At 43.9% G+C, this 72,089-nt stretch overlaps 2 protein-coding genes across 2 annotated transcripts in view; both read left to right on the top strand.

Annotated features, from left to right (window-relative positions):
- Positions 1-7,556: 7,556 nt before the first annotated feature.
- Positions 7,557-43,338, top strand: CLRN1 (clarin 1). Its single transcript, XM_021685970.1, has 3 exons — positions 7,557-7,809; positions 30,291-30,470; positions 43,073-43,338. Exons 1-3 carry the CDS (start codon positions 7,557-7,559, stop codon positions 43,336-43,338), a joined length of 699 nt encoding a protein of 232 aa, XP_021541645.1.
- Positions 43,339-67,934: 24,596 nt separating this feature from the next.
- Positions 67,935-72,089, top strand: part of MINDY4B (MINDY family member 4B) — a 36,469-nt gene continuing 32,314 nt past the window's right edge. Inside the window, 3 exon segments of the mRNA XM_044911756.1 lie at positions 67,935-68,041; positions 68,261-68,288; positions 69,937-70,104. Coding sequence (XP_044767691.1) covers positions 67,935-68,041; positions 68,261-68,288; positions 69,937-70,104 — 303 coding nt within the window.

The following is a 72,089-nucleotide window of genomic DNA, read 5'->3' on the forward strand; positions in this document are numbered from 1 at the left end:
GAGGGACACGATACTCAGGAGAGGCTGTACTGGGAGCATCAGCTGGAGCTAGAGCCCAGAATGGAAGTCAAGTCCCATAATCACACTGTTCCGCAGTCCTTCTCATGGCACGCTGCCAGAAGTAGATCCACAGGATCTCGCCAGTCTGTGCTCCAGAACTCTGCTCCTCTCCTTGAAGTCAGTCCCAGGAAGTTCAGCGATCCAGATTCTTGTGATTCCTCTGGGGCTGGAGGGTGAGGCCCTGGGCGCCTGTGAGGTAGTGACTGCAAGAAAGGGCAGTGCCCATCCCTGACAAAAGAGGGGCCAGATAAGACCAGCCTGCATGGAGGCTCCCCACAGAGCAGGGGCAGCGGTAGACACAGAGGCCCCGAGCCTGGCGACGGGGGGCGCTAACACGCATGTGCTCACACACCACATGTGGGGTCCGGGGCAGCTACCACACGTCCTTCACTCAGGTGACTGGCCAGCCAGTCTCACCTGGGCACCACACCCACAACCGGTCAGTACTTCAGAAAACAGACAGGTAAGAGAGTAAGAACGCTTTGAAAGCAGAGCCCTACATTTGACTTCTAGGAAGGAGAAGGGTGACAGCTGGTAGAAAAAGCAAACAGGCAGCTTGGGAAGAGACAGCAATTCAAGGCCTTCTTTATGGGAAGAGACGCTGCCTCCTTCTCTCTGCAGACTGGCCTCCCATGCTTTGACCTTGTGTCTCTCAGGACCACTTCTCAGCCTGCAGGGGATGGATTCTGACATCTATTCCCAACCAGAGTAGGCTGGAAAGCATGAGCTACAGTGCAAAGGTGGCTGCCAGAGAGTTTTCATCCAAGGGTATGGAAGGAATTTCACCAAGAAAGGACCCAGGGCTGGGCAATCACCCCAAAGGCAGATGACTCCCTGTAGTAACACTTGGCAATTGTCACCTCACACTGTTGGCTCCTGTCGAGCTCATTGTCTAGCTAATTGTCTTCTCACAGGAAGGCCTGCCAACGCAGATTCCCCCAGGCAATTACAATTTTAAACCTGAAGACATCTTGTTGCTTTGATCCTTAGGAACATTAAGATAATCTTGGATCTCCTTTTGATCATCAATTATTTTTAGCTGTCTCTGCCCATAGTCAGGGCTCAAAGAAAGGTTTGATAGGAAGCTAAATTTTTGGATGAGATACAGTCTCTGTTTTATGTGAGTCATGGATAATAATGTATGGGTGAATCAGTCTAAAGATCTCTCTAGCTAGCATAGCTCCGTAAGTCAACACTCCTCGTTTCCAGAGATTTGATAAGATATAAATCTGCCTAATTGTGCTATTATTCAGTTCTTCATCACAAGAATATATCTGGAGATTCTGTAATCTCTCTGACTAAAAATTAAGCTATCCTACTGCCTGGAACATCTTAACAGAGGAGGGGCAGGAAACCTAATAATTGCCCCAGTGTGTCTGAAAAGAAATGAGTTGGTACATGGAAACCACACAAGATAGAGTAAACCCCGATAGGTATTAATGTTTTTGTTACTATTAATATTGCTACTATTATTTTGATGTAAATCATCAGAGAAATTATCAGTATTTTAAGTGTCACACACCCACACAAAAGAAAACATTTATACAATGATAGTAACGACAGAACCAAACTGCTCCAAAGTTTACCATTGCAACACATCTCCCCCACGTTATATCACTGAGGAAAATTATTGTCGATTTCCCTCTACGAGGAATCTGGTCCATCGATTATTGTTCAAGGAGGCATCTCAAATTGTGCCTTCTTTCTCTGCTTCTTTAGGTAACTTTTCCCTCCTTCCTGTAATAGGTCAGGATTCTGGTAAATTGAAGTTTAGGTGTCAGATAGCCTCTGAGATACCAACAAGAAACTTAGACAAATCAGAGGGTGTCACATGTCTTCTTTGACAGGGATGACGACTTTCTTCCACTCCAGTTCTCTCTGTAGCTGCTCTGTCACGGAAGCCCAGCTCTTGCACTTACTTTAAATGTCCTCACAATCATCACCAACCCTGAAAATCCCTGCACTGACTTCACCCTCTCACTGTGGCTTCATCTGTATTCCAAAAGAATTTTGTTTTCTTTTTCTTCTTCTTCCCTCAACCCTTTTAATCCTGTAGTTCAAGCAATTAGCTCTACAAATATTAGCTGCAATCAAGGTCTAGCACATGTGGTAATTTTCCCCCTAATAAATCAATCAATTCTTTCTGTGGAGTGTTTTTTTTTTTACCCCTTACAGTCATTAGAGAATTACAATGCTACTTGAGGATCACCAGCAACTTGAATTAGTCAAGAAACGTCAATCAAATTTGCCAGATTTTGCTTTAAAGATGAGAAAAATGGGATAGATTCACAAAGGCCCCTTGTCTTAGAATAGGAAGCCTGATAAACCCTTGTTGAATCCCTCTTAGGAGGCCTTGGGAGTATAATGATCCATTTGGAAGAAAATCAAAATCAGTATTACCGGTGACAAATTGGACAAAAACCCAGAAACTCTCATTAAAAAATCGAAAAATTAATAATTGGAGTAATCAACCATCTAGTGTCTCTAAGCACTACAATATTCTATAATAGCTCATAGGTTAGTATAGCAAAGAAAAAAAGAGAAATAATCTAGCAAATGGACGAATTTGAATCCTATAACTTGCAAAAAAAATTTTAGTTAAAGGATCATGGGGCCCATGCTTATCATTGTGCATCTCAGAGCTGACTTTTGGGCTGCAAGTGGGGGCTCTTAGGGAAAAAGGGTTAGGGTTAGGGGATCCCATGGCAGAGCTCCTTAATCCCCACTCCTTCCAGTATAGAGCTCAATTTTTATCTCTTATTCCACCCAAAAGTTCAGTTGAGCAAATGGTTTCTCTGGTTAAAAATAATTTAAGAATCACCTATGTAGCCAAGACCTCTCTTTTCATAAATGAGTAAAATGAATGCCAGAGAAATTAGGGAATTCTTAATTTAGTGTTGGATCTGGAACCAGACCCTGGATCACATCTTTCTCCCCAGTGCTCTTCCCTCATGGCGCCATGCTCTTACTCTCAGGGAGCGAATCAGGTGAGAATTCCCATACCTTTGGATTTGGGCTGTTTTTTTTGGTTTTGGTTTTTGTTTTTTGCTTTTGCTTTTGAACAACCATAAGGGAAAAAACTAAGGAAGCCAAATTAGTATGAGAAGAGGCATAAAAGCTACATTGAAAGTAAAAGCATAGTCTGCAATTGTATTCCTTTGTCTGTATTGTTTCCAGTCACACTGAAGAATTATATCATCAGCCAGCACCTGAAAGGGGTCATGAGGGAGGGTAGAAAGCCCTAGTTCCATTTTCTTATGTCACCAAATGTATTCCTATTAAGATTGAGAGAAGTAAAGATTTCAGTAGGATACTTGGTGAAAACTTGCTGACATTAATGACTCAAATTCTCCGAGAGACTGCAAGGAAAATGGTGTCATCACTGTCATTCAAGACATTTAAGATGAAATTTCAAAAGGAGGCTGTCAAGCATAATGACTGCCAGGTTCTATTATATCATTCTCAGAGGGTGGATCACACACACTACTATGCAGGCTGTGGGTGGTTGATATTGAAGTTTGAAAGGAAGCTGAAGAGAGGAGGTGGGGTGGGCGTAGGACCCAAGAGGCACTGCTTCACAAGCAGGACACGTCACCGTTGACATTCTCATGGTGACTTGGGGTAAATCTATGATCCAGGGCCTAGTCTTTAGTCTTGGATATGCTGAAACCTGACCCATCAGGATACTGTGACAAGATTGTGCTCTTGGTGCTGAACAAAATTCAGGAAATTTGAGCTATGAATGGTGGTACCCTGTTTATTAATTTACAGTAGGAATATTCCTCTCTAGTGACTGGATGTTCATGTTCGCCTGCACAAAGCCTAGTTAGTAATTAGAAGGCAGCTGTATGAGAAGAGCCCCAGTTTTCAACTGTCCATTGAAATCACCTAAGGTGCTTTAACACTAAGGCCGTACTCTAAAATCAAATAAATCTGAATCTCAAGGATTAGGATGCAGACATTTGTATTTTTAAAATCTCCTCAAGTGATTCCGATGAGCACCCAAGGCTGAGAACCACTGGATTAGAGTAGAGGTCTTCCACCCAGTTGCTGTGAGCCCGAGGACTCATTCTTTCCACCCAGAGGTCCACGCTTTTGCATATCCTAGACCAGTGAGTTGGTTGGTCATTCAAACTTAGAACAGATAGAGGTTTGCCAATTTTTTAATTTGCCAAGTAAGGATATTAAAAATCCAACTATCATTATTTCATTAAAGAAGGGAAATTTTAAGAACACAAAAATTAAGGACACAATTTTACAATAAAAGAACTCACTCTCTTCTATTTCTTTTTCTCATGTTTCTCCAGATCAGGGAAAACTTCACTATAGACTAATACACACGTAAGAACCAGTGTGATCTAACCACTCTCTATGTCCAGAGTCAGGACTTTAATTCTTGGACCACTTACCATACACGTGGCTGGGTTTGGTTCCTTAAACCACTGTCCAACGCCAACTACTCCTCCTTACCATATCCTTCCTGTAGATGTATTAATAGTATTGATTAAGGTAGGTAATTTCTGCTCCCAGGCTTGGAAATGTTCTGTCTCTTCCAATTACAGAATATGTTGATTTAATTAGCACAGCTCTTCTTAGACATCTTTTTTTTTTTTTTAATGCAAAAAGGTGGTTTTGTTAAAGCACGGGGACAGGCCCTGTGGGCAGAAAGAGTGGCCAGCTCTTAGACATCTTAAACTAGGGTTTCTGGAGTGGGCGCAGCACATGTGCCCCCAGATAACCACTTATTGGGGCCATTGCTGCACCCTTGTTTTGCTAGTGGACAATGATGGCAATTATTCTAAATCCAATGGAGAATTCATTGGGAGGGCAAATAACCTATGGTGAGTTGCTTATTGTGTGTGTCAAGTTACATGAAATAAAAAAAACCTTACCTATATTGTAAACCTAATTTTGAGTGCCTCTGAGGAATCTAGGGTGTGTCCCGTTCTTCTGTGGGCATGGTTTATGTTGCCCCCTTCCTCCCTTGAAGGGATGTTGGCATTTTGGGATCAGTTCTATACTTAGTTGTCTATCTTTAACAAGACAGCCTCTGGCAGCTACTAAGAGAGGGTAGCTGTGCCAGGAAGTCCAAGACTGTACCTCAAAGTCTCCCTCAAAGTGCATATAACCTAGAGACTCATTTATGCTGACAAAGGCATAAAATACATCTTCCTTTATTAATTTCTCTTAAGCTGACAGGCTTAAAGGTAGATCAAGAGAATAGAAACTAGCATAAATATGTGCTTTTGACCAGCTGGGAAAGTTCTGTTTGCAGATGTCTGTGTTCTCCAAGGACCCAAGATATGCAATGAATAATGAGCTACTCTGCCCTTATTACTCCCAGCCCAACACAATCCAAAATGAAGAGCTTGTCTTCTCTTCAAGGCCAAGGGCTTTGCTTAGGATAGCGTATAAATCTCAAAATTAGAAGACCAGATTTGAGGGGCTCCCGGGTCACTCAGTCAGTTAAGCCTCCAACTCTTATTTTCAGGTCAGGTCCTGATCTCAGGGTTGTGAGATCAAGCCCCACATCAGGCTCCATGCTCAGCTCAGCACAGAGTCTGCCTGAGAGTCTTTCTCCTCTCCCTCCTCCCTCCCTCTCCCTCCTCCTCTCCCTCCCTTTCTGCTCCTCCCTCTACTTTTGCTCTTTCTCTCTCACTCTCTCTCTAAAATAAATAAATCTTTAAAAAAAAAAAAAGGAGATCAAGTTGCTTGATCTCTCTGAGCCTCAGTTTCCTTATCTATAAAATGGAGAGATCATTTCTATCACCTTCTTCATCATCACTTTATATGATAATTATGAGGACTAAATAAGATAATTTAGGTAAATCTTAAAATCTTAAAGTAAATAAAATACTTAACAATGTACCATATATACTAAGTTCTCACTAAAAGTTAACTTTGTAGGTCAGAGCCTAGCACAAAATGTGGCATACGATAGATATTCAGCAAAACTTAACACACACACACACACACACACACACACACACTCACGACCTGTATCTTGTTTGCAGGAACAGGAAAAATCTCTTTGGGAATGCTGAGTTAAAAAGCTGTTACAGGTCACCTGGGTGACTCTGTTGGTTGAGCATTGACTCCTGATTTCACTCAGGTCATGATCTCAGGGTTGTGAGATTGAGCCACATGTAGGACTCCATGCTTGGCGGGAGTCTCCTTGAGACCCTCCCCCCACCTCTCTCTAAATAAGTAAATAAAATCTTAAAAAAAAAAAAAAGCTGTTACTACATTCTGAACTTTAGTTTTCAGATCTTGACAATGTAACTGGACTCATTTTGCTATTTAATCTTGCTCATGACTTTGTCTCTTGTCTCCCTAACTGATGACTTCTGCTGGACCCTTGCTTTTCTATGGTGAATTCATAGAGCCGGCTATCTGAGCACAATCTCTTCTTTCCATGACAATGCTCTTGTCTTCTTTATAGATTCTGATACTTCTCAGACCCAGAACCTCATTTCCTTGCTATAGTCCTGAAGCAGCCAAGCATTTTGAACGAAAGCTTTTAGAAATCTAGATATTTGTACCTGTGTGCCAGTAAAAACTGGAATCCGCTTCTCTATTGACACACTGATTCTAAATCATGGATCTGGGGGAAGAGAAGTTAGGATGACAAGCCCTGATGGTTGGTCTAGGGCACCCAACTCCGTTCAATATTTTATCCTGTTACGATTAACATTTTTTTTAAAAGATTATTTATTTATCTACCTATCTACCTATCTATTTATTTATTTATTTATTTATGAGAGAAAGAGAGCATGAGAGAGAGCGAGAGCATAAGTAGGGGATAGGGGTAGAGGGAGAAGCAGACTCCCCGCTGAGCAGGAAACCTGACCTGAGACTCGATCCCAGGACCCCAGGATCATGATCTGAGCCAAAGGCAGACACTTAACCAACTGAGCCACCAAGGCTCCCCCAATTAACATTTTCCAAAATCAGTTAATTACCACTAAATATACACTTGTTCTTCCTCTGTCCAAACTCCTCTTCAACTCCCACCAAAAACAAAAACACAACAATACATGAGCTTCTCCAGTTGCTGAAAATTTACCATAGGAGCCAAGCCTGTTTCTGAAAGTTTCAACTCACCCAATCAGATGAAAGACTGCGGGAAAGGGAAGGCATTTATCAAGTTACACGGAGGGCTCCATCTGTTATCTTAGACCTTTGTTACCCAAGGGACACAAGAGGAGATACTCGAAGGCAGTGTGAAAGAGTTTTATTTTACAGATTCTTAGTCCAAAGATTTCAAATTTGAGAGAAGCAGCAGCAGAAAAGGAGAAAAGTCAAGTAGGTGTGATGAAGAAGCTTCCATCCTGGCATTCTACCGACAAGAACCAGCGTCGAGAGGGAAGGTGCCTCTTTGGCCGGGATCTGTCCATTCAGCCACTATAATAAATGCAGCCAAAGGGGCAGTCACTTCTCGTCAGTCGCAAAGGTCTCGTTTTTGAACCTCACCCTCACAAAAGCCATTTCTCATCATGCCAAACCAACAAAAGAAAGTCATTTTTTGCATGGCTGGGGTGTTAAGCTTCGTGTGCGCCCTTGGAGTGGTGACAGCCCTGGGAACACCGTTGTGGATCAAAGCCACCTTCCTCTGCAAAACGGGGGCTCTGCTCGTCAATGCCTCTGGGCAGGAACTGGACAAGTTCATGGGCGAAATGCAGTACGGGCTTTTCCACGGAGAGGGCGTGAGGCAGTGCGGGTTGGGAGCGAGGCCCTTTCGGTTCTCACGTAAGTAACAATTGCATTTGAATTATTTAATACTTTAGGCATACTCTTTCAACTGTTGCAAGGGATTATTTTTAAGAACCTTGCCCTATTACAGGCCTTTTAAAACAGATGTGAACCCTTTGAAATAAGTCGGTCTTTTCCGAGAGACTTCCTCTTCCTAGTTTTTATTATTTTGTTTTTATTAATTATTTCATTCTGTTTTTATTATGCAACATATAGTTAATGAGCTGCTATGGAATTAAACTTTGAAAGGATGAGCAATTAAATTCTTAAATATTAATATTTATGCTAGAAATTTCGGTATCTTTTTAAAAGGGGAGGGGCGACCTGGAGAAATAGAAAGCTGTAAGAGAGGATCTTCATTGTGTTCTTTAAAAAACAACAACAAAAAAAAGGGATCAGTGTCATGGGTTCCTTAACCAACTCTAGCTGCTTTTCCACCTTGCTCCTGACTTTGTACACTGTCTACCCCTGTATTATCCCTGCTAGGACCTTTCCTGCTGCTAATATTCTTTTTTAACCAATTTGAATCACTTGGCTAGAGAAATTTAAAATGATCTGCTGTGCTAACTGGGAAAGAAATAGATGTCTATTTAGTATAGAAAATCTGCAACTGATTCACCTTCAAATCATGTAGAGAATATGAGACAGATTTTCCTGTTCGATTTTTGTGAAATGGAAGTGTTACCCGCAGTATTTATAACCTGTTTATCTTAAGGGAATTTTTAAAAAATTACCATGTGAATAGGCAACTCATTAAATGAAAATTAATAAGAAGTCATTTGTTATATCTCTCACAACACACATTCAGAAATTATTATTATTTCAAAAGGGCTGGTTTGGAACAATCTTATGAAGAAACCGCCAGTATATTACTGCATAAATCACTCTTCAGGAAAGGAGGTTACCAATTGAGGCATTTAAAATGAATTATTATTTTGCCTGGGTATTTTTTTTCTCTAGCATAGGTAGAAAGCTAAATTAATTGAATTTATTATTAACCTATGCAGTGTCTCATTAAATTTCAGTGTTGGCCTATTTATATTTCTGCAACATTCCTTAATATCTTCTTAGCAGTCATTGGACACCAGCCTTCACTCACATAGGTTATTAGGTGATATGAATTGTCACAGGGCTCCAAAAAATCCCCACGAATTAGTCTTTAGCTTTTCAAAAAATTATCATCACTAGATTTGATGAAGTGAATACCAACTCTTTTCACTGAATGGCTTTAGTTCATTAAGGTAATGGGGCTGTTAGAGTTGCTTAGCTTTCCTTAGGGGGGAAAGAGAACAAAGCAGAATATCACATGATTTGCAACTGTATTAAAAAATAAAAAAGAAAAAAAGATGAGTGAAATGATTTAACCATGAGTCATTGGCAGCTAAAGCGTGAGTAAAGCTTCTCACAAACGAATTTAGACAAAAGCAGGGAACATACAGTGAATTTTCTGGAGCCTTTGCATTTTGTACAGTGAAATAAACTTTACTCATACCACAAGACAGGTTTCAAAATAATATGTTCTCTGAATACTTACTAGACACTAAGCATATTTTGTCTTATTTAATCCTCACACAAGTACATTCCTTGGTGGTTCGATGCACCGTTTTTTTATGGCTGTGTTCTCTGCTGGCCCCGTCTGTGATGCAGTTGTTCTAATCACCTGTCCCTCCCTCCCTTTGCTTTTATGAGGACTCAGAGTCAGTGGGGTTTAAACCATACCTTCATCTGTCACAGAATTGCATTCGTCCCCATGATACTCTGAACAATTCCCCCCAGCCTTGTGAAGAAAATCTGACATTTGTTTGTTCTGTGGTGACAGCCTCTCTACAGAACCTCTCTAGATGCTAGACCTATTAAAACCTCATTTATTGGGCGCCTGGGTGGCTCAGTCGTTAAGCATCTGCCTTCGGCTCAGGTCATGATCCCAGCGTCCTGGGATCGAGTCCCGCATCGGGCTCCCTGCTCGGCAGGAGGCCTGCTTCTCCCTCTCCCACTCCCCCTGCTTGTGTTCCTGCTCTCGCTATGTCTCTCTCTGTCAAAAAAATAAAATAAAATCTTAAAAAAAAAAATGGTTATGACCGGGGCATCTGGATGGCTCAGTTGTTAAGCGTCTGCCTTCGGCTCAGGTCATGATCCCAGCGTCCTGGGATCGAGTCCCGCATCGGGCTCCCTGCTCGGCAGGAGGCCTGCTTCTCCCTCTCCCACTCCCCCTGCTTGTGTTCCTCTCTCACTGTGTCTCTCTCTGTCAAATAAATAAATAAAATCTTTAAAAAAAAAACACAAAAAACCTCATTTATTTCCATGAGACTCAGCAAAGTAGACTTACAGTATCACTTTTTCTGCCTAAGCATATAAATATCTCTTTCAATGGAACATGAAAGAAAGTTGGGAAAACTGAATACCTCCAATGGATTCCCTAAAAAGCATAATTCTCATTTAAATGAACAGCTCTCTTGGTGATAAAATCTTCCTAACCAATGTGCCTTTAGAACACACTGCACCCTCTAAGTTTACACTCCTGTTGCAAGATAGCTTCATGGTCCATATCTTCCCACGTGAAATGCCATCACCCTGCCAGTGATGTTCTAACCACGTATTCTGGAAGGAAGAGAGCCCTCTGATATTCTTCCTAAGAGAAAAGTATAGCCCCATTAATGTAAGAGAATGAGAGGCCTAAACCTGTCTTCTCAATAATGGCAAACTTCGAGCAAAATCCAGAACCCCCAAAAGCTCGGGGTAGATGATTTTCTGTTTCTTCCAGAGCCCAACTTATGATTAGGGCACAATTCCTTTCCCAGAACTTCAGCCTTTCTCATTTTCCCTTTAGTTATTAAGCAAACATTTGGATTTTAAGAAACTTTCCAGTGTAGAAGGAATGGAAAAGGCAACTCATCAAAGTATCAGTCACTTCTTGACCAGTTTTCTTCACGTTGTTGTGTTATCATCAGTTAATATGAATTTACATTTCAATTCTGTGGGATTGCTAAATGCTTTTTTGCTTAGCAAACTTTTTCATTTAGATCAGTATTGGTCAACGGAAATACAATGCGGACCATAAATGCAAGCCACATTTGAAACTTTAAATGTTCTAGGAGCCATATTGGAAAAAAGAGTAAAGGAACCAAACGAAATTAATTTTAAGGATAATTTTCTTTAACCCAAGATATCCAGAATACTGTCATTTTAACATGTAGTCAATATAAGATAGGAGATATTTTACTTTTTTTTTTCCAGTGCTTAGTCTTTGAAATCCAGGGTGCATTTTACACTTATAGCCCATCTCAACCCAAACTAGCCACATTTCAAATGCTCACTCGCCATTTCAGTGTGGCTAATAGCTATCACAACGGGACAGTGCAAATTTAGCTAGAGATTTACTCTGAGTAAACTCAGCATTGGCAGTGTCCATATCCATATTCTAAATGACTTTTTGCTTGGTTCTGCTGTACAAGTTGACGTGTTATTTTTATGGGCAATGCACGTGTCACTTTTAAAACCCAGACACATAGTATAACATGAGGATAAAGAATGGACTAGAAAAATATTAGGCACTGTTGTCATGTTTGTTCCTATTAAATGTTCCCTGTTGACCACTCTATCTCTTTTAATTATAACAAGCATCTTCCCTGCCAGCATGCACAGTTATGCTGGGAAAACTTCTGCCTCGTTTACTCTGGCTGATTCTCATCCATTTAGGGGTCAGTGCTTCATTTTCTAGAGGTCACTAGCATTCATACCTAGCACACAATTTCATTCATTATAATGAAGGACTGTTTCCCTTTCAAGGAAACACAACTGGTGGGCTTAATTTTTCCTGATATGTCACCTGTAAAATTTTAATGATGCTGTTTAAATTCTAACTGTAGCCATCAAGGGAAAAACTGCCAGTTCTGAGCTTAGTATGTGTGGGTGGGTTTCTGTTTTGGTGGTTTGAAACACTGCAGAGCATCATCAAATACGATACCCAAGAATCATATGGTATCAATCATTCCTAGATATGCTGATCTATTTATTGCCAAGATAGTTCAATGAGCTGGTAAAGACATATGGAGAGTTTGTTTTTGTTTTTTTTTTTGAAATGTGAAAAATAATATCTAACCAATCGTGTATCACAGCATGCAACTTCAGTCATACTTTTAAAGCATTTTAATTGAGACCTTATGATTGAAAATTTGTTAAAAATCTTAACAGAGATTTAGCCTACTTCTTATTTTTAAAAAGCGGACTTTCTTTACCAAATGAGGTACGTCACCCAGATTACAGAGAGGATGTTGAAGTTATTTGTGTCAGCAAGCAGGTGGCTTCTCAAACAGATTTTGGGGTACAACAGTTGGGACTCGGGGTCTCTGCCACCATTGCCGAGAGTCATCACTGTACCTCCATGGTCTCCTGCGAGCGTGACTCCCCCACCTGCCCCCGATGCTCTACTACTCACCATCCTGCACATCCTGCTTCTCTCCTATCACCCTGCCTGCCCATGGCAGAGCTGCAAAGGTCTTTATGTACCCCTTCTGAGCACACTGCCTGTCCCTCCTCCCTTCCTTAATGGACGGTCTGGTGGGATAGAAACCTATGGAGTTCACCAGGGAAGACGCCCTGGTGGGAAGAAAGGGGGAAGACAGTCGTACCATTTCACCTCGCTAGTGTGGGTCCTCCTGCCTGTTAGCTCAGGACCCTCTTGTCTGGTCTCACCCATTCCAACAGTCCAGCAAATAGAGATTTTGTTTTCCTTCCATTGGAAAAAAAAAAGTGATTGTGGGATGGAAGATAGTAATGGTTGAGAAGCACTAGTGTAAAGGGAAAATCTTCAACTTTTCGTGGCCAAATAATTGTTTCCTGCTTTGTCCTTCCCTGACCTTGATGTTCACTCTATTATTTCAAATCACCTTGGATTATAAGTATTTGAGAATGTGTATATCTCTGCAAGGAGATCCTGAGCCATCAGAAGGCAGGGGCTGGGTATTCTTCATCCCCAAACTCCCTCAAGCAGGACCTAGCACAGTGCAGGTCACAAAAAGGTGCTTGATAAATGTTTGGTAAACAGACACGATTGAGATTAAGTAACCTGAGTTTGAGGCAGGTCCGTGTCACTCACTGGGGATTAGATTCGGAGCAAATCACATTTCATTGGTTTTCAGTTCTTGCATCTGTAAAATGGGAGATGAAACTGGGTGATTTCTAACATCTCTTCTAGTTCAGACGCTTTATGATCTATGTAATGAGGGGCTGGCTGTTCTAGACAAGGTCCTTCCAGCTTTAAAATTGCTTGACCCTTCTACTCTGTCGCTTAGAGCCTCCGCTGACAGATTCCAGCCACTATCGTCAGAAGTGGGGAGTTTTGTGCGCCTTTACTCTTTGGTCCTCAAAGCCCATGATTTTTAAATATTCTGAAATACCTACCATTTATCAGGACCCAAATGAATTTTGTTATCACAGTGAATGCTTCTCTTCCTCCCCGTCAAAATCTTTTACTATTTGTGTGGGAAACGGCAGGTTAAAGGAGGAGAAAATGAAGAATGGGATGCTAGGGAAAGAGAAAGAGTGGCTATTAACACCCACACGATCTAATGGCATTATTGAGGAAGCCTAAAGGAAGGTCAAAATACGGTGAGAGGCTGACCTCCCACTTCCTCCAACTTTTCCCGGAAACTTCTCTTCCATCTTCACTGGAAAAACTCCTCTTTCCTGCATTTGATTTCCTCATAATGGCAAGACATTAGGAATGAGCAGTATGTTTAACACTCTCAGGGTTTTCTTCACCCAAAGGACGAACTGAGCAGACATCGTTCTCAAATTTGTGAGAAATATCAGCCAGGAAAAGACAGATCTTCTTCCCTAACAACTGCTTCCAGTACCCTTACCAGAAAGAATCCCTCACAGAATCAGCCTCGCTTGACGATTACAGTTTTGCATACACGTGTGCACACATGCATGTGCACGCACACACATACACACTCAAGCACACACCTTCCTTTCCTTGAAATCACTCTTCACCCTAATGGTCAGTAAAGTCACTGACCTGGGCTCACCAGAGACATGGAGTTTGGGGCTTCTGGAACTTAACCCTGATGTGTGTGAACTTCACCTGTTGGAGGAGGACTCCAGATCATTCTTACAATTCGTCGCTGTGCTTTCTCTTCTAATCTCCGAGGATAACTTATCTTCCCCGAGGATGTTCGGACACCTCCGAAGAAAAAATACTTATTTCAGCTGCCCATTTCCTGGGTGCCTCCGAGGCGCCAGGCGCGGGGCATAGATCATCTCCAGCCCTTATGTGGGAGGTGTTATGATGCTATTCCTCCTGAACTAAAATGGAAAATGTAAACTCAGAGAGGTCACAAATTTTTCAAAGTCACAGATCGAGTAGGTAGCCAGCCTGAGACTGAAATTCAGACGCATAGGATATTGGCCACATCTGTCTCCTTACCACAAGCGAAAAGGACACAAAGAAATGAAGAAAATATAAGAGTGCACTTCAGTTTCACACGCCAGTTCAACAATGATGTAGGTACTTCACAACAGCTGGATCTTGTATACCCGTGTGATGGCACTTGGCCTCAGCACTTGAATTCATTCACTGCCTCTTTGTCTCGTATTTCGGTGGCCCTGATGTCTAAGCCCTAATCTTTGACCTTTGGAAGGTAAAATCGTCAAGTCAAAGCCTGTTTAATAATCTAGGCTGAAAAAAAAAGAATCTAGGTTGAGCAGGTCACATGCTTAGGGCTAATCTTTGGGTTATGTCATCAAATCACCATAATGTTGACAATTTATGCCGAAAGAGGAGATGACTGCGCATGCGGCTAGCTGATGTAAGCTCACTGCCAATGAACATCTTCATGGTATGATCTTCAAAGTTAGTGACTTGGACTGCAACCATTATTTCGCCACAGCAATGACCAAAAGGTAGGTCCTTTCCTGTGGTGTCATGAACGGTTTCAAAACAGTCAGGGACAAAAAGAAAAGCAGGTACACAGCATTCGCTTCACGTTAAAATCTGGCGTTTTATGAGGAGCCAATGGGTTAGAATTAGAGTGTAAGTTAAAATCTCATTTTGTCTGTTTGTTTATTTTTAAGGTTTTATTTATTATTTACTTGACAGAGAGAGAAATAGTGAGAGCAGGAACACAAGCAGGGGGAGAGGGAGAAGCAGGCTTCCTGCCAAGCAGGAAGCCCGATGTAGGACTCGATCCCAGGACCCTGGGATCATGACCTGAGCCGAAGGCAGATGCTTAATGACTGAGCCACTCAGGAGCCCCCCATTTTAAAAAAAAACGAAAAGTAAAAGCTAATTTTTATCTCTGAAGTAGATCGGGGTTTCATAAAGTTAAGACTTTTAAAAAAAAAAAACCTTATTTAAATTAAACCATGAGAAATTCGCCTTTCAATCCAGTCATGCACCGAACTACCCAGACTGGCTGTGAGATGATACACTTTTATTCCAGGTATGATAGAGCTGACTAATAGCGAACTGTACCTGGCAGACTAATTTATGCAGGATTCGTATTTTGCTCCCTCTCAGCATGTTATAACTGTAGCAAAGCCATTCTCGGGAGTTATCACCCCAACCTAATCATACCCTGTGGATTTGGAGCAGTTAAATGGGTTCTGTTATCAGAGACACATATGCGCCAAAGCAGCGTCGTCCCTCAGCCACCATGGGTGATTAAGACTCACTGGTGGGGCTGCCTCTGAATTGGGTTGAGTCAGGTAAATGCACTTCAGCTGAGAGAAATTCAGGCAAGGTACTGAAAAATGGTATTTTAAATGGTTGTATCTTACCGTCAGGTCTCTTCCTCTGAAGTGCTAGGGTCATGGATTTCCTTCTCCCTGACCATGCAGCCATCTGAAAGAAGCCCGGCTCAATACCTGGGTGTTGATGGCGGCTATTAAAGGAGGTGAACTCACTGAGCTTATGTCAGGGAATGGCTTTCCCTGGATTTTCATAATGACTGGCTGCAGATGGGCTGAGGGCAAAGTCAGATCCAGAGCATTTCTGTAAGAAGAAAGAAATTTTCCCTCTTGTTCCCTTTCAAGAAAATGAATCGCTGAGCACCAAGGGGCCAAATGTAACTTCTCTTTTTACACACCTTTCATGTGGAGAAGGACGAGTTGAGAAGGAAAACAGGACCTCTGCAGCCACCATATGGCTTTAATCTAGTAAGAAGTTGTGGCAGCGTTGCTGGCATCATTATCGGAGGCTGTCTTCATTCTGAGGGCTTCACAGATGGTGTTACCTGCATTTTACATCTGGCCAGAGGAAGACGAGAGGGTTGATGAGACCTACACCATCAGGTCAGCGGTCCACAACCCTGGCTGCACCTTAGAATCACTTGGACAGTCTTGAAAACGACGGATGCCAAGGCTGCATCCCAGGCCAAGTGAACCAGACTCTTTGGAGGTGAGGCCTGAGGATTGGAATGGTTTAGAAGCTCCCAGGGAGATTCTAATGTATATCCAAGGCTAAGAACTACGGAGGTGGATGGTGGCCAAGACAGGCGGGAGCAGGTGAGAAGTCCAGAGCCCTCCACATTAGGGAAGAGAAAGACCACCAGAAGGAGGGCAGAGAGGAACAGCGGTATTTAGCACTGTTTCCACGCAGGTGGGAGGTTTGGGGATCCTTAGCTTCTACTCCTTGAGCTGCATATTTCCATGAAGGGTCTCACACTTTCCCTACACCCTCCTGGCCTCAGAGGGAATGAGAGATCGGATTGAGGAATCTGAGTAAGAAACAGCATACTCGGCTCTCAGCCCTAGAGCCTTCCCCTCTTTCCAAGTCTGCCCACCAGGTATAGGAGCCTGCTCTCCACCTGGTCAGGATCAGGGAGCCAGGACTGCCCCGGACTGGGAGGCTTTCAGCTGTCCAGCCCCGCCTGTCACTGGGTGGGTGAGGCTGCCGAATTCAACAGAACTTGGTGGAAGATCTAAGCCACATTCTCCAGCACTTTATCAGAAATAAAACTAACATTTTGACCTTCACCTGCCTGCCTCCTGTGGAAGGGCTCTGCTCCTTCCAAAGAAACTATCAAGGGTCCCTTTAGAGGTGTGCCATCAGCCTAAAAGTCATTCAAGATAAGTCATTATACAGAGAATGTCCAAGAAACTGCACAAGGGAAATAGAAATGAGGATGAGAGCAATATATCAGATGCTGAGGAAAGTGTGTGACAGGTACCAAAGAAGTAATTAGCTATAAATCTAAGGTTCCTGGATTATTTACAGGAATAGTCACCCACCTGGTCAGGGAGGGAAAAAAAGGTAAAAGTTTGAGCTACCAGATAGACAGTTTGCCTGAATTCCATATATCTAGCGACTCCTATGGGGGGGCAGGGAGTCTTTGGTCTCAATGTACAGGTAAGTGCTCTGACCACCTGTGAGCCAAAGAGTTCCCTCCCACCCCCAATGACTGATCATGAGATTTGAAAATGCAGACACTCTCACAGCATTGGGTTCTTCTATCTCCCACTCCTCTTGGTGAAAATACAACTGCCCTGCCATTCTCATCATGTTAGAAAAATATTTAAAGTTACTTACAATGTACATAGAGCATCCACATAAATGATTCCACTTGTCTCCCTTGAAAATTCTGTGACTTATTTCTGTCACTACTCACATTTACACATAAGAGACTTGAGGTATACAGAGGCCCACATGAGCAGTGAATGGCAAAATCAGATTAATCCCCAACTTTCCTAACTCCAAAAGCTATGCTTTTTTCAACCTGCCATGCTGCCTTTCAGTTAATGTCTGGCTATTTGTCTCTCTTCCCACCAGCTCCTCCGTCCTTCTTGCTTTGGTGTTGCATGATATTCTAACTACCTAATACTCTTGGTTAATGCCTCAATACAGGTTTAGATTGGATTTACTAAATTCCTGTTGAAGAGCTGTAGGATAAAAGATAGGATTGTTAGACTGGAATCAGTAATGGCTAAAAAGGAGAACAAAGTTTCAGGATAAAATATATCAGAGGAACCCAGCAGATAGAAATAAATTCTAAGGCAACTGAAATGAAAGCCATACATTTAGAGATCTCAAATAAAACATGGATTAATGGCAAGTAATAAAGGAACATACTTAGTTTGTTAGAACAAACGGTTCTTTATCTTATTCTTATTACTCTCCAATGATCTATTGAAAACAGCTTGATTTTACATGTAACACACAAATTCTTTGTAAGTTAGACCATATGTGCCCTCAACCCCCCACGGCCCCCGGGACGGGAGGAAAAATCATTGGGGCCTATTATGTGCCTAAGCATTCTAGACTCGGGAGCTATGGAGAGAGGATGCTTATTCACAATGAAGAATCTGGCCAAAGTGTTTTTAACTGGTTGACAATTTGTAAAAGCACACAGGCACATCAGTCAAGACGGACTACATTATGTTTTAGTAACAAGTTACGTTCATACCGCTCAGCTGAATCAGCAAAGATTGATCTCTTGCTCACAGTACATGTTCGTCAGAAATCAGCTGGAGGTCCGTTCCAGGACGCAGCCACCATCTGGAATGTCACCAGTTATTAGAACAGAGGGCAAGAATTGTGGAGGCTCTTATTCTAGCAACTAAATCCTCTGACCCGGAACAGACACGTGCCACTTCCATTTACACTTTATTGTTCCACAGCCGTGTCTAACTTCAAAGGGGCCAGGATGTGCAATCCTATCAGGAGCCCAGAATGGGGAAGAACCAGAATTGTAGATGGCTGGAGAGCACTAATTACTATCACAATTATTGTTTTTATCCAGAAAGCTCCAACAAGGAGAATTGCTCTTGGTCAGGGTAAGGCACAGGGGAATTGGAAGAAAGTTCTTAAGAACTAAATTTCACTAGATTGAAGAAGCCATTCTGAATAAAGGAATAGCATGAGCAAAGTTATGAAGAGCCCAATGTGGCCAGAGTACAGAAGACGTTAGAGAAAGGAGCAGAAAGGTAAGGCTAGGGAGGAAGGCAGTGATCAGAATGGGAGAGGCTTTGCTGTCGTGAGGCAGTGAATTTGATCTTGTAGGCAATGGGAAGCCACTGGAGGGTGTCAAGTGGGTTGGTGACGAGGCAGAAGATGGATTGGAGGACGACCAAAAGAGAGGTGAAGAGGCCAGTCAAGAGGCTCCTCCATCCAGTAGTTGGTGGCCCAAACCAGAGCATTGCCAGAGGGCTGCAAAGGAGGGGAAATATTTCCAAAATAATCAGATGCAAAAAACCAACAGAACTTAGTGACGTGAGGTAAACCCCAGGTTTCTACAGGACAGAGAGCTGTAGCAATTCACAGAGATAAATACAGACGGAGAAAGTTTAGAGGGAAGATGAAATTCTTTTTGGTCATGTTTAGTGAGGTCCCCTTATAGGCCAGCAACAAGTGACATCCATCAGTTGCACAAACTTGGAGGTCATGGGAGCGGCCTAGAGTCAAGGTAGAGAAGAGAGCTCAGCAGATTAGAGGTGGCATTGGGAGCTACAGTGGAAGGAGAGGTTTCACAGGGAGGGGAATCAAATGAGAAGGTGAACAAAGTGGGTTCTAGAAAACACCAATACTTATGGGTTGAAGAAGAGGGACTGGCAAAGCAGGCTGAGAAGGGAGGGTCAGTGAGCTAGAGGGGAAACCAAGGGAGGAGAAACTTTCAAAATGAAGTAATGGTCAGCAGTCCCAAACACCACAGAGGTGTCAAATAAGAGAAAGTGAAAATAGTCCTTTGAATTTTAACACCACAAGGTCACGGGGACATTTTCTAAGGCAGTCCTGATAGAGTGGTGGGGAAGAGAGGTCCTCATAGGAGCTGAGGAGGGAATGGAAGGCCAGGACTCAGAGCAAGGCTGTGGTCAGGCTCCTAGAGGAGCGCCATGGCCAGGCATATATGTGCGCATGCCTGGGTGTGTGTGTGTGTGTGTGTGTGTGTCCACGCGTATGTGTGCGTCCGTGGGTATGTTCACAATGGGAGGGTCTGGAGTGTGATTCTATCCTGAGAGGATAAAGCAGTAGGGAGGAAAATGCTGAGGACAGACCAAAGAGGTAGGTAATGGATTGAGAAGGGCCCCTGTGAGGTAGAAAAGGGTGAGTCTGACAGCACAGGCAGAAGGCCAGACAATGGACAGGAAGGAAAAAATGTCACTAAGATTAGAGGGAAGGTTGGGCACGAACCAAAGACAGCATGGCAATGGGGAACTGCAAGGTGAAGGAATTCCCTTGATGGCCTCTGTTTTCTCTTTGAAATGGAAGACTTCCATTCACTGGGTGTTTTCAGGCCTTCCGTAAGCTAGGCACACAAACCGAGGGAAATGGAGGCAGGGGTGTGATAGGTGCTCAAGAATGGGGGAGGACTGGAATATCTGACAAGGGACAGAAGAGGGAAAGCCTGGAGAAGACTTGGCAGAATGGCTGGGGGTTGCGGTAGACCACAGATCAGAGGCCCAAGTTGGAATTGGGGCACAGAGGCAAAGGACATAGCCCAAAGGATAGAACCCCCCACCAAATGATTGCGGGAGGGTAAATTTCCTACAGAGAGCTCCCCTGGGACTGCATTTGCACTCTGAGCCATTCACTTATGCCTTACTCCGCTGTGTTTTGTAATAGCCGACTGCAGTAATGAGGGTCTGACCGCCTTTCTCTGTACACTGGGCTAGTTATGCAATGTGGATTTCCTGTCCCCCCGCCCCATCTCCTGTGACAGGTGCCTTCTATTCTGCTATTAGGAGAGTGACCTCAATGACTAGTTTCTTCTAGTTTTCTGTTTCTGATTAGATATCTTGTCAGAAATCTCTGCTTGCAGACTGCAGGGAAGAGAAATTGAGCTTTGAACCAGTAGTTTAATATGTATGTTACAAAATATAACTCACCTTCTTTAGGTTACATTGTATCAACACATGTACAGCATCCTTCTAGAAAGCACTCTGATCCAAGTAACTCTGTTCTTGGAAGTTCATCCAGAAAAGCTAGTCCTGCTCATCATCTACTCCGATAATAAGAAAGAAGGAATGTGCCTGAAGATGTTCGTTACAGCATCAGCCAGAATACTGAAGCCATGAAAGACAACCTGACAGACAGCAGTGCATCAGTTTGATGGAAAATCCATATTGTTACCTACATGAGTTAGGAAGGCAACATGGAAAATGCTTATATTCTGAATGAGAAGTACAGAATATGACCTCAAAACCGCATTATTACTATAATATAGGAAATAAATATTAAGATGGACACAGATTTGAAACAAATAAAAATAAAGGAAAATCTTGTTTTTATATTGGTAGGATTGTGGGTGAAATTTTTACCTTAATTTCCATTTCATTGTTATAATGTTCATTTATTTTTAAAAATTCCTCTATGAACAGTTGAACACTTGAACAGAAACACAGTGAGGAGCAAGTCCATCTTCTCCTAATCCTCCTGCCCTGCTAACAAAAAAGAGCTTTGTCATGTTCAGGGTAGAGATGAATTCTTTTACAAATCCCAAACTTTAAACCCAGTTATTAAACAGCCATCAGTTTCCATGTAACAGGTTGACAATCCCCCAAATATGTTGGATTAAAATTTTTCTTTTAATAAAGAGATTTGAAATTCTATTCTGGTTACCAACCAGGTCTTTCAGCTTCTTAAAAAAAAAAAGTTTCCTATTATCCCTCTGGTGACTACTCTATTTTATCTCCATTGCCCCAGATTCTCTCCAAAAACTCTCTCAATCCAGTTTCTATTACCATCAGCAGCTTACATCAAGGTCAACAGCAACTGCTGGACTCTGTGGACAAGTTCAGGTTCTTAACCAAAAAATTCCCATCAGACTTAAAGCTGCCAAGCCCCCTCTTTTTCTCCCCTGGCCCTGGGGTCACCAAATGGACTGTCCACTCCTCTTCCTTCTCTTTTTGCCTTTGTGGTCCTAATTCCCTTAGTATAAACCACTGACTTCTACCAAGAAATCCTAGACCTGCTGACCACATCAGGCTCCATCCCCGCATTCTACTCCAAGCAAAATGTATCCATCCAACATATATGTATCCCACAGCTACATCATGCATCCTCAATGGCTGCCATAATCCCCCTAAGGGAGTGAAAATTGGTTCTTGGCAGGGGGAGAACAAAAAAAACCACCTTATTCTTTAAAAAGTGTGTATGTGTATAAAGCACAGATATAAATACCATACAGAAATCAATACACAATATACCTGTGGTATTAAAATTTCATTGGGAAAGAGTGATTAGAAGTGTCTAAAAAGACTCCTGAGGCAAGGAGCAATAATGAAAAAAAAAAGTTGAGAAATACTGATCCACACTGTGCCAAGGCATTCTTAGGTGCTAGGAATACAGCAGTGAATAAAACAGACCAAGAAACAAGTCATGAGAGAGACAAGTAAAAATATAGACTTGGTCAGGTAGTAATAATTGCTAAGGAGAAAAGTAAAAGCAAGGAAAGGGGTTGGAGAGGTGACTGGGCAGGGGGTGACAACTTGAAATAAAGTGGCTAAAGAAGGCCCCCCTGACAAAGTGGCATTTAAGTCAAGCCGTGGAGGTGAGGGAGCAAGCCATGAGGATATCAGAGGAACATCCAGGCGAGGGAACACTATGTGCAAAGGCCCTGAGGTAGAAACACTCCAGGCATGATTGAAGTACAGTAAGGAGGCCAGTGGCTAGAGCACACTGTTCAAGGAAGTGGGTAGCAGATGAAGTCAGAGGTCTGACAAGGAGTCCAACCACATAGGTCCATTGTAATGAGTTGGCTTATACTCTGAGTGAGAGTAGAATCCACTGGAAGGGTTTAAGCAAGGGATTGACATACACCAATTCATTGATTAAAGATCCCTCTGGCTGCTGGGCTGAGAGTAGATTGTAAGAAGGAGGGGTGGAAGCAGAGAGACCAGTTAGGAAGCTCTTGCTGTCCTCTGAATGAGAGATGATGGTGGCTTAGACTGGGATGGAGCAGAGGAGACGGAGAGAAGTGGTCAGATTCTGAAGGTCATGCCAACAGGTTTTCCTGATGGATTCAACATGAAATAGGAGAGTAAAAATCAAGGATGAGGCCAAGGAAGAATGGAGCTGCCAGCAACTGAGGTGAAGAAGGCTGAAGGAAGCAAGTGTGAGGAAGGGAAGACTATAGGTGCGGTTTGGGACACCATGAGATGCCTATTTCGTATTCCAGGCAAGATGTTCAGTAGTAAGTTGAGGACTTACAATTGTGGGACTTAAGAGGAAATCCAGGCTGGAGATAGCGCTTTGTAAGTGTTTCTAGTAAAAGCCATGCTACTGGATAGAGCACCAAGGAAGGGAGTGAAGAGGGAGAAGAGAAGAGGTCCAAGAATGCAGTCATCCCTAGAGAACTTCAGAGAGGAAGATGAATCAACAAAGCGGATCAAGATCGTAGCCAGTGAGGTAGCAGAAGCCAGAGAGTGTCATGTTGGGGAGCCCGGGGAAGGAAGCGTTTCCAGGAGGAGGCAGTGAGCCATTGTGCCAAATGTAGCCCAGGGAAGATGGGGACAAAGATTGACTGTTGGGTTTGGCAGCTTGAAGCTCTTCGGTGCCTTGGGAAATGTAGTTATCAGTGCAAGTGCATTCAAGAGAGAAAGTGGAGGGAGGGAGGAGACTCGAGGATACAGCCAACTCCCGGAGGGGTTTTGCTCTAAGGGAAATAGAAAAAAAGGAATAATAGCTAGAGGGCTTACATGAGATTTTTTTTTTTATATTTTATTTATTTATGTTTAGAGAGAGCGTGAGAGAGCGCACATGAGCTGGGGGAGTAGAGGGAGAGGGACAAGCAGACTCCGTGCTGAGCAGGGAGCTGGATGCAGGGCTCGATCTCACCACCCTGAGATCATGACCTGAGCCAAAATCAAGAGTCGGACATTTAACCGACTGAGCCACCCAGGCGCCCTGATATATATATATATATATATATATATATATATATATATATATATATATATATATATATATAATTATTTTTTTTTAAGTTGAGAAAATGACAGCATGTTACTTATGTGCTGATGGGACTGATCCAAAGAGAGGGGGAAATGGACCTGGCAGAGAGAGAACTCCTCAGCAGTGTCTCTGAGGAGGTGAGAAGGGGCGGCCATGAACAGTGGTGGAACTGGCCCTCGGAAGGGGCACACCATAGAGACTTCTACTGAGCACCTACCCGGTGCTAAGAACTCAATACGCTGAGGTCATGCAGTCCTCACACATTTGAGAGAAAGGTAGAATTTCCTTTTCAGATAAGGAAGTCAAGGTTTAGGGAGTTCGCAGACTTAGAAAAGGAGCTGCAGTGTGAATCTCCTCTGATTTCAGAAGCCCGGTCCCTTCCCAGGCTGCCCCAAGGAAAAGCTTCATTTTACAGAGAGAAACAGGGACCCTTTGACCTGCTCCAGGGCACATGGTGGATTAGAGCCTGGCGCTTGGTTCTTAGCCCTCTGCTCCTTTCTTCTCTCTTACGGAGCTCATCCTCCTCCATGCCAAATGGTCACTTTGGCTGAGGGTCTTGTTCATGTGTGGAAGAGCCTCCTCAGTCCAGACCTTATCCTCCCACTCTTTTTTGGTTTTAGTCAGGTTTATTGCAGTATAATTACATACAGTAAAATTCACCATTTTTAAGTGTACAGGTCTATAAAATTTTGACTAATACATAAAGGCATGGAAATACCACCACAATCAAGATACAGAATACTTCCATCACCCTCAAAATTTCCCCCGTGCCCCTTTTGTGGTCTATCTCCTCCCTCCCTGCCAAGCTGGGGCAAAAACTGATCTGTTTTCTGTCATTATTTTCCAGATGCCATGTGGATGGAATCCTACAACATGCAACCTTTGAGTGTAGTTCGTTTCAGTTAGCATAATGCATTTCAGATCCAACCACATTATTTTATGCACCAATGGTCTGTTCCTTTTTATTACTGAGAAGTATGTTATCTTATGGGCGGGCCAAAGCTTGTTTATCCATTCACCAGTTGATGGATACTTAAGATGTCTCCAGTTTTTGGCAAATATGAATAAAGCCACTGTAAACATTTGCATACAGATTTTTGTGGACATATGTTTTTAATTCTCTTAGGTAAATACCTAGAAATGGAGTTGCTGGGTCATATGTTAAGTCTATGTTCAATTTTTTTAAGCACAGAAACAACTGGATATCCATATGCAAAAACAAAAATTAACCTTGGCCATACAAAAAAAATAAATCAAAATGGATCACGAACTTAAATGTGAACCTAAAACTAAAAAATGCCTAGAAGAAAAACATAGGCAAAAATATCTGTGACCTTGTATGAGGCAAAGACTTCTTAGATTTGACATCCACAACATGATACATAAAAGAAAAACAACTGATAAACTAGAATTCATAAAAATAAGAACTACTCTTCAAAAGGCACTGATAAGGGAATGAACAGACCAGCCACATACTTGGAGAAAATATTTGCGAATTACTTATCTGATAAAGGGCTCATATCCAGCATGCATAAAGAATTCTCAGAACTCAATAAGAAACAATCCAATAAAAAATGCACAAAGATATCAACACACTTCACCAAAAAAGATATGTAGAAAGCAAATAAACTCACAAAATGATGCTCAATATCATTAGTCATTTAGAAAATGCCAAGTAAAACATTGTACAATGAGGTAAACTACACACCTATTTAAATGGCTACAATTTTAAAAAGCTGCCAAGTGCAAGCATGCGGAAGGACTGGGACTCTTCCCCCGTGGGAAGGTGAAATGGTACAGACACTCTGGAAAACAGTTTGCAGTTTTTTACAATGTTACCCATGCAGGAGCTGGGGGTTGGGGCCACGGGGCAGGTGGACAGCAAAGGGGAACCCAGAAGTTTTGGGAACGATGAAATTGTCCTATATCTTGATTGAGGTCATAGTTACATGACTGAGTGTCAAAATTCACAGAAAATAAAAAGGGAGAATTCTTTACGATGTTAATTTTACTTTAATCTTAAAAATGGGGGCGGGGAGGGAGTCAAAAGCAAAGACAGCAATACCCCTGTGTGACTAGGCAATTTGACTTCTCTGTGCTTCCGGGTTTTTTGTTTTGTTTTGTTTTTTTAAATCTATACATTGAGGATAAAATAGTCCTGTCTTTATATTGTCGTAAGAATGAAAAGATTTAAATCTCTCATTTATATTTCAATTTATGTTGTAAAGATTAAAACACGTAAGTCTCTCATGCAATATAGGTAAAGACCTGGAACATAGCAAATGCTATATTATTTCTGGCTGTTATTTTTAGTCCTGTTATTATTACTCATGTATTGCTCTTTGAGGAAGTTTGGTGATGAAAGAGCAGAGAAAAGGGCACTCAGGGGCTGGGGTGGTCTGAAGATGGGGAGAGCGAGGCACATTGATTCACGCAGAGTGGAAGAAATCCGTGAGAAGAGAATGAAAGACAAGCCTCAGCTGCCTGCTTTAATAAATAACTCCCTTTCACTTGTCAACAGCTAATTAAGTAATTTCTGGAGGCCAGAAGTGACTTGCTGGATTTAATGACAGGCCCTCCGCAGCTCAAAATGTTCAAATCCTTTCTCTGTGTTATAATCCCAAACCTAAAAGAACGGAAAGACCAAACCAACCTACCTCCTCGCTATACCACATCCGATACGGTTAAAGTGACACCTCCCTATATTTATTTGAATGGTCTGCTCTCAGCTTCAGCCAAGCAAAAGTCACGTGAATGTTGGTCGGAAAATGGAGGGCTGTTACCAGAGTTCTGGCCACTCATGACAGACTCAGGGAATTTTCATCAAAAACAGAAACCAGAGAAAATGTAAGTAACTGTATCACTCGCAGGGATTAGTACCCTGCTGGGTCACTTTCTCAACAGAGTGGAAATTGTTAGAGACTTCATAAGAATTAGAATGCTCCATGTGACAATTTATTTTAGCTCCTAGCTTTTCTTTCTAGGAGGCAAATCAGTGCAACTTCTTTCTGCCTCGATTTTCAGACAGGCTTCACCTAGCTACCCTATCAGAGACGCTGAGGTTGCCACTTCTTTTAACAGGTGGGGAGATAGACGGAAGTGGGTTTTTGGATAACTGCTAGTAAAAACCAAATCAACAGCTGATAGAGCTAAGAATAGCAGGTTGGGTCGATGGTACGGTCTCAGCAGTTGGAAGCTCAGGAGGCCAGGGCATCGAGGAATAAGATTAGCTGCTTCACTCTGTGCCCCCAGAACACAGGGCGGGGGGCACAGAGGCTTAGCACCCACGACTTGAACGTCCACATTGCCACCCTGCCATTCCTCCAAGCAGCTGAGGAATTTCCTTATTTTATCTTTCAGCCCACCCATCCACATCATTTCTAATTGATAAGGACTTTTAAAAGTACAACCACAGAAAAATAAAAAATAAAAGTATAACCACAATACCATTAATATAACCAACGAAATCAATAATAGTCATGTAATATCATATAATACCCAGTCCATGTTCAATTTTCTCTGGTTATCTCAAAAATGACTTTTATAGAGCATTTGTTCAAATTACAAACAGTATCCATACATTTCATCTAGTAATAAATCTCTGAAACCTCTAATCTAGACGAGTCACAGGAGTTTTTGGTCTTCATTTATCCATTTATTATTTTTTTAGGTATTTATGTATTCATTGAATAGAGAACGCTTCCAAGGTGGTAAAAAAAAAAAAAATCCAAAAGGTACATAATGACATATCTCTCAGTCTCCTTCTCCAGAAGTGATGCTACAAATTTTGTGTGTAGCCTCTAGAAACGGTGTCTGCCCGGATAAGCATGCCTGTCCCTGAGACTGCTCTAGCATGCTGGTTAAGAGCGAGGACAGGAGTTCAAATCTCCATCACTTACTAAGTACAAATCTGGGGTATGTTACCTTACCCCCTGAGCCCCAGTTTTTCCTGTAGTAGGTGGGTTGTTGAGAGAATGAAATCAGGTAAGTACTTAATTATGTGTTATTATATATATTCCCCTCTGGCTTTTTCCAAATGCACATTTCTATTAGTTTGGTTTTTGTTTTTTTTTTTACCTCACATATTTTGATGATCATTTCATATCTGTTCTTATAGATTCACATCATTGTTCGGAACATTTTCTTCCCTTGGCTTCTTTGCTCTCCCACCCATGGATTTGTTCCTAACTCACAAGCTCCTTGGCTGGTTTCTCTTCTCTCCTGTGCAGGTCAATCCCCAGGGCTCTTCTCTCCTCTAGCTACAGTTTCTCCACAGGTGATAGCCATTCCTCTGGTTTCACATACCAAGATGAGGCCATGGAGGCCCTTAGGTCATAAAATTTAAGGAGACATTCATGCTTGAGCTCGTGCAAGAGGGGGTTGATCCCAGAGAGTGATTGTCCCTGTAAGCTGCATGCCCTAGGCACCTTGCTGGCCTCTCCCTAGTTTCACCTCCCTAAAAACCTCCACCTTCTCCCTGGACCTCCGGACACATAAATCCTATTTGGCACCTCTACTCACATTTCTTAGGCGCAACTCAAACTTCAAATGTCTAAAACAGAACTCCTGCCTCACTTCCCGTTCCCATGTCCAGACCCACACCTTCTACTTGTCTATGTCAGTTAATAGCATTACCATTTATTCGGTTGCTTATCCTTGATTCCTTTCTTTCAACAAGTCCTATCTTCTATCTCCAGGATAGATTCCAAATCTGATAACCGCTCACGACCTCTACTGCTTCACCTTAGGTCGGGCCCCCGTCTCTTGCTGCTATGAATACTCCCTGCCTCTGGGTCTCCTGCTTCCACACCTGCCCTCCTCCCTCCCCTCACCCCCTTATTCCTGCTCTTCAGCAGCCAGAGTGATCTTTTCACATCATGAAGGAGACTGTGTCCCTCTCTTACTTAACACTCCCCAGTGGCTTCCCAGTGAATTTAGAATTAAAAGCCAACTCCTTACCATGGTCAGTTGACCAGGACCCAGTGGGTGCAATAGTCTGATCCCAGTCTCGCAATCCCACTTCACCTCCCCTCACTCACCAGGCTCACGGGCTCGCTGCTGCCCCAGCTGTGTTCCTTTTCCCAGGAATGCTCTTCCCCAGATATTTAAACAGCCACTTCCTTCCCGGCATTCAGGTACCAGCTTAGGTGTAACTGCTGACCACCCATATCCATTCACTCAATCACTCAAAATTCCATTGCCCTGTTTCGTTTCTCCATAGCAGCGCACTCTGTGAAAGTGCTTTCTGTTACCATTGCATAATAGCCCTCCAAAGGTCAGGGGCTTAAAACAAAAATTTATTAGTTCAACTGCCTAGGTCTTGATGGGGTTGCAGTTAAACAGCAGCTGGGGTTGGAGTCACCCAGAGGCTTTTCTGGGCTGTATGTCCAAGACTCTTCCCTCCGGTGCCTGGTGCTCCTCTGGGTGGCCTTTTTCTCCAGCAGAGTAACTTGGACTTCCCGAATGATTGCTCAAGCCTCCAAGAGAAAAGACGTAGGAACGGCTGATCTTCTTAGAGGCTAGCCTGGGATTGGCACGCTGTAGTTCTGCTGCCATGTTCAGGTGGCCAAAGCAGTCACAAACCAGCCCAGGTTCAAGGGGACTGAGGAATAAATTCCTCTAAAGGGGAAATGTCATGTGTGTAGAAGGAGGGAAGGAATTGATGGCGGCCATCTTTGGAGATAAGCTTATGAAATTTACTGGTTTACTTGTTGTCTACTTACTCCCCTTAGGTTATAATCTCCACGAGACAACAGGAACCTTGTCTATCTTGTATCCAGCACCTAGAACAATGCCTGGCACATACCAGGTGCTCAGTAAATATGTTAAGGAGCACTTGATAAATGTTCAGGAAACTGAAATGGCCTGAATTAAACTTCCCCAGATTGGTCTTGCCAGGTTTGCTGATGCTAAGCCTGCTGATGCCTCACCAGATAAGAGAGACCCTACACTATAAAGGACTTCATTTCCTCTGCAAACAAGAAAAACTTGCCCTGAACACAAAATCTAGAAATAGATTTGGCATGTTTTCTAAGTGGAAAATATTTCTAGTATCACCAGAAATTATTTTCCCACAGCTTGTGCGACATCAAAATATTGAAATTGACTGAAAATACCCCATTTTTTAAATCTTGGTGTGGACTAGAAACAATTTTTTTCTTTTTTGGAGCAAAGGAAACAGAAATACTTCCTGATGTTTGAACTCCCTCAGCTATCCCCAAACTGAAAATGTCATTTCAAGACAGATTTAAAAAAAAAAAAATACTACTGAGAAATGTCATTAAAAGTTTGGTCATCAACATGTACAGTTTTTGGTTATGAAGCCAGTACTTGTTTATTTAAGTAATTACATATGACCAAGGGCAGAAAAAATTCCCTCAAATCTCCTCTTTGTTGGTCTTTACTGGTGAGTTCTACAGAATAATCCTGTGCTTAAACCTTTTTCTAAATCCCTCGTAAATTAGTAAGTGAGAATGTATTCACCTGAAGGATTTTAGTGATTTTTGAGGTTAAAAAGGATTTAATTTTTGAAATTACATTCACAGACTACCACTAATGAAATTTCTTCTAATCTTTGTTTTATCTTTAGTTTTCCCAGACTTGCTCCAAGTGATCCCTGTGAGCATCCACGTCAATGTCATCCTCTTCTCCACAATCCTGGTCGTTCTAACCATGGTGGGAACAGCCTTCTTCATGTACAATGCTTTTGGCAAGCCCTTTGAAACCCTGCATGGTCCACTAGGGTTGTATCTTTTGAGCTTCATTTCAGGTGAGTACAAAATTCTACTTCTACTTCAAAGTACTTCTACTCTGACACAAAGACAAGTGTGCTTTCCAAGGTGTCAAAAGACAGGTCTACCTAAATATAAGTGACAGTACATAGACATGGATGTCCATTGTAGCATTATATATGATCGCCGAAGTGGAGAAAAACAGAATTATCCAACAATAAGGAATTCGAGATACACATTGTGATAGTCTATATGGATAAATGCTGGCATTAAATTATATCTTTGAAGATGTAATCAAAAGGATGCATGCTTGTATCAAAAAGTTAAGTGAATAAAACTGTGTGTAAGATTTTATAAATATAAGATTTATAATCATAAGATTTTATGAACCAAATTTGATTATATATAAATATAGACAACATATATAAATATTTATATTGTACATATGCTCTTTCTAGCCTCCATATAGATACACACACACACACACACACATATAGAGAGAGAGAGAGAGAGCTCATCTATTCTGTTTGTGGTAGTTACTTCTGAGCAGTGAACTTATGGGTGATTTTCTTTTTCTTATACTTTTTAATATTTCCAAATGTTCAATAATGTGCATGTATTTATTCACAATCAGGAAAATAAATAAAAATTATCCACTGGCTCCATAAAGAGCCAGTGTTCTGCCCACATGAGTTGTCATATTCAGGCCTATAGGTACTTTGTGTAGCCTAATGATAGGTGTATCTGAGAAAAAATAAACTCTAAACTCAGAAATGGGTTCATCAGTAACATGTCCTACTCAATAACCAAGGCTGATGGAAAAGAATAGAAACTCCAGATAGTGCCACAGGGTGCTTAGGATATTTTTACCGGGAGAAAAGAAACATGGGAAAATCAAAACTGTACATGTAACTTGCATGTAGCCATTCTTGTATTGGAGGTCTCTGATTTCACCCCACTTCAAACTTACAAAACAACTTAGTACTTTGTCATATTCCCATGAAGCTTCCGCAGCGCTCTTAAGGATTCCATGGGGAGACGAGAGAGATTAAAACTCACACCAGCAAACAGTAGATTGAAAATCCCTATTAGTCTGTTTCCTTCCCCGCTGACATTGCCCTTTGGCTGCCCCCGGGCCCCAGGCCCTTGTGTGTCTGGCCACTGCTCCCTTTCCCCAGCACAACTCAACGCCAGCCACAAGCTTGCCGAGCTCCCTCTCTAGAAAACAGAGCCTTGGGTCAACAGGGGCTCCCTCAGCTCGCAGCGCGAGACAGCCTTCACCCATTCAGCCTTGAGCACACTTCCTCAAGTCTTACCTCTTCCACATCTTGCCAATCAAATAATTCACTTCACCAAAGCAGTTCTCTGTCCAGTGGGAGTTCTGTCTCTCACAAGCAGATAACAGTTTCCAATCGTGCAGAAATGGTGACTCTGGGAGGGCAGAGTCTAAGTCTTTCTCATCTTTGTATCTCCAGCGTGAGCATCCGGCATGAGGCTCCGCATGCAGTGAGCAATTCAATACGTGTTTGCGGACTTGAGAAAGCAAACCCAGAAGGAGATGTTCGCTTGCGCACTCAGTACAGTTTAGAGAAATCAGAATTCCAATGGGATGGGATGAGCAGAGCGGGCCCATGGAGGTGGTAGGACAAGAGCTGGAGAGGGGTGGAATGAAAGCTGTGAAGGAAGGCTGAGGGCTTCGAGATTAGGGCAGAGGAGCTAGAACACAGGTACAGGGTGTGGACAGACAGACTGAGATAGTGATTCAATGTCATGGGTAGGTCCAGGTGAGAAGTGGATATTGGCATTACCTCCCCGCCCCCGCAACATACCAAACCAAACCGGTAGACCTGGGCGGCGCGCTATTTTAGTGAAGGCCATTAAAGCAATCAGAGGCCAGCCAGAAAACAGAATACACACTATTTTGACCAGGGGAATACCAGGTTCAGCAGTGGTTATTTAAGTGGGGTCCCCCAGACCAGCAGCAGCATTTGCCTCACTGGGGAACTTGATAGAAAAGCAAATTCTCCGGCCCCACCCCAGACCTGCTACTGCCTCAGAAACTTGGGTAGGGTGGGGGGTGGGGCAGCAACAAGCTGCAAAGGGTGTTCAACAAGCCTTTCAGGTGATTCCAATGCAAGCTCAGGTTCGAGGACCAGGGCTATCAGGAACTGATGAAACAGGTGTTAGAGGACTGGCGACACGAAATGGAGACCCTAGGCTGGCTCAGAGATGATAATCTCAGAAAGCAGCTACCATTCCCAGGGCTGGAGTCAGTAGCACCCACGTGCTTGAGAGAGGCCGGGGCACTGGGTGTCAGACCTTTGAGGAGGTGACACTGTCACCCCTTGCTTGATGGAGACCCAAGGCTTGGCATCCTGAAGCACGAAGATGGGGGAGAAGGAAAGGGAAGGGGTCTTCCTTCCACACGGCCGGAGTCACAGTGCTCTGAGCATCCCCTTCTGTGTTCCAGTGTGCATGCCAGACCCTGGAGACAAAGAAGGAAAGGGAATAGACCTGCAGATGAGGCCACTAAAGGTTTCATCGCCACAGTGGGCTCATGCTATGGCCTGATAACATGGTGTCGCGTGACACCAGCGGCGGCTGGGAGGGGGGAAGGAAGGGCTTAGGAAGCCCCCCAGTGCTGTATCCCACTCGTCCTCCCCCTCCCCCACCCCCCACCCCCCACCCCCCAGGGCTGTGTATGGACAACAGAACGGGAAGCAGCTGACAAGGCAGAACTAGAGTCGGGGTAGTCTTGACCCAACATCACAAAGCAGAGGGAAAAAGCACTGGTTCGAAGCCGAGCTACAAGAGCTTATTAACTGGCACAACCATCTCGCACTCCAGCTTCTGAATGAAATTCAGAAGAGCAGCCCATTTGGAAGACAAATTATTTGACAGTTCTAACGGGGGACCGAAATACCGGTATTTGAAAAGCAACATGACTCAGAGAATGCAGAATTTAATCCAAGTCCCAGATCTTATCTCAGCCCTTGGCCAGGTCTAATGAAAAGAAAACCTGAGCACAGAAATATATGCGGGAACACACAGACCCTGTGCTTACATTATATCTTATTTATCTTTGAACTTTTTGCAAAAGCAGGTCCTCAATAAAGGTGTGTGGATGAGGAAGGAAGAGAAGGGTCGGAAAAGAAGGAGCCAGGTCCAGATCCATTTTGCAGAAGAAAAAGGCGTAGTATTTGTAGCTTATCTGCTTTTTTAAGCCCCAAATCCTTATTTTTAAAAGACCAAAAATTTCAGCAACTTTTAAAAAACTGTGCACGAGAACAAAACATGTTTAAGGGTCAAATGGCCTGATGGTTGGTGACCTTTGGGGGTAAACAGATCACTCTTGAATCACAGACTACCTCCTTCTGCTTCGGTCAACATACAGTAACCAGAAGGCCCTGGCATTTTGGAAGTGTTTATCTGAAGTTGTAAAGTTCACGGAGATCCCAGCTCTACACCCTAATTGTGGACGGATGAGGATTTACAGCCTTATCACAAACACTGTAACTCTGAGCCAGTAGATTCACACACAAAGAAGGGAGGGCCTGTATTAGGAAGGCCTTTTGTTCCTGTGTGAGTCACACTCCACTGGAGACCCCCTTACTGGCCAGACGGGAGGTGTGGGGTGGGCAGCTCTCTTTCACTGAGTCTCCTCCCCTGTTTCTCTGCCCAGGTGGCCTTCCTCACAGTGCGCAGGGAAAACTCCTTCCTCCTTGGACCTCCTTTCTCTTCTTCTCTCACTCACCCCTGGGTTCCCCAAGACTCCCCCTTTCCTTGTGCTGATATCATTCAGGTCTACTGTCTACCCCCTTGCTGGATGGGGACCCAAGGCTTGGCATCCTGAAGCACGAAGATGGGGGAGAAGGAAAGGGAAGGGGTCTTCCTTCCACACGGCCGGAGTCACAGTGCTCTGAGCATCCCCTTCTGTGTTCCAGTGTGCATGCCAGACCCTGGAGACAAAGAAGGAAAGGGAATAGACCTGCAGATGAGGCCACTAAAGGTTTCATCGCCACAGTGGGCTCATGCTATGGCCTGATAACATGTTGCCCTCCTGGACCAGATGTTGCTGCCGCTTCTCACGGCTTCCAGTTTGGTCCATCACATTCCTCAGCCTTCTTCGTGCTGCATTTCTGTCCAATGTCAATGTTCACAAGACCCATGCAACTCAGTCCATTTGCTCTTTCTCATCTTGCCAATTATAAACTAGATTTGAGGAATTTTTCCCCAAGTTAGGATTTTAGTAATACCTTAATGGTCCCCCTTAGTTCATTTTGGGCAGTGATTCTCTTTCTGGACTACACACTAGGATCCCTTGAAGAACTTTCTAAAAATGCTGACACCAGGCCCCATGCTATGCTAATTAAATTGGAGTCTCTGGGGGTGGAGTCTGGGTGCAGGTGTTTTTTTAAGCTCTCTCGGTAATTCTAATGTGTGACCAGTGCTGAGAACTGTTGGCTGAGGTGAATATATTTCCCTTATTCAACAAATCCTGACGAGGGTTTGAGAGGCCACTGTGTGCCCGCCATTATAATAGGCACTGGTGCTGGATACCACACCAGTCAGGCACACAGTCCTGCCTTCATGGAATCTACAGTCTGGTGGGAGAGTCAAACAAAAGCATTCATAAGTAATGAAAGATGACGATCATTTCAATAAGGTGATAAACGTGCTGTTAGAATAGAGAATGAAGGGGAAGGGGGGCTGGGGCTTTGATGCGGTGGTCAGTAAGTAGTTCCAAAGATACAAAGGAGTTGAGGAGCCCCAGAGACTTTCCCAAGGAGAGGAGAAAGCACACATGAACAGTCTAGGGAAAGAGGTCGGCTTGCCGTAGGAACGGAAAGAAGGCCCATGTGCCTCGGAGTAGGTAATGAGGGAGAAATGGCCAAAAAAATAAAAAAATAAAAATCATTAGCAAACCTGTTGATGCCAGTTAATGTCATACCCCATGGCAAATCTTTTAGAATTGATTCTAATTGCATTGAGAAGCTTGCGAAAGATTTTTACGAAGATGTTGGAGAGCTGATTTACCTTGTAAGAAATGTCTGGTGAAAAGACTAGGCTACCGCCTTGGACATGGAGAGAGATGAATGGATTCTAAAAACATTTGAGAGTAAATCCAAAACCTTTTGCAGGTGGCTTAAGCAAGTAGACAGTGGTGGCATTAACCAAGATGAACAAGACAAGGGGAAGAACAGACTTAGAGTTTCGGGCAAGAAAGAGCTGGAAGGAGGAGCTTAGCACTAGAAATCAATGTTCTCTTCGTGCTATGTCAAGTTTAAGACCCTAGGAGGTATCCGAGTAGAGATAGCAAGTAGCCAGTGGGATATATGAGTCTGGAGCTCAGAGAAGAGGTCTAGACAAAAGACATAAATTTAGTAGTTGTCAGGATATAGATATTATTTAAAGCAATGGAAATGGATGAGATCATCTAGAGAGAGACTGTAGATAGAGAAAAATTGGCGTGGGACCAATCCCTGAAGAACACCGTCAGTTCATTTTTGGGTTGAGGAGGAAGGAGGGGTCAGCAAAGACACTGACTAGGTGTGTCCAGAGAGGAGGAAGGAAAACCAAGAGGCCATGTTGTTCCTGAGGCTCTAAGACGGGGATGTTTCAAGAGTATGGCTGAATGGTGAGCGTTTCAAAAGCATAAATGGGAGAGGAAATGGGAGGGGAAATGGGAGGGGAAGGCAGAATGGGGCAAGCAGGGTGGACAACACTTCCCTCAAGGTTTATGATACAGCAGGAGAGAGAGAGAGAGATGTATACAAATTAGGAAAGTAGAGAAAGAGAGAGGGACCCAGAGAAGAAGCAGCTGAGCATAGAAGCAACTGGCTCTATAGTTTCACAATGGCACATGGATATATGAGTGTCTGCCTTTCTGTATTCCATTCTAGAGGTTTCCCAGTTGATGGTGGGGTCCCAGATTTGCAAGGAAAAGAGCGAAGTCTGGGTAGAAGACTTGCCGTGGATCAATCACAGAACATCCTAGATAGTTCAGTGAATACTCTCTTAGAGGTGATGAAAACCTCCAAAATGCAGACTTATTGCAAATTGTGTTTATTGTGTCTTCTCTTAAACAGAGGATCGTGTTATGAGTTATACCTAGCAAGGCAAACAAATACAATGACTGCCTTCTTTTAAAAGGGAGATGTTCCTGGGGAGCCTGGGTGGCGCAGTCAGTTAAGCATCTGACTTGATTTCGGCTCAGGTCATCATCTCAGGGTCATGAGACAGAGCCCTCCATTAGGCTCAATCTTGAGCGTTAAGTCTGCTTAAGATTCTCTCTCTCCCTCTCCCTCTGCTCCTCCCCCCTGCTCTCTCTCTCTCTCTCTCAAATAAATAAATAAATCTTTAAAAAATAAATAAATAAGAGGGGGATGTTCCTAATACAGGCCTAATTAATTATGATCATTACAACTGTGGCATAGAACATAAATAAACACAGTCACACATGAAACACATAGACAGGAAAATAAAGAGCAGGACAAAAATAGAAGGAGGCTTACATTATACATCAGGTTTAGTACTCCTAATATCCTGGCCTCCGTACCATGTCTAGGGTATATTATTCTGCAACTGGTGGTCATAGATTATCTGGGTCTCGTTTCCACTTCCGTCCCTATGGAGGAGCTGCTACCCAAAGTCCAAGAAGCAGATACAGGGATGTCCAGGCATCAGCGTCACCAGAACTGAGGAAGGACAGGATTGGTGCCTTTTCTGAAAGGCAGTTCAAATCAGAGAAAGACTGATTTTTTAGATCATTTCTTCTTTGCACAAACACCGCTCTCACTGAAATGAAAACATTCTACGAGTTTCTCAATGAAAACATTCTACGAGTTTCTCGGCATAGACTCTAGAAAGGAGGCCCCAGAAGGAGAGAAGTAATACTAGCCAGCCCGTGATGGCAAAGGACCAGGGCTCCTGTTCAGAGGCGGAGGTGGCAGCGGGGTAGGAAGAGGATGGTGCTCCAGGTTACTCACGTTGAGGGGGCCAGAAAAGAACTGTCTAACTCACTGTGCCCCGTACCCGGCCATGACCCTGGGCCAGGAGATGCTCAATCTTGTTCCATAACAATGGCAAACAGACTCCCGTCTGATTCAAAATGTGCACGTGTGTCTTCCTTTCTGTTTGATCTAAAGGCAAAGCCCAAGTCCTTGCTAGGACCTCCAAAGCACCACCTGAACGTGCCCACCCCATCACCACCCCCCCATCACCACCCACCCCCACAGCTCACCTCTTACTCCTCTCTGCCTGGCTCTCTGCCTCTCTCTTGGCCCAGACCACCTACCTGGGGCCTCACACAGGCTTTTCCCTCACCCGGAAAAGCTATTCCCCTCAGATAGCTACTTTCTCATTCCCTGACTTCCTCCAAGAGGTGCTAAAATATCACGTTCTCCCTGAGGCACCCCCGGCCACCCCCTTCCCTGCTTTATTTATTCTCCTTCGTGCATGTCACACTTGATAAACACTAGAACATCCTTGCTTCTCTTGTTATTTATTGCCACTTTCCCACTGTCCCCACCACTGACAGCTCCCCGAGGACAGGGATTTCTGTGGGCGCATCCGGGACTCACTGACGGGACATTTGTAAAACCTAAGTCAGATGTGGGCTTTTCCACTCTGCAGTCCCGAAGATGAAGAGAAAAAGCTGGACCCAGCTGGTGGTGTTCCTTCGTCCACACCTACTCTTCGGAAACGCGTGACCAAATCGCTCCTCTTCACGATCTCAAAATCTACTCTTAGATATTAACTTGCTTTGCTTGTCCCTCTGCCCCTCTTCTAGATGGCAGCCAATGGTCTCCATACCACAGTGGAGCCAGAACTGCTCTCATTTGCGGACAAAATTATTGCTGGAGACCTCACCTTCGCTAGCTGGCTCTCTACTGAGATTGCACGATTTCACAGAAAATTAGTACCTACACCTGCAAAGCCCTGGCTTTCCCACCCCCATTTATCATCTTTCAAGACTCCTTAAAGAAGGAAATTATCAATTTATCATTCTGTAGAGGAAATGGAATGCCTCTAATATTTGTCATCTATAAGAGAGTTTAGAGATGACGTGCTAGCTTTCTGGAAATGTTGGCCATTGTTTTAAATGGAATTGAAATTCTAATTTATTATTTCCCCAAAATACAATCTTAGTGATAGTAGGAGAATGTATCCGAGCTGTTTTTTCACCCTTGAGGACACATTTTCGCTGAAACCCCTGGTCCCCTGGACTCCCACGGATCCTGGCAGGATGTTCCCACCCCTGAAGGCAGAGTCGGCTTCAGGGTCAGCCAGGGATGAAGAGGCAGCTTTCTTGTTGGCTGTGACCTTTGTTCCCTATATTGTAAGGGCTGGAGGAGAGAGGCATCCACTTCTGCAGCCCCAGACAGCCGCCAGAGGACAGTCATGAGTGTGCAGTGTCTAGCACATTACAAATGTTTGTTAATTGACTGGTAATTCATTGTGTGACAGCCGTATAACTCAGCTATCCTTTTCAGTCGGGGATTAACTCGGTCATCAGTCATTAAAGGGGGAAAAATATTACAGTACCAGCCAGATGGCAGGGCAATCAAACACATAAAGGAAAATGGCTGGTCTTTCAGTAAGATGCAAGGCAGCAAAACCTGGGTCCTGCGCCTGGTTTTGTTCCCAATTCTAGCTGGAGCAAGTCTTGGCAGGCTTTCCTACGTCTAATGTACTCTAACGTTTCTTATGAGCAGGAGCAGTGGTGGTCAGACGAACAGGTGAAGCATCTGTCCCAATGACCCCCGCTGAGTTTGGACTCCTGGTATGCCTGGATTCCCCGGAAAAGGAAGAAGGAAGCATGCAGGCCTGATCCTAACATTTGTGAGGCCTTGAGCAAGGGTGTTAATGACAGCCCACCTACCCCATGTCCAAACATTTAAAAGTTAAAAGCTAATAGACTATTTAGTGAGACATGTTTTATCCTTCTGCCTTGACAAACATCTCTCCATAAGGACCCGGAAGGCCAGATTCACATTTAGAATTCTGGACCCAAGTGTGGTGATGGAGGCCAGCTGGCCCCTGTCTGTCCACCTCCCTCCCCTCGCTTGGTTTCACCCACACTGTGATGGTATACATGTGTGGACGTTCCCCTGAGTACCCAAGCTCTGACCACGCCCTCGAAATAGCTGTTCCTTGGCCATCCTCAGGCCTCAGGGCTCTGCAACACCAGCCGAAAAGTCTGCCCTTGGGAGGACTGACCCAAGGAAGAGTAGATGCCCATGCAGTCCTGGAAATGTGCTCAGAGCTGTTTGGTGAGAAAATTCCCAGGTCCCGGGAGTCCGGTCTAGAGTGTGGGTCAGGAATGGGCTCATCCCATTGACTTCAAGGATTCCTCTCCTTGTGGGAAGGGGTCTTTCTAGGAGAGAGAGAGAGGAGCACCCTCCAAATGTGGGAGCCCCCTTGCTGGGGACTAAAGGACATTTTAGAAAAGTGCCAAGCCCTATTTGCACCATCACCCCCATCCCTTACACACCTCTCTCCATGTGCCTAGTAGCCAGGCCACAAAGAGAAGATACACTTTGTATGTATCTTTTGGTCTGAAAGTTGTAGTTATCCTTGGTCCCACATATCCTTGGTCCCACATGTCTTTTAGAGCTGTGGACAGAGGGAAGCAAAGACAGCCTAATGTCACAGCGAGTCGTTTCCCTGCATGTCTCTTCATAGTCATGAGGGTGGCAGAAACTCAAGCGAGGTCGCTATGCTCCGTCTCTGAAATGACAAGGGTGACCTCATGGTCAAACTCGCAGAATCCCAGACCATCCTCTCAACTACTGGACCGTGCACTCTGTTTTGGAGCTCGCATGCTTGGATGATTAGCTGTGGAGAAAGGCTGTGAGTCTGAAGATAGCCCAAGCAACCTTTACTTTAGGAATCTGAAATACAGTCTCACTATGACGCTGTCTCCTTCACAAAGTAGTACCTTTAAAATATTTAACAACTTGAAAAGGAAACCGAGCTTGAATTTTCCTTTCAAGCACGAAGGCAATACAGTGTTTCGCTTCTGTCTGAAATTCACCATCTCCTAGACAAAGAAGGCTCTTCTGGTAAAAGCAATGGCATTTTCTCCCCAATTTTCAAATAAAAGATAAAGAGAAAACAGCATTGCAGCCTTTTTGTTGGATCTAACAAGAAAGGAATAGTACGGTTTTGCCAGGGGAGAGCCCTGGCTTGAAGTTCAGAACACAAAAACAGGCTGACAAATTTTACAAAGGAGTATTCTCAACTACTGCTCTAAGGCTGAGATCCCTGAGATCATTTGATTATTTGGGGGGGTATATTAGGAGGATGATCAAGCTGATGGGTCAGTCCTATGCAAAACTCTAAAATAGAAGACGTGTGATTTCTCCTTCCCTGCTCACCCCACCCCTCACCCCTTACCCTCACACGATCAATTCTCTCCCTCTATCCCAGCCCAGACCTGGCCTTTGGGAAAAGAATGGGGCCACCATTTGCATTCCAGCTCTTCATGTCCAGACCACTCTCCCCACACAGTCCAGCCTCCATTTGCTTGGCTGACTTTTCCTACAGCTACTTCCAAAGAACCTTCCATGATGCTGCCCACCCTCTCAGTAACAGCCACCTGTACCTCCCTTGCTGTTACACTCACCGCGATTGGTTTATAATTGTCTTACCCTGTCCGATTATACTCTCTGTTAGAGGAGAAACCACATGCATTTTCTTTAACGTTTAAATCTCCATCACTGTCCCGGTGCTCCGCACATAACAAGTCAAATGGAATAAATGAATAAGCCACTATGTTGCTGTTCCCAGGGTGTTTGAATTAACTGTAATTGAAGAGCAAAAAGCACTTACCCCTCCTGAAGGAGTTGTAAACCTAATGGGAGAGTATTTGGAGGAATAAGGCACTGTGATGCATTCTTTTGGGTGGCCTATCTGATATAGTCAGGTTTTTTTTGGTGTGCGGTGGGGTGGGGTAAGGGATTATGGTAAGGACTTCCAAGATGAAATTCATAGGAAGAGCTACCAATTAGTAAGCATTTATATGTGTCAATTCTCGATGACAAATGTTAATCGGGCATCATCTTTATTATCCACATTTTATAGATGAGAAAATTGAGACTTGGAGATTAAAATTGCCTAATTTCACAGAGTAAGTGGAAGAATCAGGGTCTGAATCCAAATCGGTTTGACCTAAGTCAGAAGACCACCTAGCAAGTCTCCTATTAACCGGAACCCCAATGGCTTGGGATGCAACACTAGAGGTAGAAGTTCCTGGCATCCTGGCTATCCACCGTGCTCCCAATCTCGCTGCCTGCTTCTGCCCCCTGTGCCATCCACCCATCTGGGGGTCTCCCATTCTCCATCCTCAGTGGGAGAGGGCCTATCAGAATTTCCAGGCACCACTCAGTATGGAGTGCCCCTGTCCTGCAGAGAGCTCACCCCAGACCTCAGCTGCACCAGTTAGGATTAGATTAGGCTACCAATGAGTGGTAAATGAGGGGGAAATAATAATAGTGGACTAAACAAAATAGAGATTTATTTTTCCTTCCCATAAAAACCTAGAGTTTGAAATCCAGGGTTGGTCTGGTAGCTCCAGGTATCTGGGATTCAGACTCCTCCTTTCTTGTTTTTCTACAGTACATGGCTTGCATTTCTGAGGCCACCTGCTCCGAAATGTCTGCTGGAGCTCCAGCCATTGCATCCATATTTCAACTACAGGAAGGAGGAAGGGAGAAAAGAAAGGGCAGGCCTCTGATAGGTCCAGACTTCAAGGAAACATTCCTGCCCCTACGTAGATCCCACCCCTCCTCAACCAAACAATGTAGCCTTTATTCAAGGCAGCCACACACCCAAGTAAAAATCCTGCGTTCTGTTAGAAACATGGAGCACAAATAACTGTTTGCCTCAACACCTTACCTATGGCTCCTTTTGCCCAGGGTCTCCTGTGGGCAGCTGTGGCCAGGTGGGAGCTGGAGGGGAGGGGAAGGCAAGTAGCCCTTCTGAAGGAAGCCCTAGGCCCTTTCATGAGGGGCCTGTATGACTGACGTTTTTCGTACGAGGCCTGTGAAGTATAGAGAAATTTGTTCTCTAAAAGCCACGTCATAGCCGTGGCTGCTTTGTAGCCTCATTCCGCCATTGTGCTCTTTTTTTTTTTTTTAAAGATTTTATTTATTTATTTGATAGAGAGAGACAGCGAGAGAGGGGGAGTGGGAGAGGGAGAAGCAGGCTTCCCACCGAACAGGGAGCCTGATGCGGGCCTCGATCCCAGGACCCTGGAATCATGACCTGAGCCGAAGGCAGACGCTTAACGACTGAGCCACCCAGGCACCCCCCCGCCATTGTGCTCTTAAGGTGCCCAGCAATCCAGCCTTCTCATCAGGCAGAGAGGAACATCTCCCAGTCTTGGTGAGATCGGTCGGATTCTACCCTCCCCACCCCCACCAAGTTTTCTTCACTCAGAGACATAGCCCAGGCCCTTCCACCCATCAGTTGGAGAATCAGGCTCATGATTACCAATTTGAAATTATATATTTTTTGCAGAAGAATGCAAATGAGGATGATGGTAAAGGCTTTCTTTAGTTTGCTGACCCTCTTCCCCGTCTCTTACAATCAGGAAATATTTGTGCCAACACGTTTTTTGCTCCTTCTGTTGCAGGCTCCTGTGGCTGCCTTGTCATGATACTGTTCGCCTCTGAAGTGAAAATCCACCACCTCTCAGAAAAAATTGCAAATTATAAAGAAGGGACTTATGCCTACAAAACGCAAAGTGAAAAATACACCACGTCGTTCTGGGTTGTTTTCATTTGCTTTTTTGTTCACTTTTTGAATGGGCTCCTAATACGACTTGCTGGATTTCAGTTTCCTTTTGCGAAATCTAAAGACACAGAGACAACTAATGTAGCTGCAGATCTAATGTACTGAAGGGCAAATACTTCTGTAATCTTCCAAGTAAGGGAGCAGATTTGCTTTGGTCACTTGGAAATGGTTCATTTTGTCCATCCTTTCAGATGCACAAATTAAAGCACCCAAACCCTCCGTGGCAATGTTTACAAATGATGTACTAAGGATACAGGCTGCAAAGGAAGGAGAGCAGAAGGAAGGTTTTGGAAGGTTGTTTTACCTGGTGGGAACTGGGGTCTTTTTTTTTTTCTTTTAAGATTTTATTTATTTATTTATTTATTTATTTATTTATTTATTTATTTGCGAGAGAAAGAGAGAGTGTGTGTAAGTGCCTGCACTTGAGTGCGGGGGGGGGGGGGGGGGGGGCGAGTGAGAAAGAATCCCAAACAGAGTGAGGAACGCTAGGAGGTGGGGAGGGGTTTGATCTCAGGACCCTGAGATCAGGACCTGAGCTGGTGGTGCTCAACCGACTGAGCCACCCAGGAGCCCCGGGAACTGGGTTTTTAAGGCAGTTGACTAGAATGGACAAATTGTTCCACTATCTGCATTTCAAGTGTAAAATGCCTGCTCCATCGGGGAGGAATCAAAAGGCATGAGGAATATATTTTTATACAAACAAATACTATTTCTGATATATCCACACATTTGTTGCCAGAGATACCAAGAAACAGAGCTGGAATCACTTTCCTAAAATGATAGTGCATTAAATGAGCATTGATAAAAAGTACCAACATACTTTTCTTAAGTTTGTTTAAAGCAGTCTTTTTTTTTTTTTAAGATTTTATTTATTTTTTGACAGAGAGGGAGAGACAGCGAGAGAGGGAACACAAGCAGGGGGAGTGGGAGAGGGAGAAGCAGGCTTCCCGCTGAGCAGGGAGCCCGATGCGGGGCTTGATCCCAGGACCCTGGGACCATGACCTGAGCCGAAGGCAGACGCTTAACGACTGAGCCACCCAGGCGCCCTAAAGCAGTCTTATTATCCATTCCTGTTGGTCAAAATTTGCAAACCTCTAAAAGGGATAAAAAGGAAACGCAGTATTTTCAACAGACATAATTGCCGGGACCACTGAGGAATCATGAAAAATGATTCTTCCTAGTAAACTTAATGCGAAATGACTCATTGGGGCTGTTGGTTCTAACTTTAGTGTCTTTAAGCACTAATTCTCAATTATGAAAATTACATTACATTCTGGGGTTATGATGGTATCATTGTGTCTTTGTTTTTGGTCTGGCTCTCACAAAGCATGACCCAAGTCCATTTTCTTTTTCCTGAATTATCCATGAAATTTATCTGCAGCTGACCAAAGGCCACATCTGAGCCTGGAACGGACTCTTCTTCTACCCCCCACCTGCTACCCTCAAGAAAGCACTCAGGATGAAGCAGGGAGTGACAGAACACACCACCGGGCCCCTCACCACAGCCGTTGGGTACTTAGGCCCCATATGAGAGGTCCTGAAAATGCTCATTTAAAAAAAAAACAAAAAACTTTTTCCCTTTTGGAGCAATTTATAAGAAACAAATGACTATTTGTATCCCTGGTAAGTAACTTGCTCTGATGGTGATCTGTGGTCCACAGGCTGACATCAGAACACACCGGTAGTTTCAAGATGCCTGTCCCTACACCTTCATTCAGGAAATATACCTGGAGAATTTTTTTAAACATATTTATTTATTTATTTTTCGTGGGGGAAGGGGCAAAGGGAGAGGGAGAGATAGAATCTCAAGCAGACTCCGTACTCAGTGCAGAGCCCGATGCACGGCTCAATCTCACGACCCTGAGATCATGACCTGAGCCGAAACCAAGAGTCAGATGCGTAACCGACTGAGCCACGCAGGCGCCCCATACCTGGAAAATTTCTAGAAATTTCTAGAAGACCACAAGTCAGTCTAGCGATGAAAGGGATGTTTATTTTAGCACAGGCCAGGGGAGCCTGGCGCTGGAAGTCTTCACGCAACAGTTAAACACAGAAGCACTGGTAGCTAGGAGCGGGCAGGGAGGCGTAAGGACCTTCTCTGCGTGGATAATTGGCCTGAGATCCCGGAAGGCCAGGTCCCCGCATTCTCACTTGACCTCCCTCTCTTCTCAGAGGTTTGAAAACCTTCTAACACCAAGCTTTCTTCTTTAGGAAACAAGTCCCTGGTTGTTCTCTATTCTGTAAAAGAGAAAACTCGGAGCAGCTGCTGAAAATCTAATGAGAACCTAATAGGCCAACTAACAATAGTCCCTGGACAGAAAGTAGAGGCAGCGCTGCTGTTCCCTGCAAATTGCGCGTGCACACACACACACACACACACACACAATCCAGGCCCTCGGAAGGGCGCGCTCACGCTGTCTCCCTCTTCTCGCTCAGAAGGAATGTGTGGTCGCGGTGGCCTGTGTAACCTTTAGAAGAGGGACCTGGCTGGACAGGACTTCTTCTGTGGCTCTGTGAGGATCAAAGGCGCCAGAGAATGACACTCATTATGCGGTGTCGGACCTCCCTCCCCATGTGGCAGCCAGCAGTCTCCCATTCTCCCGGGGATGCGGGGCCCCCTGCTGGCTCCGGGGCGGCAAACGCATCTCGATGGCCGGCAGGGGCTCCTTCCCACGTGCGGGCAGTCGCCCTCAGCTCAAACAGTACCAGTGCTCATCACGCTGGGGGAAAGGATGGAAGGGGCTAGGAAAGCCGTGCCAAGTCCTTCGGGGTACGCCCTGCACTGAACGTATGAGACGCGTTCACTGCCGTGGGAGGAAGCTTCCAGACTAAGTGCAGACAGGGCTGGCTGCAAGGTGGAGGAGGGCGCCTCACCTCTGTCACTTTGCGGCCGCCAGTGGTCTTTGGCTTTCTTGGTCCCGTCTGCTCCTGCAGGGCACCTGCTCACAATCACTTTGCAAGCATCCAAGGCTGACCAGTCTGGCTGGCGGCTTACACATGACACAGTCTTAGGGCCGCTGCTCTCCCCTCCCTCTGCCCAGTTTTTGGGACAGGCTGGGTGGGCGGGAGCTGCCCCCTCCCAACCCTGGTGGGGGGAGGCTGAGTTTGCCCTGGCAGCAGTGCTGTGCGCCAGCTTAGAGGCAAGCATGACCTGCCATTAAGGGGGACATTGGTCCGGACCATTTCCTGATGGAAACCTGAACAAGAGGCAAGGGAGACACTCTGGGGGGTGGAGAGCAGGGAGCTTTAACCTCTCTCTCAGTTGTCCTCAACCTCTCCCCTTCCAGTAAGATCTTGTACAGGTAAAAGTGTGGTTGTTTTAGAAATGCTTCTTCAAGACCAGTCCCAAGCCATCTGCCCTGTTTTTCTAACTGCCTTGCTGTCCCTGATCCCTTCTGTTTAGATGTTTAGAGCCTGCACCGTCCAGGTGTGCAGTGTGTGATCTGGTGGCACCCCAGTTCTGAACCCCTTTCAACGTGGCAGTCATTCCTGGCTCAGGGCTGATGGCTGGTTCGGCAGATAAGCTGCCTCCTCCAAGTGACAAGGGACAAAGCGATGCGGATCAGTTTAGAGAAACAGGCACCTGCTCCTTAAAACTAGAGAGAGAAAGACTGGGCAGGCACGGGGCCCTGGCTTCTGGGACGAAATTCCCCCTCAGGAAACACCCTGAGATAAAATGCTCCTAAAAATGCTACTGTAAATTTAATAAATTTATACTCTGATTTATAGACATTGTGACGCCCCCCCCCCAGTCCCCAAGATAACCAGATACACCTGCAGTGTCACACCCAGGGCTGGGACTCACTGGCCCTATTAGGAAAGTGTAAATGAGTCTGAGGCTGTGTGGGGATGACCCAAGTCAGAAATCTCCAGAGTGCTTCCTGCAGAGCCTAAAGGACAGTATCAGACAATGGTTGTAGAGACCCCGTGGGAATAGCTATGTTGTTGTGAAAATCAGCTAACAATTAAAAGGCAAGTGTCTTAAAGGATTATGTTTCTTTGCTAGAATCTTGATGTGAGGGGTGTCGATCTGCTCTCAGAGTGAATAGAATGGTAGATGTGTCCTCCCCAGTGGACCATGAATCTAATTCTGGACGATACCTGGGGGCTCCCGCTAGCCTCTGTCCCCTCTGTCCTCCAGCTGGCTTTGTAAGCAGGTGCTCGAAGAGCTGGCCTGGGCCCCTCAAGTAGTTTGAGCGCATGCCCTACAGAAACACGCAGTCTCGGTGCACACAGGCTCCTCCCCACCCGCCACCCCGCGCCTGCCTTCTCCTCGGGTTTGGATTTGCCGTGGACTGTACCTATGCAAAAAAGCATATTGTATCTAATTCACAGGCATGGATTCCAGGATGCCACAGCTCACCGATTTGCACTTAAATTGCCATCCTTCCATTTAGCCAAGTATAACGAAGGATGGTATGTGTTGCACATCCCAGGCCAGAAAACCCAAGAGAAGCTGGTGCATACACTTCTTTCCTGCTACAGAGGGGCTCTCTTTGCCCCACTTCTCTGCTGTCACCCTTTCCCCCTGACTCTCTGTAGCAGACAAATGCTATGTGTTCTCCACCACATTCTTCTTAGGCACACAGCCGAACCACATTTCCCAGCCTCCTTTGCGGTTGGGGTCATGTAAGAGCATCTGGACAGATGGGACACAGGCTGAAGTGACTCATGCCACTTGTAATCCTGGCACTGAAGAACATCCTCTACAACCTCCAGCTCTGTCCTTGCCTGGTACTGCAGCTTCGGGGCTCATGGGATCCAGATGGCGAGCCTACAAAGCAGAGGCAGGTTTCATGACCTGCACTGGAGTGTGACAGGAGTGCTAACTAAACTTTCTGTAAAGCCACTGAGTTTGGGTGGTTTTCTTGTTGCTGCAGCTTAGCTTAACTTAGCCTGGCCAACAGGGCCCTCTTTTCTAGCAAGGCTCTTTTCATTTATGCCAATGAAACACTTGTCTAGGCCTCTTGAGTGGTAGCCTAAGGCCAGGTACACCCTCCACCACCACCACCACCGAGCTCTTGTGTGTGTCACTGTCCTTCAGGAAGCTGTGGCCCATGGCCACATTACCCACCACCCACTGAAATGAAGACCCACCGAAATGAGTGACTCTTCTGCATAAATACCTAAAGAGGAAATGAACACTTTGCTTATGCTGTTATTCTTCAGGATTCTTTCCTAATGACAATTAATAAACCCTTTGTCATCCATTCAAAACCATTTTATCTTGCATCTACAATGGATCTAGCTGTGCATAAGGCACCAAGGATTGTGGGGAGGAAATGTAGTAAGAATGAGAAAAAACATTTAAAAAATCTTTCGTTGAGAGCAGAGAAAAATATCCTTCAAGACTCTCCATCCTTATTTTCTTTTTAAGGCTTTAATTTATTATTAAAGACCGAGTTTTTATTTATTTTTTTATTTTTTTATTTTTTTTAAAGATTTTATTTATTTATTTGAGACAGAGAATGAGAGAGAGCACATGAGAGGGGGGAGGGTCGGAGGGAGAAGCAGACTCCCCGCCGAGCAGGGAGCCCGATGCGGGACTCGATCCCGGGACTCCAGGATCATGACCTGAGCCGAAGGCAGTCGCTTAACCGACTGAGCCACCCAGGCGCCCAAGACCGAATTTTTAAGTTTGCCAGTAAAAAACCCAAACTAATCCAGTGACATTCCTTGACTACATCAATTACCAAAAAAATCAACAATTATCCTAGAGTTTCAATTTTCACAAAACGGTAAAGAACTGTCTACTTAATTAAAGAATGCCAAATAAAGTTCTTTAATGTGTCTGAAAGAGCGGGGAGGGCGGTTCCATCACCATGTGGGTTTGGAGGTGTCACCCGGGTGGCGCTTAGTCAGGCAGCCATTTCCCCCCCACACCACCAGGTCCCCTCAGTCTCTCCCTCCTGAGGGGTCAGGGTATTTGGAGGAGGGATATTCCACAGTTCTGGGTCAGACGAAGCCTCAGTGAAGTCTTGGGGCCCAGAACAGTGTCCCTCCTACAGGTCTGTTGCTGGGAGACCTGCTCCCTGCTGTCATCTTGGGCTTCACCTGGACGGCAATGAGGATGACAACTGCACACGAACTCAGTTTACCCAATGTTCTCTGGCGCTGGAGAAGATGGTACTTGCTCCAGCATAGATGCTAGCTTTAATCTAGGAGTACCTCCTCTCCCCCTCCCACCCATCCCCAACCCTAGGAATTTTCTAGCTAGTTTGGAGACAAAAGCAAACATATCCCATAGGAATGTCTCAGACTCTGTTTCACACCTAAACTAGTGACTATCGAACTAACATCACTTTTTAAGTTCACCAGAGTCACCCCCTTTCCCTAAAGTTTATGTGTTGGACGGGGCAGAGGTCTCTGGAGTACAGGCAAAGAAATGAAGTGAGCACAGGGGAGCAGAAAAACACAGCAGACAAACAGTAAAATATCCCTCCACACACATCAGCACTAAACTGGAAGCTCTTTGCTTCAGATTTTTTTTTACTTCTTAGCACACTTCATAGCTGTCCGCCCGCCCCCAATATGCTTGCTATTGCCTTCCTTTTTCTTTCTTTTTTTTTTTTTAAGATTTTATTTATTTATTTGACAGAGAGAGACACAGCGAGAGAGGGACCACAAGCAGGGGGAGTGGGAGAGGGAGAAGCAGGCTTCCCGCTGAGCAGGGAGCCCAATGCGGGGCTCGATCCCAGGACCCTGGGATCATGACCTGAGCCGGAGGCGGACGCCTAACGACTGAGCCACCCAGGCGCCCCGTTGTTACTTCCTTTTTCAAATACATAAATATAAAATATATGTATGCTATATCAACTAATCCTCTCTTCTTTACATCAAAGGAGAGAAAATCTTCCTATTTTACTTAGTATCTTGATTGGGGAGCATTTAATACGAGAAACAAAAACCCACTTAAAACATCTTAAGCAAGGGGCGCCTGGGTGGCTCAGTCATTAAGCGTCTGCCTTCGGCTCAGGTCATGATCCCAGGGTCTTGGGATCAAGCCCTGCATTGGGCTCCTTGCTCCGCGGGAAGCCTGCTTCTCCCTCTCCCACCCCCTCTGCTTGTGTTCCTTCTCTCACTGTGTCTCTCTGTCAAATAAATAAATAAAATATTAAAAAAAAAAATCTTAAGCAAGAAGCAAGAGAGTGAGAGCAAGAATGCATGGGGTGGCAGGGGTTGGGTGCGGGGAGAGAATGAGATTCAGAACTGTGCAGTCCAGCCCCTCAGGATCCACTCCCTCGAGCAGAAGCCCACCTGTGCTCACACAGCTGAAGTGAGGGAGGGATGAGTCTCAGCTGCTGGAAGAGCAGGGTATGGAGTGCGTGCGTGTGTGCGTGTGTGCGTGTGTGTGTGTGTGTCAGGGGAGTTCTAGCAGAAGAGCATGTGAGTTTGGCAGGTACCCCAAAATTACCCACCATGGTTGGTTATGTGATTCTGCATCCTACGTATTAATCTTTACTCCTAGGAGTCTTTTCGTCTAGTTTCTCACTTTATGACTGACCATCAATCCTAAGCCATTTCTCTGTTTTCTAAAATCAGAGAGAGACACTTTGAGAGAAAGGCGTGGAGACATAGCTTAACTTTTTTCTGGGTATCTCATTCACAGATATCCCAGTTGACCTAACAGTACTTCCTTTACAAAGCCCTTGATGGTTTTTACTGACTAGGCAAAGCAGTTTCATTTCTAGATTTCTTCATGCTACTCAAACATGACAGAATGTTTCCATCCTTCCTCTGGTCTTCCCTCACTTCACAGACGCCTATGGCCAAGCCTACGTGTACAGAAGGAGCTGGGTGAGCAAAATGGCCCGAGCTGAGATTGTTCTGATTATGTTTACAAACACACATTTCTCTGCAAGAAGCTAACGTCAAGGCTTCTTATCTCCCTCCTGCCTTGCTTCCAGCTATTCTGTGAATCACATTAAAGTTCTTTACCTCATGAAACACATGCGAGATCGATAGCCACACCTTTCCCGCGTGTTTAATATCTGCTGAATAAAGCTGCAGGGACTGACTTACCATGGGCATCCTTGCCCCTAGCTATTGCCTGACAAAGACTCAGCCATTCGGTTCAAGGTGACAGCTCTCCTGGCCTCATCAGTGTGGCGTTTTGCTTGTTAAAGTGGTCCCATAGCTCAGCCACAGAGTAGCCTGTTTTTGGAAGATTCTTAGAGAAACGTCCTTCTGGTCTTAGTATTAGGATTCACTGTGCTTCTCCCAAAGAGCGGTGGTTATTTATTTGTTTCAATGGTATCATTACCCGCTGTAGGTTAGTCACTGAAAAGCCGAACGCCACATCTGTGGCTGACTTGTTGCTGTGTCTAGGATTTCAAGGGTGCTTGTTCTATCCTTATAACTAGCCTTATTTCTGCTGGGTTTTGGCTTCCAATGCTTTTTAAATTTTCTAAAGTTATTATCTCTTCTACTTCCACTTTAATCTTGATGAATTGTATACTACTGTATAAGTTGCTTTCAGTTTTTTAGAACAAGGTGGCATATAAATTTTACAAATCTAAGACTGTTCATCATCCTAGGACTATAAGGCCATTAAGGAGAGATGTAAATAAAATATAACCCCATCCTAGGGGCGCCTGGGTGGCTCAGTCGGTTGAGCGTCCAACTCTTGATTTTGGCTCAGGTCTGAAGGTCATGAGATCAAGCCCCTCATCAGGCTCTGCCCTGGGTGTGGAGCCTGCTTGGGATTCTCTCTCTCCCTTTCCCTCTGCCCCTTCCCCCACCCACGTTCACATGTTTATGTGCATGCACTCTCTCCCTCTCTCTCCCTCAAAAAAAAAAAAAATATATATATATATATAATCCCATCCTTAATATGCTTTCACTTTTTTTTTTAAAAGATTTTATTTATTTTTTTGACAGAGAGAGACATAGCAAGAGCAGGAACACAAGCAGGGGGAGTGGGAGAGGGAGAAGCAGGCTTCCCGCGGAGCAGGAAGCCTGATGTGGGACTCGATCCCAGGACCCTGGGATCATGACCTGACCCGAAGGCAGACGCTTAACGACTGAGCCACCCAGGCGCCCAACATGCTTTCACTTTAAATCAATTCTGTGTTGTCCACTGCTGAATCCCTGGTCTGTAGAACAACAATCCCTGACATGTATTAAACACTTGATAAATATTTGTTGAATGACTATGGCCAATTTTCAACCCTCCTTTCTGTTCCAGAAAGCTGACAGCTTCCTTTTTTTTTTTTTTTTTTTTTTTATTTTAGAGAAAGAGAGAGAAAGGTGGGGAAGGGCAGAGGGAGAGGGAGAGAGAGAATCTCAAGCAGACTCCGCACTCAGTGAGGAGCCTGATGCAAGGCTCTATCTCATGACCCTGAGACCATGACCTGAGTGGGAACCAAGAGTCCAATGCTTAATTGACCGTGCCACCCAGGCGGCCCAAGCTGACTGCTTCTAATCTTTGTTGGAGTCCCTAAACCGAGTCCCCTCCCTACTGCCTTGCATGTACCCCTTCTCGATTTCCATCTAACCATAAATCTACCAGGGCCTTCATGCCTTCATTTTTGAAGGGAGTGATGCTTTTGAGACATACGGTCGATTACACTGCCACATCTTCCCAATCCTTTGCCAGCAACTGCCCACAACACATAAGAGAAGATGCTGTTGTCCGTTCTAAGGAATGAGTCAGATGATTCATGAGATATTGATTAAGCTCTAGCCATGTGCCCTAATGGAAAGAGAAGCACAGTATTGGTCCCTGTTCTTAGAACTTAAATCAGTTTTCAAAAATCACAGAAACAGTGCTGCTGCTAAAATACAGATCATTTTCTCAATAAGTGAATTCAAGTTGAGCCAGCTTGTTGAAGTTGGGGAGAGACTTGGTTCGAGCCCAAACTCCTGCTCTCACCAGTTCCACAAGGCTGGAGCTCACCTAACTTTTCCTGACCTTTGTGTGCTTATCTGAAACTAACCTAAAGGTCTGCAGACTTCCCCAGTAGATGAACACAAATATAATCATACTGGATTTAATTTCTAAATTTTGATGGCTCTTCATAGTCAGCCCCCTGCCAAATAAAGAACCAAGGCATTGCTCCCAGCCCTCTCTCCCACGGCCCTCCCATTTCATTCTGGGAGTATCTAAGTTCTGTTTCCTCAGGAACAAGTCTGTCCACACCAAGGCAGCTCACAGCCTACCTCCCTCCCAGGCCTCTATGAGGAGACCATTTTCCCAGAGCAAAGGGACTGTTCCGCAAAGGAACCATGGATCCAGAATGCACTGAGGTCTGTGACAGAGTGGGGGTGGGGGTGGATAAGAGCCCCTCCTCCACTCTGTTACACACGCTGTCATCTGTTTTCGCAACCAGCATTGTTTGTGTCTGGGATGTCACATATCTTCCAAGAAATCTCAAAACCAGACCCACAGGCTGAGCATGACACAAGGGCTTGCCTTCTCTCCCGTCACAAGACCCTTTTCTCTCCTCTCCAGATACCCGACTACAAAATTCTCTTCTCCAACCCAAAAGGAGAAGCCTCATGCATATTAGCTCTTGTCAATGTCATATCAATGCATCCAGAAGGGTCCCCAACTCACATTCTGTAGAGTCAGGATTCAGGTCACACAGCATGGAAGATGATCTCTAGGATCCCTCACAGCTAAAACAGCCAATGACTTGAAGGAATCCAGCTCTTCTTGAGGGCACGGTACTGCCAGGCCGGGCAGCACATCATTGCAAGCACAGACTTCAGGGGCATGAGGGTGAGCAGAGGATACTAGAGCCTGCCATAATCCAGTGGCCCCACATCATGGGCATTTGGGAGTCTGTTCTGTGTGGGGTTCCTCCGTGCAGACCAGAAAGGCAAGAAGGTGGACAGTCAGTATTTAGGCCATCAGTAGCCCTTGCTCATCTAATCTTTGAGGTTTCTTCTTCCCTTGTTTCTCTTCTTCTTTTCTATTAGTACTACTTTCCATTTTTCTTTAAAAGGCTCCCTTTGGAAATTGGAAGTTTCTGTGTAGGGCACCTCCAAATCTGCCCCTTGCTCAGAAAGTTTACAGCTGCATCTTTAGCATTTTGTGAATTGTAAATATTCCAGAATCCAAGTCAAATTAATCACTGCCTTTAGCTGAGGTTTCTTCCACCCACTGAAGGTAAGGAGCATTGTGTTGGTTTAGCAAGCTGAGGTAAGAGCCCGAGAAGGCATGTACAATGCTGATTAGATCTATCTGGTGGCGGCACTGTGGAGAGTGCTCGGCGTCCGTGGGAGGCCAGCTGCTTAGAGGCGGCATGGGGGAAGCAAGCACAGAGCCCAGGGAGGGTCGTGTGGGCTCTCAGTTCCACCATTGCTGAAGAGAAATGGCACAGTTGGATTTACACTACAGAAGAAACACCTGCTAGGGCCTGTGGAGGAGGGATTGAAACAGAGAGACTGGTCAACCAGGAACATTTTACAGAAACTCACCCGGGAGAAGAGAGGCTGCCTCAGGCCGTGGAGGGATGCAGACATGTTTATGAGGCAAAGTAAGTCGGGATTCAGAGATTGACCAAATGTGAGGAGTGAGGAACCGGTTGTCTTTGCCGTACTCAGAGTTCAGTTCAGTCTCTTTCCCTAACTGCAATAGCTTGAATAAAATCTCTCCTGTCATTTTTAACAAGTGTCTGGTGAAATGTGTTCTATTGTACTGCCGACGAGCTGCACAAATGTCAGGAGGTGGATGAGGAGCGAGGGGACAGAATGCAGGACTGGAGCCTCAGAGGAGGGGCCCACGGACCAGTGAGGCATGCGAGAAGCCACACAGGAGGTCTAGATGCTTGAGAGGGGCCTCAGAGGGAAGCAGAGATCGCCCGAGAAACACATGAGGAGCCAGGTCTTCTGTCTTCAAAAGCCAGATAGCTAAGCCTGCCTGTGATCACACAGTGCAGCGTGGGTGTGTGCCAATGTGGGGGTGCAAACGGGTGCACGTGCACACAAGCAATCTAGGCAGCCACCTGTGCTGTCCGATCTCAGGTAGAGGTGGAGAGGGTTGAAAGATCATCCCTTCCTCCAGGAAGTCCACCCTCATCTCTTTCCTGATACATCAAATCCTTTTATTGGGGAAAAATATGGGGTTTTTTTTAATGTAATTAGAATTAAGGATAACATGGTCACTGGAGGAGAGGTAGACATCCAAAAACTCACATGTTTTCAGTGTCAATGATTGCTCTTGGAGCCTTTTCTAATGGCTAGTTTTGATTGGGAAAAAGCACGGCAACAGGAAGAAACCCATAATTTACCTTTCCCTTTGAGAGGTGAAAGGGCACAGATTTTTAAGACGAGGGCATCAAATGTTAAGTTTTGCCAAATTTCCCAATAACCGAATTGTTTAGCTTAAGGTTCTTGTAAGGAAGAGAAACTACTCTAACAAATGTCAGCAAAGAAGCGAAATGTATTGAAGAAATAAGGTATCTCACAGAATACAAAGACTTGCTGACTTCCAGGACTCAGAGAAGACTCCAGGACTCCATGGACTCTGGAAAGTCCCTGCAAACCTTGGCCACTAAGAGGACTCTGTCATCATTGGCTGACCCTTGAGTCCAAATGCATGTTTCCAAAAGACACGATCAAGCCAATTTGGGACAAGATTCTGTGTCCAAATCACCCAGCTGTGACTGGGATGTGGTCCTGTGCAGACACATGGCTCATAGGGGCTCCCTCTGTGAGAAGGTCAGTGTGATCACATTCAGGGACAGGACAGTGAACCAGGGTTCCCTCCACACATTACTTTCCACGAATGGTGCTTTTTTTTGTTTTGTTTTGTTTTGTTTTGTTTTAAAGATTTTATTTATTTATTTGAGAGAGAGAATGAGATAGAGAGAGCATGAGAGGGAGGAGGGTCAGAGGGAGAAGCAGACTCCCTGCTGAGCAGGGAGCCCGATGCGGGACTCCATCCCAGGACTCCAGGATCATGACCTGAGCCAAAGGCAGTCACTTAACCAACTGAGCCACCCAGGCGCCCTGGTGCTTTTTGTTTATAAAAGCCCAGGCACTTCCCTACGACTCTTCACATCCTCATTTATCGCATAAGTAGGTTGAGCAAGGGCTCTTTCCTGTGATGCAGTGATCCTTCTTCCATGTGAGGAAGATGAGGCTTACAAAGCTTAGTTGACCCTACGACTCTTCACATCCTCACTTATCGCATAAGTAGGTTGAGCAAGGGCTCTTTCCTGTGATGCAGTGATCCTTCTTCCATGTGAGGAAGATGAGGCTTACAAAGCTTAGTTGACCTACCCAAGGTTACATACAGGCTAAATGAAGGAGGCAAGACTAAAAACCCATGCCTCCTGAACTACAAAACCAAATATGTGACTGTGGGTGTGGGTGTGGGTGGGTGGAGGGGCTGGGTGACTGCATGGACAGGAACGCATGCACAATAGGTGAGTGGGTGTCTGGATCAGAACCACCAGACCTGAAAGAATGTGGTCACATGGGATCCCACACCAAGCTGTTTACAAGAAGATAGGGAAAAGGGGAGGAGGGGTCAGAATACAGACCTAAGAGAGGGAAAAGCAAAAAAATAAACTTAGATCAAGAGGGAGACTCCTGGAGTTTGCATACAAATATAAATATAAACATAAATACAAACATCCACGGCAAAGGCTTGTCATTGTACCCCAACAGCTATTCTCTCCTTACTGTATACTTAAAATATTCCTAGTAGAATGAATGGCTGCCCAGCTAAGGACTATATTTCCAACCTCCCTTCCAATTAGTGGCCACACAATTCTGGCCTGTGAAAGAGAAGCAGAAGTGACACGTGCAAATACTGTATCATGCCCTTAAAGGGCATGTCCTTTACCTTTTTCCCTCTCCTGAACTCTGGAATGCAGAGTTAATGGCAGGAGGTGAAGCAGCCATGTTGGACTATGAGATGCAAGCCAAGCATGAGGATGTCAGAGCCACAAAATGGAGGTGTCTGTGGCCTGAGGCCCGGATGCCTGATGATTGAGAAGCCACTATACTAATCACTTGAGAACCCAGATTTATTTTCAAGTCTAAGAAATAATTTTATGACAGTTATATTGAAGAATGGTAAATGTGTCCATGATTAATGCACATGCTAAAAATACAAAAAAAAAAAAAGTTCATTTGACTAGGGAATTAGTGGTGATTTCTGTGTCTTCTTCATTTATCTACTTTAAACTTTCAAATGATTTTTTATCAATAAAAATTTTATTAATAAAATGTATTCCATCAATTGAAATTTTTAAATGCCCAGAACTTTTAACACAACCATTTTTCCCCAAGGAATTTTTTTTTTCTCATAGGAAAACTTGTTTCTAAGTGTTTCTATTATAAACACAGCTACAATGGCTGTAATTATATGCTTTCGGCAGTTGTGTGAAATTTTTCATAGACCCAATTCCTTTTAAGTACAAATTTTTAATCACTGGTTATGAACATTAAATATTTTAAACTTTTCACTACATCAAAAACTAATGATGTAATGTATGGTGATTAACATAACAATAAAAAATTTAAAAAAATATTTTAAACTTTCATTATGGAAAACTTCAAATATATCTATGATTAGACAAGGTAATATAATGAACTCCTATGAACCTATTACACATTTTCAGCTACCGACTCCTGACCAATTTTTTTTTTTAAATCTATACATCACCCACTTTCAACCCTACCCAACTGGATTATTTTGAGGCAAATTTCAGACGTCACATCATTTCATTCATTAACATTTTAGTATGGACTTCAAGATAAGGACTTTTAAAAAAAAAAAACATGATCACAGTACCATTATCACACCTAAAAAATATCAATAATTCTTTATTATTATCAAACATACAGTTCTCAAATTTCCCTAATTATCTCATAATTTTTTTTTGTAGGATCCAAATAAATTCTACAGATTGCAATCAGGTGATGTTTTTAATGTATCGGTTCCCCAGGGGTGCCTGGGTGGCTCAGTTGGTTAAGCGACTGCCTTTGGCTCAGGTCATGATCCTGGAGTCCCGGGATCGAGTCCCATATCGGGCTCCTTGCTCAGCAGGGGGTCTGCTTCTCCCTCTGACCCTCCCCCCTCTCATGTGCTCTCTCTCTCTCATTCTCTCTCTCAAATAAATAAATAAAATCTTTAAAAAAAAATGTATCAGTTCCCTGGACTTTATGGAAAACCCCAATGAGCTTCTGGTTCGTTGAAGCTGCTATTATTCAGGTTCTCTGTCACAGCAGGGACATCCTAACACCTCACCTCTTCACTAGGCCTGCAGAAGCCTCCATCTAGAACCACTACCTGTCGCCACTCTTAGGGCAAACCTGTGGCTCGTGACCCTGGTCCCCAGGCCTGCGCCAACCCAGCATGAGGGCAGGGCCAGAGTCTAGCATCCCATCTTGTCTTGGGCCCAGACACGTCTAGTTTTTTTAGGCTACCACAGGGCAGCAAGCAGGATTCCTTGGAAGTGCCAGATTTCCTGTAAGAGGAACCCAGGAGTGGTTCACCTGAAGCCTGGAATTTCTTGCCCAGGCTAAGAGGGAGCTGTGCTAAGAATTGGTCAATTTGTAAAAGGAGTTACAGGGACCTAAGAGACAATCTAGCTCAGGGGTCAGCACACTTTTTCTGTAAAGAGCCAGAGAGTAATTCTTTTAGGCTTTGCAGGCATTAACGGCCTCTATTACAACCATGCAACTCTGGTACTGAGTGCGAAAGCAATCACAGGGGGCAGGTAAACAAATGAGCGTGGTTGTGCTCTGATAAAACTTTATTTGTGGATGTAAATTTGAAAAATCATAATTTTCATGGAATATTATTATATATTATTATATGTTACATCTTACAACTATGTACCGTTATAGTATACTATGATATAATATATAATATTTTGTGTCATGAAATATTATTCTTTTCATTTGTTTTTAACCATTTAAAAATGCAAAAACCATTCTTAGCTTACAAGCCATACAGAAGCAGACAGCAGACTAGATTTGTTGGCCTATGGGCCATAATTTGCCAACCCCGGATCCAGCCAATGTTCTCATCTCTTTTACCGAGAGTTAAACTCAAGACCAGAGAAATGAATTAATTCACCCAAAGTCACACAGCATGCTGATGACAAAGGACAAATTAGAACCCAAGCCTTCATCTCTCAAAACGCACAAAAGAGTTGAATGATTTGCAAGAACAGTCTACTTCAGAACCATTCAGAGAGGCCAAAGACAGAGAGCTGAAGCTTATATTCAATGCCATATGGATACATAATGACAACAGGAAGCCCGACTGCCGGGCCCGTCTCCTAGTAACCACAGCCTCTCTGATGAAAGATTGCTCTGACTTGTTATTTATAACTTATTTCCCAATAGGGAGGGTGAGTGATTTGTTTATATTTAGTTCAGGGGCCAAGGAAATCCTGATCTACCATCTCAGGATAGACACAAACCTTCTAGCCACAGCTGCCAGGAGATGGGTGAAAGCAAAGGGAACCGCAATGCACAGTGTTGTCCCCGTTACCAACAACAAGGGTCACATATAGCAATTACTGACTGCCTGACACAAATAACAGATGGTGTGAGGGGAGACGGGGAGGGAAGGGATGCATTCCTATTTATACTCTGTGGAGGCAGTCATTATGAAAAACCTTTCTGCACCTTGTTTAGTACTTGGAGCATCTGTTAATTTTGCCTGGCTTTTGATGTTGTTAGCGTTACTTTACTTCTGGTTCCTGGAATTACATTCCTGAGAACGAATTCTGCTGTCTCTGAGGGGGCTTTCTTGGTTCCATAGAAAACTGAGTAATCTGAAGTCGGAGGAGAGGGTACAAAGTATTACAAAACCTCAAACAGCCTATAAATAAAGAGGGCTTATGGACCCAAGTCGAGATTCTGGGTGGAGTTAGGTAGAATTGACAAATGAGGCCCAAATCAGAGAAGGTAAGCACTGAAGGGGTTATCAGGTGTTGTCCAATGTCTTATTTTACTTCCTCAGGCCCAGAGAGGGTTAGTGACTTCCATAAGATCACACAGCAGATTCAGTGAACCCACATCTCTTTCCTCACTGCCCCAAGACCTTTTGTATACCTGAGCAGCCTCTAAAACAAGACAGAAATTATCTCAGGGCAGGCAGATGTGAAAGACCAACAAGATGAATCGATGCAGAACCTCTACTTCCCTCTGTCCCCAAATATAAAGAGACAATTATGTGTCACTGCACAGAGGAAAGAAATGAAAAAGCTATATTCATTAAAGAATGAGGAAGACAAGCCCTAAAACAGTAACCCATCTCATTTGTGTGGTGTTTTTCAGTTAACAGAGATGTCTCATCCCCCTGAGTTTTGTAACAACCCTAGTCAGGTGGTCAGAAGTACCAGAAATTGGCAGCAATTGTCCCTATTTTGAAGACAAATAGCTAAAAGACACTGAACTTTTGCTATGTGGCACTGTTCTAAATGCTTCTTAGGTATTAATTAATGAATCCTCATAGTGAATCAATAAGATGGTTAATATTATTATACCCATTTACAAGAGTAGAAACTGAGGCACATAGGTGAAATGATTGACCCAAGATCACTGCCATCATGTACATGTGGTGGGCACACCCTGGGGAGACACCCTCCCCCGCTGCCCACCCGGACAAGTGTAATGTCCTCCTGTGGAGTGCTGGTGGGACCTGTGACTTGCTTAACAGAATATGGGGTAAAAAAGGGCATTACATAATGATATAGGGGTCAATTCTCCAAAAAGACATAAGAGTTCTTAATGCGTAAGCACCTAACAACAGAGCATCAAACTATGCAAAGCAAAAACTAATAGAACCTTCAAGGAGAAATGGATTAATCCACTATCATAGTTGGGAACTTCAACACCTCTCTCTCAGAAATGGAAAGATCTAGCAGGCATAAAATCAGTGAGCTCAGAGTTGAACTCAACAGCACCATCGATTAACTGGATTTTTAACATATATAGACTGCTTCACCCAACAGCAGAACACACATTCTTCTCAAGCTCATATGGAACACTCACCAAGATAGACCACATTCTGAGCAATAAAACACACCTGCCCAGTTAACTGGTTGACCTCTTACAGTTGTTATAAAACTTAACAAATTTAAAAGAATAAAAATCATACAATGTCTGCTTGCAGACCACAATGGAATTAAACTAGAAATCAGTATAGAAAGATAACTGAAAAATCTCCAAATATGTGGAGATTAAACAATGCATTTCTAAATAACACATGGATCAAAGAAGAAATCTCAAGAGAAATAAAAAATATTTTGAGCTAAATGAAAATGAAACACAACTTACCAAAACCTGTCGGATGCAGCAAAAGCAGTGCTTGGAGGGAAATCTATAGCATTGAATGTATGTATTAGAAAAGAAGAAAGATCTAAAATCAATAATCTAAGTTTCCATCTTAGGAAATTAGAAAAAGAAGAGCAAATTAAGTCCAAAGTAAGGAGAAGAAAATAAATAATAAGAATTAGAGCAATTGAAAATAGGAAATCAATAGGAAAAAACAATCTTGAAACCAAACCTGGTTCTTTGAAAAGATCAGTAAAAGCAGTAAGTCTCTACCCTCAGGGCATCTGGGTGGCACAGTCAGTTAAGCGTGCTCTGACTCTTGGTTTTGGTTCAGGTCATGATCTCAGGGTCTTGAGATCAAACCCCACCTCACCTCAGGCTTTGCACTCAGCATAGTCTGCTTAAGACTCTCCCTCCCGGGGCGCCTGAGTGGCTCAGTCAGTTAAGTGTCTACCTATGGTTCAGGTCATGATCCCAGGGTCCTGAGATCAAGCCCCAAATCGGGCTCCCTGCTCAGCGGGGAGCCTGCTTCTCCCTCTCCCGCTCCCCCTGCTTGTGCGTGCTCTCTCTCCCTGTCAAATAAGTAAATAAAATCTTAGAAGAAAAAAAAAAAGATTCTCCCTCTCTCTCCCTCTGCCCCTACCCACCCTCCCTCTAAAATAAATAAATAAATCTTTTTTAAACAGTAAACCTTTAGCCAGGCTAAGAAAGAGAGAGGACACAATGGCTAATATCAGAAATAAAGGAGAGAACATTACCACAGATTCCAGGGACATTAAGAGGATAATAAAGGAACACTATGAATAACTCTATGCTCACAAATTTAATAACCTAGATGAAATGGACCAATTCCTTGAAAGGCACAATCTGCCAAAACTCACAAGAAGGAAGAGACAATCTAATAAGCCAACAGAATATGGGCAAGGTGAGGGGATATTATTCCCATGATTATGTTACCTTATTCCACAAAGGTGAAGGGCTTTTGCAGATGTAATTAATGTCCCTAATCAGTTTGGACTTTGAGCTAATCAAAAGGGAGATTATTCTGGGTGGGCACTTTACTTACATTACTAGTTTATTATAAAGAATATAAATTAATATCCAGGTAAAGAGGTACATAGAGTGGGGTCCAGAGGGCCTCAAGGGCAAGAATCTCTGTCCCCAGTGGAGTTGGGGTATGTCACCCTTCTGGCACACGGATGTTTAGGGGTTTTATGGAGGTTTCAATTACACGGGCATGATTGATCAAATCATTGGCTATTGGGGATCAATCGATCTCTGGCCCGTATCCCCTCCCTGGAGGTTGGGGGCTAGGGCTGAAAGTCCCAGGTGGTCCTATCACTCTTTGTCACTCAGGAAATTCCAAGAATTTTTAAGAGCTCTGTGCCAGTAACGGGGAACAATAACCAAATATGTATTTCCCATTATACCACACTGGTCTTTAAGGTCTTTCAGATGAGGACTGGGGCCCACATGAGTGAGTGACCAACCGAAGGCCACATGAATTGAGGGACTGGTTGGGACCAATATCTGCATTTTCTCACTTTAGGACTTTGACTTCTGGGGCTCCATGATGCCCATGAGGTGACTCTCAAAATACATAAAGCCATGAAAATATCAAATGTTTAAAGGAAAGTTTTTAACATACAGGAGGCAAGAAAACATCGGTTAAAGATTAGGAATTTTCACATAAGTTGTATTCATTATGATTCTATGAATTAAGCCAAAGGAGCCACCACAAATGAAGCTCAGAGAGACTAACTTTTCCAAGGTTACCAAGTCATGGGGAAGGCCCTGGGGTTTGACACTGGGCCTGACTCCCTCTTTCTCCTCCTCATCTCATCACCAAAGAACAAAAAGAGAAGAGGGGCACCTGGGTGGCTCAGTTGGTTAAGCGACTGCCTTCAGCTCAGGTCATGATCCTGGAGTCCCTGGATCGAGTCCCGCATCAGGCTCCCTGCTCGGCAGGGAGTCTGCTTCTCCCTCTGACCCTCCCCCCTCTCATGTGTGCTGTCTCTCATTCTCTCTCTTTCAAATAAATAAATAAAAATCTTTAAAAAAAAAAAAAAAAAAAAAAAAAAAAAAAAAAAGAACAAAAAGAGAAGATATCAGCCATCTTCTAGTTTCCAGTGGACTGGCAGAATTCTTTTAATAAGGAATGTAATCAGGAAATTTCCATCTCCACAGAAAGTAGAACTAAAGAAAATGAATGATAATCAAAGCATAAAGGATTTAACTTAATCCTAAGGAAGAGCTTTCCAGGGATAAGGTTAATTAAATACTAATGAGATTCTGTTTGAAAAAAAAGAAAAAGTCAAAAGTTTCTAAAATTTTACTTCTGGATTTCTGTTTATGAAGCATCATAAGAAAACAGCAAGAAGAAAGGCTGGGGATCATTTTGCAAGCAAGTCAAAACGCTTACAAGCCCCATGTTTTCAAATTTGACTATAAGGCTGATTGAGTAAAGGACTGTAAAGATTAATCACAGCTTTCTGGGAAACTACAACAAATGTTAATCACATTACATTTTTACATACCAGTTTCCAAGTTTGGAGTAGATACTAGCTTTTCTCATGAAATCATTGGTATTATTTTTCAAATTTATCAACAAAGAGAGCAAATGGATTCAGACACAGGTTTCTGCACTCACGTAGTGCACTTCCTTCATAGGGGAATGATTTCGGACCCTCCACCATCACCCACTGCCCCCACTACACGGCTGCAAGAATCTTCCTCTTCCCCCACTGTCCCTGCATTGTTCATGCTCTTGCCTTGTGCTGCTGCAGACCAACTGCAGAGCTGCCCGGGCTCCATATTCAGCCCCAATCCTTTGCCTGAGCAGGGACAGTGTGGGGACAGGAGCTTTAGGTGACTTCACGTGCCATGAGGTAGGAGCAAGGACATAAGAATGTAGAAAAGGACAATCCCAGAGTCCATATATTTCTGCACCCCTCTCCTGCCCTGTCCTTCCAACCTGACCCAGGATCCCCAATCCCACCTTTCCTTTCTACCCCACTTCTTACACTCAGGCCTCCTGCTCTAAGTCCAGACAAAATGGCCAAGAGAGGGGTGGTTTCCTCTGGATGTGGCTGAATCGCATTCTTGACTCTTGGTGTATTCCAGAGGCCAGCCCTTTCCATCTGTAGAGCCCTTATCAACAACATCTAACTGAAAAAGGAGAGAATGGTAAGGAAGTAAAGGCAGTACTTTCTTTATTAAAAAAGAGCAGAGCCATGAATTCTAACTTGAGAATAAAAGGAATAAGAGGGGTTGAGCAAAGGATGCTCACCAACAATGATAAAAGTTGGGATATGTATCAAAAGTCTTTAAAATGACCATACCATTTGACTCAGGCATTCCACTTCTGGAGATCAAACAATGGGAAGATAAATCAGGTCTAAATAAGTGGAGTGACATACCGTTTTCAGAGTAGAAGTCTTCATATGGTAAAGATATGAAAGTGTACCCACTTCACAGATGTATAAACTGAGGCACGGAGAGGTTAAATAACTTGTTCGAAGCCATACAGGTAGCAAGAGGCGAAGCCATGCTTCAAAACTAAGCAGTTTGGACCCAAAGGCCATGTTGTTACCCACTCGGCTCTCCTGCCTATGTCCTATGCACCTACAGCCTTCTGAGCTGTGTTCACAGTGTTTTCCTCTCTCGGTGTGTCTGTTTCCACCACTAGAGAGAGCAGGAACCTCATCTTATTCACCTTGGCATTTCCAAGTGCCTGGCACATAGGAAATACTCAAAATATGTTTATTAAACCCAACAGAACAGTTTACTGGTTAAGTTGTCTACTCACTGGGATTTATGCTTCTACCTTTACAGAATTGTCTGTAAAGAAGGACAGAGACACAAACAAAAATACACAGATTTAATAATGATTCTTAAGAAAAAGGCTTTCTTATGATCTCACTGATATGTGAAATTTAAGAAACAAGGCAGAGGATCATAGGGGAAGAGAGGAAAAAATGAAACAAGACGAAACCAGAGAGGGAGACATATCATAAGAGACTCTTAATCATAGGAAACAAATTGAGGGTTGCTGGAGGGGAGGGGGATGGGGTAACTGGGTGATGGACACTGGGCAGGATATGTGTGGTAATGAGCACTGGGTACTATATAAGACTGATGAATCACAGGCCTGTACCCCTGAAAAAAATAATACATTATATGCTAATTAATTGAATTTAATTAAAAAAAAGATAAAGGCTTTCTTAGCTACTTTCCTTTCTTGGTTTGGGGTTGTTAAACAATTTAAATGAAAGATGCAGAATTTATTTTTTAACATGACTTTCTAAGTAGGGAAATCCGAGACATTTCTCATTATATTATTTGAGAGCAAGGATCACATAAGTTCTTATTTTTTTTCTATACTGGGAGTGCCCAATAATGCTGATGCCACTATTAAAACTATAAAATTATAAAGAGGGGGACCGTAAGGCTTAAAAAAAAGGATTTGTGTTTAGAGAAGGGAAATAAAGGAATTATTTGTGCCTCTTATGTTTACAATAAAAATATAAAATCTGATAGAATTTTATGGGACTTGTGAATATGAAATGGTTCTACAACCACCAAAAGTTCATTTAAGAAACTGGAGGCAGAGAAGTCCAAAGCAAAACCATGGACACCTAAATCCACCTGTGGTCGATTTAGTGACTTGCTGTGTTTTAGCGTCTCTGCCGTATTACACATAACCAATCCCCTCAGCACTGACCACCCTAGTCATAATAAATCCAAATTGCCTCTTTGCCTTCACCTCTCAGCATTCTCAGGATTTTACAAAACTCTTGATCAGAAATGTTCAAAGAGGAAAATGACCTCCCAAGGCTCAGGTCTAATATTCAACCAAATCCAAAGAGACAAGGTAACTTTTGCTGGTAGCCAGTATTTGTTGTTGTTGTTGTTAAGATTTTATTTATTTATTTTGAGAGAGCGAACACAAGCAGGGGGAACAGCAGACAAAGGGAGAGAGAGAAGCAGGCTCCCCACTGAGCAGGGAGCCCGATGCAGGACGGGATCCCAGAACCCTGGGATCATGACCTGAGCTGAAGGCAGACACTTAACCGACTGAGCCATCCAGGCACCCCCAGTATTTGTTTCTGATAAACACTATTGTATTGCTCAGGGCTCTCCAGGGAGAGAGACAAAGAGAGAGAGAAAGAGGTCTTTATTGTAAGGAATTGGCTTACATGATTGTGAAGGTTGACAAGTCTGAAATGGGCAGGGCACTTCTCTGGCTGGAGACTCAGAGAAGAGTTGATGCTGCACTCTTGAATCTGAAGACTATTTAGAGGCAGAGTCCTTCTTCCTCGGGAGACCTGAGTCTTTTCTCTTAAGGCCTTCAGCTGATTGGTTGAGGTCCAACCTCATTTTGAAGTGTACACCACTTTACTCAAAATCTACCATTTAAATGTTAAGCACATCTAAAAAAAAACAAACAACAACAACAAAACCTTCATAGCAACATCGAGATTGGTGTTTGACCAAAAACTGGGTTCCGTAGCCTAACAAGACGACACATAAAATTAACCATCACAACAATGAATAGTCATTATTATGCCAGTTATTGCAGCTACATTTCCTTCAGCCAATAGGACATGACATCATTTTATACCTCTCCCTGAAACAAATCAAACCAGTCCTTCTTCAAACTGTGTGCAAGATTTCTGTGTACTATGTCGAACATCTGTTGGCCAGTTTCTTCCTTGGCCTACATATGATCCAACAGTAGTTGATACAGTTTTTAGATATCAACAGGATGGCTTTTACCCCTGCCCACCCCCCCCCCCCCCCGCCAAGTGGCTAAGGATTTTCTTTTTTTTTTTTTTTTTTTTTTCTAAAGATTTTATTTATTTATTTGAGAGAGAGAGAGAGACAGCGAGAGAGGGAACACAAGCAGGGGGAGTGGGAGAGGGAGAAGCAGGCTTCCCGCAGAGCAGGGAGCCCGACGCGGGGCTCGATCCCAGGACCCTGAGATCATGACCTGAGCCGAAGGCAGACGCTTAACCGACTGAGCCACCCAGGCGCCCCGTGGCTAAGTATTTCTATACCACAAACATGTCCACAGAAGCATGACAGTATAAAGTACTATCACGTTCCACCAGGATGGTATCCTTCGTCAATTAAATTATCCCATTGCTTTAATACAGAGAAGTAATTGCAATCCTTTTGTTTATAAATCTGCATCTTGGATTAAACATTCATGGTGTCTATACAGGGAAGAATACACAAAGTATTCCACCTCTAATGAAAGTTGAATGGTGATCTGATAGCAGGGGCTTACAGAGAGCACAGAGCAGAAACTGTGTGGCGTCACCTACTTGCTGGTCAGAAGTCGGGGCTGCCCTCCAGCTGGCCAGTGTCTCGCTTCCCCACTGCCAGACCTCTCTCTTCCAACCTAACAACTCCCTTCTTCAGTTCCCCACCTTCCCCAAAGGACTATGCAAGTCCCGGACCAGGAACAATGCTCCCGGGAGCTGGATTTGGAGGAAATAACCAGGAAAATTTCATTTCTTGACAAATGGCGGCAAATCTTTAGTTGTCCCAGGTAAGATGTTCTTGTTCTCTCGTTTCTCTAGAACCAGAGGGATTTCAGGTATTTAAGTAATCAGCTTTTATGCTTGCTACATGAGAAGTCTCCATTATAGATTTACATTTAAGATGCTTCATTTGTGGAGAGAGTCTTTGCTAGCAAGGTTGGGTTTGAGGAGGTTTGAGGGTTGAATGGACTGAGTAATTTACTTGATGTTTTCTCTCTCATTTATAGGTTGGGAACCAATAATACAACTCTTCAGGTAATTACTTTTCTCAAAACCAATGTGTTTTCCTCTAGTTGCTTCTTTGAACAATCACATTAATGGCATAATCTGCATTTATTCTATGCACATAATGTCACTCAGGCACCCGGCATTTAACGTGTGAACACATAAAACTAGAAAGCCTGTTGAAATCTTTTCTTGTGCTTTCTTTTTCTATAAAAATCTCTTCCTACTTTTAAGTACTTTTCATCATTAGGAGTACCATATGGTTATTATTTCAGAAAAAAGTAATATTAGAATCTAGAGTTCTTACACTTGTGAAATAACACTAGATTCTGACATCCAAGTGCTTCACTGTTCTTGAAGAAAAGTAATTTTGAAAGTAGCTATCATCTTTATTCAGCTTCTGAAAACCTGTTTTCCTTCATCATTTTCAAATAAGGCAAAGGTGACTGAATTCAGGTGTTACTAGGTATTTTAAAATCTGTTATACGATATAAGATGAAAGATGTTTTTTATCTCCTGTAACCTGAAAAGGTTACAAGGTAATGAACTTGGTATTTCAGATATTAATTCAATCTCTGAACAAACACAGCACAAAATGTGAGGGTGATTTTCCTGGCACTAATATATGATATGATCAAACAACTGAATTATTAATATTTTAGCTGTAACTTTAAAGCATCTTCCTCCAAGTAACCTGTCATCAAAAGCCTTATTTGTGCTAAAACTTTCGTAACCACAGTCTAAATTAGAATTTAATGCTTCCATTTTAGTCTTAGAAGTATTAAGTGGAAATAGCTACCATTTGGGAGAATAGAATATTCAAAAGATAAAACTATCTTTGAAAGGAAAAAAATAAATAAATGTCAAGTTACGCTTTATACAAGGTGAGGGAAACCCATCGATACAAATGTAAAGATTTTCCATTTGGTTTACAGAATGCATCGTATCACAACAGTAGTCTGCAATTTGGATGCTGTGTTTCTGAGATAAGAAAGCATCTTAGCCTCTAGGAATCCAGAGAACTAAGAAGGCAGTTTCCTTCATGTTTCAGCCTCCGATAGGGCAGATTTGTTTCACCACATCAGTATAGAAGTTAGGTAAATTGGAAGAAGACTCGATGCTAACATATTTAAATGCCGTAAGAATCAGTCAAGAGAAGTAAAAAATAGATTTTCTTTTCTTAAAGGTAGGGGATGGATTTTTTAAAGAAAAAAATTATTATAACTCACTTATTAGGGACCAGGAATCTGAGAGAATTAAAAGGAGGTAACCTGACTTCATTTACTGGCCAGTTAACTACACAGGGAGGAATATCTCACATAGACTGGAAAGATTCATTGATTGTTGATAAAATGTTGTCTTCTCAAAACAAGAGACAGTGACATTTACATTCTTCTCTAAACATAACTTCAAGTCAAGGTCTTGATAGCATTAATTATGTTTCCATAGTTACATTTAACCTCTCCCAGTCACATAAAACTTATGAGAAACCCCTTTGACACAGACATCGGGATTTTTCTGCCTCTTTTATTGCTATTTATCACAATTTTCAGATGTATGTAAAAGGGAGACAATATTTTCTGAACACTGCTATTTCAGAGAGAAAGACAGAGAAGGGGGAAACCAGGTCATCACCAGCTCTGTTTGCTTTGTTTTTTGGTGGTGATATTTTACACAGAATCATGGAGGCAACCATACATCTGCTGATGAAACTGAAGATAGAACAGGAATACCTCAGCCCAAAGGACAAGGACATTTGCCACCAAGTAGCCTTTGTTCTATCCCCAAGCCCTCTATCATCTCTTCAAAATCCGGCGGCTTTCCTATCTCCCTGGCAATGGCCACGGTAAGTATAGCTTGTCAATTAAACATGAAAGGAAACGTAATCTTCCCCAAACAACAAGGCTGGGGAATCTTATCTGCTGTCAAGTGAGAGTATTATTGAAGATAAGACTACAGACGGTTGTGATTGGTAAAAGGAGAATATAATTAAAATGACTTATTTATGGTATTTTTCAAGGACATCGGTGATGTTATTACAATCTTTTCCTCCCAAACTCGGAGAGTCTCTAGTCACTTCCTTGGTCTGCCGATTAACTTTGAGGGAGTGAGGGAGTTGAATTCCAACAAATCACTTTATAAGGTAAGATAGGACAGGTGACGAGTGCTGTCAACCACGCACAGAAAGCCATGTCGCTGTGTGAGGCAGGGCCCTGTCCTCGCGGGCAGGTGGGGGGCAGGCGGGGCACCTGTGCCAGGCCTGGTGCTGGGGCAAGGAGCTGATCTCAGGAAATGCTTTTCTGGGGCTGCCAACTAACAGGCAGATTTGAAAAGAACCTGACATTGAGGATTCAAGTGGATCTGGAAGCTCCTGGTTCTGTGGACCATTTGCTCAATTCCAAACCGGATGCGTAGGGGCAAAGGGCTATGGCAGAGACCTAGCAAGGAGGTGAACTAGCAGACAAGCCAGGGCTGGAGCCAATGCCTTGGCAAGGGACCAAAGGCCCAGCTGTCAAGGTCAAAGAGGCATGATTGGGAACTGGGGAAGCTAAGCCCTGGGTCAAGCCAGGGGGAAAGGACCAGCTAGAGTGAGAGATCCCTTCGACTGGATTGCCTCCAAGATAGTTTTCTCAGTCATAGTGAGACTCGGGACAGTTTCTTCTCAGGACCTTCACACTGACACTTTAACTTGCACACTGTATCCTGGAGCCTCAGGCAGAGACTTTTCCTGGGGGCCCCAAGAACAAGAATTGGAAGCAGCACTTCCTGAGGGCATGCTGCCCTACACCTGGGCAAGCTTGCAGAAAGCACCCAGGACCAGATTGGTCACCTGGGCGAAAACCAATAGCACTTGCCCTGTAGTAGGCCTTCCTTGTACGTTACAGTTCCACAGTCCGTGCACTGCACACAGGGTTCCTGCTGAGAGGGGTGAGTGGGGCTTGGAACCCCTGCTGGGGAAACCATCCAGTCTCCACCTGCTTTTTGAGTTGGCCCTGACTGCAGTATTTCCAGCCCTGAATATCACCTTTCCTTACGGTCCTCATGTATAGCGACCAAGCCCCCACGTTCTTTTTTATCAGACATGTCCTCACTGGCTTCATAGAGCACCTCTCTTTCCTGTCATATTTGCAGTATAAATGGACTGGGAGGCCCACCGTTCTTTCTCATTATCACAAATCTTTCTGCCTCAATCCACCTTCCCTCTTTTGCTCGAAGGCCGGATGTCACAGGAAGATCGGTCAGCCGGGGTCTCATGAGATGATGTGCTTGCTCATGGGCCTTACAGCCCCTGGATGGTGCCTTAACTCATGTCTTAGGTGTCTAGTGAGTGGCTTGCCTTTCAGGGAATGAAGACGGGCGATGAACGTGGGCTCCTGCTCAAGTTTCCAGCCTCAGTGATTATTCTGCCTATGCTGTGCCATAGAACCATAAGTTAGAGTAACTATCTGTATTTTACTGGACAAGATAATGTTTTTAACAAACCATCTTTAATAAGAATGTCTTCCTGGCTCTGTAATGAATTTCTATGGAGATCGTCATTTTGGAATTTACACGTATCTGGAAATTAGACTACCTTTCCTACGAAAAAAGAGAAAGGGGCGCCTGGGTGGCTCAGTTGTTAAGCGTCTGCCTTCAGCTCAGGTCATGATCCCAGGGTCCTGGGATCGAGCCCCGCATCGGGCTCCCTGCTCGGCGGGAAGCCTGCTTCTCCCTCTCCCACTCCCCCTGCTTGTGTTCCTGCTCTCGCTATCTCTCTCTGTCAAATAAATAAAATCTTAAAAAAAAAAAAGACCATGGATCTATATCAGTATTTGCCCATATATGCTTACA

This window comes from Neomonachus schauinslandi, chromosome 1 (assembly GCF_002201575.2).
Source record: "Neomonachus schauinslandi chromosome 1, ASM220157v2, whole genome shotgun sequence".
Taxonomy (NCBI): domain Eukaryota; kingdom Metazoa; phylum Chordata; class Mammalia; order Carnivora; family Phocidae; genus Neomonachus; species Neomonachus schauinslandi.

Bases quoted from the DNA above. Each gene is read 5' to 3' on its own strand.
- CLRN1 (XM_021685970.1), top strand. From the start codon at position 7,557: ATGCCAAACCAACAAAAGAAAGTCATTTTTTGCATGGCTGGGGTGTTA. The intron at 7,810-30,290 runs GTAAGTAACAAT...TTTTATCTTTAG, and splicing joins GAGGCCCTTTCGGTTCTCAC to TTTTCCCAGACTTGCTCCAA. The intron at 30,471-43,072 runs GTGAGTACAAAA...CTTCTGTTGCAG, and splicing joins TCTTTTGAGCTTCATTTCAG to GCTCCTGTGGCTGCCTTGTC.